We start from the raw sequence: 72,089 nt of genomic DNA, 5'->3' as shown, positions 1-72,089 counted from the left end.
CGCATCACACCAAATCTTAACCGAAGGGTCCAACCGAGAGCAACGTGCATGCGTGTGTAGTGTTTATGCTATGATCGATGTCTTGCGTCGTTCCAGTGGCCATTTGATTGACCATGGCACGATCTAGACATCTAGGAGCATGATATGAACCGTGGCTAAGGGCCATAGGCCAACCAAGATCCACACCAAGCCACAAAAGAAACGAACCATATGCTGAAAAATGGAAGGGCCGAATGGGGAAAGGGGCTGTTCTTGTTGATTATTTAAAAACCGATGAGCCATGGACCAAGCCACCAAAAGGGCAACTTAGTCACGTCTTAGACATGCTAGGGAAGTGATCCAACCATGGCTAAAGGCCCTTGGGGCAGCCAAGATCAGATCCACAACCCTTGACACAAAACTGAAATTTCGAATCACATTTCTGCACTTATGGGGAACTTGCTGTCATTCTGAATTTCCAGCAAGCATGGGGCTGGTTTGAATGGACCAACATGGTCCTAATGCATCCTACTACATGTATACAAGCCGCCTTGGGAACCTGGAGTCGATCCAATACCTGAAACCATCAAAACTCAGAAAAACGTGAAGCTTGTCATGAAAGGGCCGAAATTCTGCATGTGTGTTCCAAAAATATTTTGACATGTATCTCGGTTTTTGCTTGCTAAAACATGATCATGTACTGAAAAATAAATGATAATATGACTTGATTGAGGTTTGAAAGAAATCTAGACATGCCTGGTTTCGTTTTGAAAGAAAACGAAAAGAAGAGACGAGACGGCGCGGAGGAGACGGAGTGGCTTGCTTCTCTACCTTTCTTGGCTCTCGATTTTTCTCCCTTTCTCCCTAGCTGCTATCCACGTTTTTTCTACTGAAAAGGGGTCTTATTTTCGGTGGAGGTGGAGGGGGGAGTGATGGTTATGAAGGTGAGGAGAAGGGTGCACAAAAATAGGATCATATCAAGACCAAGTCCACTCCCCTTTTGAATTTGAATTTTGAATTGATATCAAATGAGTTGGTGGATGCTTCTAGGAGGTGGTGGCCGAAATTTAGCTTGATTCTAGACTAGGATATGTCCATTTATTTAATTAAATTGTGCTCCCAAAAATCCTAGAATTATCCTACTAATTACATGCAAAGAATTGGTCAAAGTTGGTGAGTTGGAAAATGAATCTTCTAGCACTAAGGGTGGCCGAAAAATGCATGATAAAATAAAGGGAAATGTTGATTATCTAGTCAACTAATAATCCTTGAAAGCCTTACTAATCCTTTAAATAATTTAGTGAGCTAACCCCTTAATTTAATAACTTAAATGAGTTCATTTCTTAATCACCTCAAATAATTAAATTAAATCTTCAAACCTTCCTTTCTAACTTAAATGAACTTAGTTACTAGCTAAATTAACTTCTGGAAATATTTCTCAAATCTTTAATTCTATCTCAAAACTCCAACTCCGGTCCGGCCTCACTGAAAATACTGAAATGCTAAAAATCAATCTACTGAACTGAAATAATGAAATAATTAACTTCAAACAAATGCATTTAAAATAATCATGCAATGAAGTCAATTAAATTTAAAAATCTAGGATTATGCATGGCTTATACGTCTACTGATTTACGGGTTCTACAGTTTTTTTCTTCTATTGTCAATTATTTTTTGTTGGATGATTTTTCCGTATGAAATGCTTGGATGTTTAGGGCCTTTGCAGTTGAACGATGGAGCAATCGAAGGCCCTCGTCCTCTCCGTGTTGCTTATCAGGTTTTCTCTTTCAGTTTATTCAGAAAGACTAAATTTTGTCCCTTGCTCTCCATTATTTTTTTTCACTTTTTATCACGTATATTAATAATGTTGTGTCAGAGATCGTTGCCTGACGACGACAGCGTCAACATGGAAGTCGATTTTTTGATATCCGGACTGGAGGATGATCCCTTGCTGGCTGATGTAGTTACCAAGAAACGGAAATACTTCAGTTCGCTCCTTGCGGAGAGGATTGTCGATGTCGCCAAACCGAAGTTAGGGTTGAATCCTACGAAGGAAGAACCGCTTTTGGCTGATCTTGTTTCTGAATCTAAGCTTCGCAATAAACTCAAGCAGGAGTACAAAGACGCAATAATGCGCTATTATATGGCACAGAAGATAGACTGCGAGACGTCCGTAGAACATTTTCAAAAGAAGTTATACACCACCGTACTGAAATTGAGTATTATTCATGGTCAGCAGCCTAGTCCCGTAGTTTCAAAGTGGCTGAACAAGTATGGATTAATTAATTCCATGTTCAAGATATTTAAAATGAAACTAGCTCTTTCATAAAAACTACAGTTCTTTTTCATAAAAGCCACAGTTTCTTTAATTTCCAATGATACAAGTATGCTACACAGGATACGGAAGGAGCAGTACAAAGATGATTTTGGTCGAAGTGGCTGATCAGATATAGATCTCATTTTCAAGGTATTTGAACTTAATGAAAACCACAATTTTTTTATTTCCAATGATACAAATATATATGCATTAGATGTTAATTTGTTGTTAAACTTAATTCGCTCGAAATTAAAGCTGATCAAACAGCGTGCAATGTATTGAGTTGGGTTTGTCTCTTGCTGCAGGTTCACGATGCTACTTAAACGGGGGAGCTTTGGAATCTTATCTGCGTTGTTGATGATCTTTTGGACACTCCTATATTTAACTGTTTTAGGCTATTTCAAGTTTGCATGTTTAGGGTATTAGACTATATATTACTTGATTTTGTTTTGGCAACATAAATGTGTTTGAGATTGTATGTGACAATTACGGGTTAATTCGAAACAACAATCTATTCATCATGCCTTATTGCATTTAAAGTGCTTAGAATTTAATCATGATATTTTACCGAAGCACTGATGTGGTATTGGAAAATTGATGATGTGTGTAAAGGCCCGTATTTCGTATTCATATTTTAGCGGAATTATTAAAAATTTTCTAAATAAATAATTATCTGGCCTCATTCATAAAATAAACATGTAAATAATTTTTAACTTTAAATTAACAGCGGAAGCAAATATTGATTTCAACCAACAATTTAAAAATAATCCAACGTAAACATCAACTTTATTAAAACTGAATTTGAATAATAAAAGGTGCATAAATTAAATCATGAGGTTCTCGAGTTTACTACTGCGTCCCAAGCCAACTCACTGGTCTCCGCCCTCGGCCTCGACCTCATCAGTACCTACAACAATCAAGTGTAATGAGTCTAAAGACTCAACATGTATATATCGTGAATAACAAGTAAATATATCATAAAATCACATGCAACGTAAAAATATGGTATCGTAAAGCGTATGGTGAAAATCGTATCATGAATAATTATAACTACGTGCATATCTGAAAATCATACGTAAAAGCTTTGCTCAATAGAGCTCTGTCATAACATATCATAATTTTCTGGTAGAGATAATGTTTCTAAACAAGTGGCCCATAACATAACGTGAGCACCTGATCAGACTAAACCACAGTATACTGGGCGGTAGAGATCAATCACAGCCCTTGGACTGGATGTCCGTACCCATACATAATCATAAACCGGTCGTAAGTCACCGGGCGGAGAGGTCTTCGGTTGCGCCTACCGACTTCCAAACCCATAAACGTAAGGTGGCCACAAGACATATCGTATTTATCCCAAAAATAAACATTTTATATTTTTATGCACGTAATATAATTGTAACCTTATTTTTACCGGATGAGTTGGATCGCTCCCAGGCTTGCTGCAACCTAATTCTAATATGTGACACGTGCAAATATTCTTAACTTGACCAAAACTTAACAATAGAACCCAAAAATGAGACGATTAGGACCAACAACTCGATTCACTCATGGCATCGTACCAACCCGAACCAACATTACACCAACGTTTAACCATGATTAAAAATACCCCAAACATACTGAAAAATATGCACAAGGACTGTAAAACACGAAAATAGGTGAATGGAACACAAAAACATAAAACACTCTTTCGAGAGCCATTTTGGCACCTTTCACCGTAAATTCTCGTATGACCTCTAAACTCAACCAAATCACGAACGGACAAAAACACGACTTTTCTAACTCATTGAGGTACTGTCTAGTTCAATACCATGGGCTAAAAGCCAACCAAGTACTCAAACAATCACCAAAACCGTTACCCATTGTTGCTGTCAAAAGCAGAAAATACAGCAGCGGCAGCTTGCTTGTTTGTGGAGCAAACTATGAAAATAATGGCCATGGGCTTGAACCACTGCCCAAGGACTCTTACCAACATCCTAAGTCATGGCTTGGACCATGGCTAAGAGCTAAAATCCAATCACAAACCAAGCCACTACCTAAGACCCTCACAGCTCCCACCCGAGAGCACCCTTTGGGGTGTAGTGTGATGTAATGAAATATTTGATTGTCTTGTCTCGTTCCAGTGGCCATTTAATCAACCGTGGTTCGATCTAGACATGATGGAGTGTTGTATGAACCATGGCTACAGGCTAGGAGCCATTCATAATCCAATCCACACCCCAAAACCGAAACACACTCACACAGGAAATGGAAAAACCGAAATATGTTCTTGTGTTGTTGCTTAAACGTTTTGAGGGAACCATGAACCAAAACTTGAAAGGACACCTTGGTCACGTCTTAGACATGTTAAGGGAGAGTTCTAACCATGGCTACAGTCCCTAGGACAGCCAGGATTTGAACAGCCCTTAAACAACTCAATGACAGAAAATCGTGACCCAATCTGTGGCTTGTGGGAAAACATTTGTTGTCATGCTTTTGTTTGAAAGGTTTGGACCCAAATCAGTGAAACAATAACTCCCTAACACACTCTAACACATTCCTAGAAGCAGCCATGACGGCCTGGAATCGAGCAACTCCCTGTAACAATATAAACATGTAAAACCGTGAAGCACAAAGCAAAAGAGCCGAGAAGGCTGTACAAAATTTATTTGAATGTTGCTGTCAAAATTTCGAGTTGCTGCTTGAATTATGAATATATCATGCTTTAAAATATTTGTAGGACTTGATTGAAGAGAAAAGGAACAACATATACATGCCTGGAATTTGTTTTGAAGAAAACAAATCAAAACGACAATACGACGCGACGGAACGAAGTTGGATTTCTTTTCCTTGTTTCCTGCTGTAATTTTCACGGTTTCTAAGCTGCCGTTTCTGCTAATTTTCGAAGGTCAGGGTGTTGCTATGATAGACAAGGAAGGTGGGTGTTATAAGAGCTGTTAAAGTAGCCATAATATGCATTAAGGTGGGAGGTTACAACTCAAGAAGTGGAATGGTTTGAAATGTTTTCTTATTCCTTGCTAGCCGATTCTTTTCCCTCATTTGTGTTGCATACACACGTTGATATGCTAGGTAGTAAGTTGAGGATAAATGTGGTGTGCTATAATATTTGAATAACTATAACTTGGTGAATTAAGAGGGTAAATGAATACACCATGAAGTGTAATTAGGAATGGCTTAAATGGGGTGTTACTAACATTTTGAATTTGTTTAGGCATGGACCGAAATTCATCCATCATTTTGCACGGTATGACCTTGATTAATTCTTGTATTTAAATGTTTAGGGTTTAATACACCAATTATATATTTGAGTGAATTAACACATTATTTAGAATAAATTCTTGCATTACATTGCATGGTTTAAAAATTTAAGTATTTAAATGCTATGTTAAATGTCTTGACTATATTATATCTAGATTACTTTATCCCCATTTGTTCTCACATTTTATTTTAAGCTTTAATTAAATATTGAACCTAAAAGAATTTATTTACTAACTTGATTCCAACTAATTTTAATAAATCCTAAAACATTCTATTTCTTTAAATTAAATTATTCCTTGACTTAAATTAAATTTAGGAATATTTATCTCATTATTAATCTTATTTCTAATTTCCAAACTCCGGTCCGGCCTCGCGTATTTATCCTGAAAAGATAAAACTAAACATCTTCTTTTAAAATAAATAAAACACTTCATATTTTCATAAAAATTCATTTTAATTAAATAATAGAAATTATGCATGGCTTATACGTAATCTGATTTTCGGGTTCTACAATGTGTCCAGTGCCATGTCAGTAATTTGGCGAAAAAAATCAACAAAAAGTAAAATTACATGAGTAAAATACAATTTTGATAAGTTAGAATTGGTGAATTCTCTTAATAGTTTGTGAGAAAATTTATATATTGAAGTATTTAATTAGAATATTATGGAATGGGTGTCTATCCATTAATTTATCTATTGAAATTAATTAATTTTATAAGGATCCGATGCTAATTACCAAGTTATAAATGTTTTTGCCACCAACGATAAAAAATATAGTCTGCCCACCTTCTTTGACAAATCATTTCAATCTTGTCATTCCATACTGCTCACGTTTTCACACATCTTTTCAATCTTGTCATTCTCTACTGCTCACGTTTCCTCTAGGCCATTTGAGGATCTACACCAATCAAACTTATCAGTGTTCACTGGTTTGGTCAGAAAATCAGCTATGTTATCTTTTGCATATCCACACTTCCTTCTTCTACTATTTCGTACTCCAATGTGTTTCGTCGTGGAATGAAAGGCTGGATTCTTTGCGATGCAAGGCATTCTGACTGTCACAAAACAAAGGAACATTCTCTTGTTTGTGTCCGATCTCCTCCAATAATCTTTTAGTTCATATTGCCTCCTTGCAAGCTTGAGTAGCTGTCATGTATTCTACATCCGTTGTACATAATGTCACAACTGTTTGCAGTTTTGAAGCCCAACTTACTGCTCCTCTCCACGTCAAATGGAAGTTTTCCCAGATCAATCTCCATTTAATTGTTGAAGACGATAACAATTTTTGCGTATGATTGTACAAATGGTTTCCGGAGTCTTAAACCCTGAAGAGGTTTTACTGGCTTTTTATTTGTTTGTTCTTCTTTCTAAAGGTTTTTCTAAACAAAATGAAGAAAGGAAGGAAAATTTTAAAAATTGCATTTTGAATTTTTTTTTTAAAGATTATGTCTATTATGATATGCGGATAGATTTTATCCATATTTATAATTAAAAAAATGCTTTTGATACTAAAAATAATATTTGTTTATAAGTGATCAGACATCTATCTCACAAAATTGATTATGAGATTATCTCATAGGAATTTTTATGTTTTTTAAAATATAATAGTTATGTAAAATAAATCTTATAATTCATATTAATCTTAATTTATTTGAGAAATATCATATAAAAAAAGAGTACACATTGGTATAATACCTTAGAAATTGAGAATAATTAAATTAATCGATTTAATTTGATCATTAGTGTAGAAGAACTTTGTAGTGCCCAAATTTAGTACACGTATAATCCATACATTTATTTAATTGATAAATAATTTATTTTAATTTAAAATGAGTTTTAGCCATGCATGATTTATTTAAATGCATTATTTTAAATTAATTATGTCTATGTGATGCACGTTAAAATGTTTTTTTTCGAGTTTCATGTTTCAGGCGATTATTCTAGGCAGGATCGAGGAAAAAAGACCGGTGACGATTTTGGTAATCTAAAATGCAGTATTTTATTTTTTAGTCGAGGATGGGGCAATTTAATGATTTATTTAGGTTTAGCATTTTTAAGCTTAAATCATTTAGTTAGTAATTTTAAGAGTTTAAAATTTTTAAAATTAGCATTTTTGTGTGCGTTATTTTAATTGAGGAATTGATTTTAAGTTAGAGTGGGTTACCCTTTTCATTAGTAATTTTATTAATTATTTAGCACTAATTTTTCTCCTAATTAAAAAGCACACACATTTTTACACACACTAAAAACCGCACAACACTCACACACAAACAATTCATTCAAGTTTTATATTTTTTGAGAGAAGAAAACACTAGGGTTATTAGAGAACTAGTGCAGCCGCCCCCTCCTCTAAATTTCCAGCAAGTTTTGTTGAGTTTCTTCAAAGATTTTAGCGCCACGTTCGTCTCGGATCAATCCTCGCGCCATCGACGCTTCGGTATCGTTGTTTCGGTATTTTAATCATCAAAAGGCACGTATATTCTGTTATTTCTGCATCGATCTCGTCATATTATGTGTTGTGTTATTTTTATGCGTAAAAAAATTCATGTGTGACGTTCGTCGTTCGAGCGAAAAATGGTTTGGATCAGTTTTGAAATAATTTTTAGATCTGAAAACTCGTTTTTACTGTCTTTTTAAATACTGCGACTTTTCGGTCGTGATTCTGGAAAAACTTTCAAAACAAAAATTGTAGAACTTTTCGATACATTCTATTTGACAGTAAATTCGATTTATTTGGATAAAAATTGAGTGAGTTATGGTGTTTTTCGTGGGACTGCTCAAGCTGCATTTTTCAGAAAATTATGTATTGATGCGTTCTTGAAGTTTTATGTTGCAGGCTTCGTTGGGGATCGACGGGCGATCGTTGTTGTGTCTAGGTATGTTTAGCATGATGTTGGGATGGTTATGGTATATTCGTTTCGCGTCGATAGGCACTTGGGAGATTGAATGGTCGTATAAATCGTGTTGTTGTCAAAAGTTGTGTTCACGGGTTTATTGGGTTAATTGTGATGTGTGGTTGTTTTGGGGAAACTCGTATAGGCTTGAGTCAATGATATAGCATCCTAGGATGGTCTCGTGGTGTCGGTTCATGGTCCATATAATCGAGTCTAGAACGATAAACATTGCGTGTTCAGAATTTTCGTGAGTTTCAAAGTCGCGCAGCTACACGGACCCTGGCACGGGGTCCGTGCCTCTGTTTTCTTCTTGGTGCCATTTTTGCGTGCCGACACGGACCCCCACACGGACCAGGGCACGGGGTTCGCGCCTTTGTTTTCTTCTCGGCGTCAAGTTTGCGCACACTCACGGACCTAGACCCGAGGACCGCCCAAGTTTTTAAGTTTTTATGAAATGTCAAATACTCTCATTTCATGATTTGATTACAGCGTTTAAACAAGATATTTTCTTTTGCAAATATTTTTGGTTGGACAGTTACTTACGAATGCAAGTTGAGAGTTATTGGTATTTAAGAAAATTTTTAAGTTTTCCGCAAATTTTTAGTAGCAAAAAAGTTCAGTACGTTACAAACTTTAAAATAATAGTTAAATAATTTTTAGTAAGTTAGAATGATTGATTTTTTTTTATTTTTTGATTTTTTTCCAAATGATATTTTAGCCACTTATGTATGAAATTTATAAAATCAAGAAAAATATATTAAAAGTGTTTTATAGTTGTCCCAAAAACATAATTACTTTTTAATGTAATTCTCACATCAAAAAGTTTTTCATGCGTTTCGAATTTTATATATATATATATATACAGTTTTGATATGCTGCACACCTACCGTGCACACCTATGTGAGCACCGATGAGGTGTCACTCACCCATTGGATGCGCAATTTTTCTATATTTCATCAGAATTAAGTGTTGTGTCAAATGTTACAACATTTAAGACAACATGCAGCAGAATATTATATTTTGTAACACAAATTGACTTTAAATAAATAGATATACAAGATTAATTTTGCACAAGTATAAATACTTGTGTGGTGCCTTACGGCAAAAATTAATCACTAGAAAACCAAAAATTTTACAAAAACCTATCACTAGTGATTATAACAAAAATCATTCCTCAATAAGTTGAGAAAATGAATGAATAAAACTTTAAGAAGAAAGCAAAAACATGATGCCAAAAGGGAATCTACGAAAACGATCTTCAGCCAACTTCTTTACGGATGTTGTCTGTAGATCTTCCCAACATTCAAGGCAACACGCGATCACCACTCTTCAACAGCAAAGGCTTCGAGAATTATTTTGCTCTGAAAATCTCCACTCCGTGTACGTATATATGATTGATAGGGAGAGAGCCTTCACCAATATCCTTGACCTCTTATTTATAGATGAAGACTTTTATCTCCATAAGGAAACCTATTATACAAGGGAAGTAAGAGTTTTATTAGAAATAAACTTTTTTCAAACATTGATATCATATCTCATTAAATCATTAAAATAAATATCATATCTAGACTATATTTTCATAATTATCTCATTATCATAGAAAGACAAAATCACATTAAATATTATACTCAATTAAATCAATAAGGGAAAATAATATTAGAGAAATAATTTAAATCTCAAAGAAATATATCAATTTAAATTCGGAAACATTATTTCCCTTCAATCTCCCCCTTTTTGCCTTTCTTGGACAAAATGAGATCAAACCCATTTATCTTTGTTTAGCTCAAATTTTCTCCCCCTGAGTTAAAGCATTTTTCTCCCCCTAAATAAACTACAGATATCAAAAGTGTTGTTAGTAGTGTTGGCAACATTCAGAACAACACCTGTACAAACTTTTTGTTATTTCAGTAAAGCATCAGGAACATAATAACACACTGAAAAGCATAAGGACCTAACCAAAAAAAAAAACAGATAACTAAAAACCAAAAAAAAAAAAACAGCAGAGACAGAACCAAAACACATTCAATCATCCCCCTCTTCATCATCATCCTCATCCTCCTCTTCATCATCATCATCCTCTTCATCATCCTTGGTCCCTGATGGACCAGCATCTGTTTGATCATCCTCTCCCCCTTTTTGTCCGGGAAGACACCTACCTCCAAGATGAGCCTCAGGTCGGTAGCCAAATTCTCATAATATGCCAAGTCTGCCTTAGCCTGGAAGATCTTTTTAAGAGCATGATCAAGGTGAGCCTGAACTCCAGCCACGGTAACCTTCACATAACCATCTGTTGGTGGATGAGAGGTAGAACTTTTAGAAGGCCCAGAAGTAGGAGGTACTGTGGTAGAGTCAATCCAGGGAAGATCAACCTTTCTATTTCCCTTGAAGAGAGCAGGGACGATCTTCAGTAACTCTCCGGCATCTGTGGAGTGTTCTTTGATGTCCTTAATGAACCCTTGTGACTCCAAGATACCATAAATGAGAGAGGGAAATGGCAGCTTGGATGACTTCAATCCTCCATGTGCATACTGCATAACAGTATAAAAGACCAGACGCCAAAAGTTCAAGGTGCAGTTGCCAATGGCAAAAAAGGTCAGTGCCTGAGACTTGGTGACCACTGTGGTGTTAGTGGTTGGGGGCCAGTTTCGAACGGCGATCTTGTGAAAGACTGAGTACAGGGACGTAATTTGGCAGCCAAGACCTTTTTTGGATGTGCAGGGAACTGGCGAACCACTCCACCAGTCATGGTTGAAATCACATCATTAAGGTCCGGTGGAGGACCTTCATCAATTTCAGGTGTGCTGTAGTGACATTTTATGATCTGTGGATCGAAGTTGTACACCCTGTTTCTTACAAAAACTCGACCAAATTTGGCCGATCTCGCATCACTGACGCTGGGTGAAAGGTTGGCGTAGAATTCAAGTACCACTTTACGGCAATAGGGAAGTACAGAAGAGACGGTAAAGAACAACCCGCGGGTTTTGAGAAAATCGATTAGATTGTTGCGGGAGAAGGCTTCCATGTCAGCATTTCATTCTTCAATAAGAGCCTGATTGGCGTAGAGGGACCAGTTTGAGAACGCCCCCTCTGTATAGAACATGTTGTTGAAACTGCTTGACAGATCATAATCGCTGAGGTCGATGTTGTCCGAGGTGTCCTCTTCATCTGATACAACATCCATAGTGGCAGGAGCATCAACAGGTATCGTATCAGCAGAGGCACTGGAGAGGAAGCAATGGAGCCAGATGGACATGTAGCTTGTTGGCGCTTTAGGTTGGCCATAAATTGGGCCCACTTGATTTCCTCATCACGAGGTGGTGAGGGTATTGGTGGAGAATTAGGCGGTGCGTCCTTATCAGATTCAGTTGAGTCATTGGAGGAATCACTGTTGTCTGGAGTCGGAGAGACTGTCTTTTTACGGGCCACAAACTCATAATCTCCATCAGCAGAGTCATCACCAGAGGTGTGATCAGGGTCAGCAAGTGAAGGTCGGCTCGTCCCCTCACCTTTTCGACGGAACCGCTTTGATGTGGTCAAATCAGGGTTATACCCTGCTTGTCTTTTGGAGCGACAAACTTGCTGGCGCGGAGAACTGAACACTTGAATTATTGGTGGATTATCAACATCAAGAGCATTCCCTGGTTCGCCTGGTGCGATTACTTCCAGCGGTGTGGGTTGAACTGCAACTGGAACCATTTCCATGGAGGGCTCTACAGGAGATGTTGCAGATGTTGATGGGGGAGGGGCAAAACATTCGTGGTGTCCCATCTCGCTTTGAATATCGTGACGATCGTATCCCTTTCCTGCCATTTACACGAGATAAGTTGCAAGCAAGGAGAAGAATCGAAAGTTTTGGGAAAAATTTACAGAGAGAAATTGCAAGAAGATGGTACGGAAATTCGAGAAACAATTAGGCGGATAATGATGAATTAGGCGGTGTAAATCAATGATTTAAGCATGAATGACCTGTGCAATGGTAACAAAATCAAACAATCATATGAGTCCAAACGGTAAAATGATTCACTCCACTGAATTATTTCCAACGGTAAGAAAATAACGGCACTGCTTAAGAGCTTAACACCTTTTCATAAATTACTGGGACAATTTTGAGACTAACATCTTTTCAAAATTTCGAGAAATAACCCCACATCGAATTTTAGCTCCACTAGACATCAGGGATTACATGAATTAGAAATTTTCGCAAAGTCTGGATTTCCACCGAATTTTACTTGTTGAATTACTCATTTCCTTGTGGCACAACAATATTCACAATAATATGTTTATGCATGATCTAATTATGCCTAATAACAGAATGTAACATAAAAAGAAACATATGAGCAAATATGAGATATGTGTACAAATGAAGTCACAAATGTTGGAAATATCTTCTGACAACACGCACAATTGTAGAAAAAAACTTTCAATTTTTCTTCACACTTATCAATTTTCTGATCATAGAAGTGGCAGCTCCCACACTAGAGGAACAGTCTTCAATGGACTCCTCTAGGTAGCTTTTTCCATTTTCTTCTATTTCTGTGTTCATATTTAGAAGGGGTAGCTCCCACACTTAAAGTCCAGCCTTCATTGGGCTATTTTAGTCAGCTTTTTCCATCTTTCCTTCTAATCACAGATCCAGCATTATTAATGATTATATTTTAATCTCTGAGGTTACTTGTCACATTGATTAGAGTTAAGTGACCATTCTTGAAATCCTTCGTGACAAAGTTCACATGTATATGTGTGAAGTTTTTAGAATATAACAAGGAATTGTAAGTGCATCAGAAAACTTATGCTACACAGTTTCAACACAACATATCACAGTATGAATGCAATGTAGTATGCCTAAGTCATAAAGATGCATATGCAAATTAGATGTTATCTGAGATGTGGTAACATTTGTGACAACATCCGAGAATGATTAGGAAGAACACATGCTGAGAGATTTCCTAAGGTTGGAAAATCTCTCAAAATCTAATGCTTTGGTGAATATGTCGGCCAGTTTGTTATTTGTATCAACAAACTCCATCCGAATCAATCCTTTCTCTACAAGATCTCGAATAAAATGATGTCTTATGTCAATGTGCTTTGTTCGATAGTGTTGTACTGGATTTTTTGAAATGTTAATAGCAATAGAATTATCACAGTACATAACTAAGGGTTCACTCTTAAGCTCATAATCTTCTATCATTTGATTCATCCACAAAATTTGAGTGCAACTACTTCCAGCTGCCACATATTCAGATTCAGCAGTTGAAAGTGACACATAGTTCTGTTTTCTGCTATGCCATGAGATCAAATTATTTCCAAGATAAAAACAACCTCCAGAAGTAATTTTTCTATCGTTTAAATCCCCAGCCCAATCAGCATCTGAGAACCCTACTAGATTTGAGTTGGTTTCGTGTGTATACCATAATCCGAAGTCAATGGTTCCGGCTATGTATCGTAAGATATGTTTTACGGCTTTTAAGTGAGAAATCTTAGGATTAGATTTGTATCTAGCACACAAACAAACACAAACATTAAGTTAGAGCGGCTAGCAATCAAGTACAAGAGACTGCCTATGATGCTGCGATATAGAGTGTTGTCAACATTTTCGGCTGCATCATCTTTGGATAATTTTTCATTTGAGCCCATAGGTGTCTTCATGTGATTGGTGTTCTCATTAACAAATTTCTTTATCAGATTTTTGGCATACTTACTTTGGCATAAAAAAGATGCCATCATGAATTTGTTTGAATTGCAAGCCAAGAAAAAAATGTAATTCACCAACCATGTTCATTTTAAATGTAGTAAACACGCATTCAACAAAATCATTAGCATGCTTTTGGGATGAAGAAACAAAAATGATATCATCAACATAGATTTGGCAAATGAGGATCTCATCTTTGGATTTTTGAATAAAGAGAGTTTTATCTACCTCACCTCGTCTGAATCCAATTTCGAGTAGTTATTCAGTCAGTCTGCCATACCAAGCACGAGGTGTTTGCTTCAAACCATAGAGAGCCTTTTTCAACTTGTACACGTGATCAAGATTATGTGGATCTTCAAATCTTTTAGGCTGTCAAACATATACTTCTTCACAAAAGATACTATTCAAAAATGCACTCTTAACATCCATTTGAAACAATTTTATTTTCATGAAGCATGCAATGGCTATCAAAATTCGGATTGACTCAATGCGGGCAACATGAGCAAATGTCTCATCAAAATCAACTCCTTCAACCTGTGTGTACCCTTGAGCAACCAACCTTGCTTTGTTTCGAATGATGTTCCCTGACTCATCAGTTTTATTTTTAAAAATCCACTTTGTTCCAATTATATTGCCATGGTCAGGAGGTGGAACTAGTTTCCAAACATTATTTCGAACGAACTCTTCAAACTCATCATGCATAGCATTGATCCAACACTCATCTTTTAAAGCTTCGTCGACGTTTTTAAGTTCAAATTGGGATACAAAGCATGAAAATCTAACCTGTGAGTACATGGTACTCATGCACACTAGTCCAACCATTTTTTGGTAGTCAAATTTCTCTTTCTTTCGGGTTTGGACATCTTCATGCATCCCTCCAATGATTTGAGATGATGGATGGTTCTTCTGGATTTTGCTTGGAATACTCGGTCCATCATCTACTGCCTCATCATCGCTGTGAGGATCTTCTTGTGATTTCGTGGCTTCAGTGTCACATGTTGTGCCAGATGTTGCAACATCTGGGACAACATCTGTATTTTCCATTGACTTTTGAATTTCCAGAAGGTCTTCAACGTCATCTTCAGCAGTTTTCTTCTTGAGATCTGCACAATCATCAAAAACAACATTAATAGATTCCATAATAGTCCTAATTCTTAAGTTAAACATGCGATAAGCACGACTATTAGTGGTATATACCAAAAATAAACACTTATCACTCTTTGAATCGAACTTAGCAAGTTGATCCCTATCATTCAAAGTGTAACACAAACAGCCAAAAACATGAAAAAATTTAAGGTTAGGCTTCTTTCCGATGATTATTTCATAAGAAGTCATGGTTGCCCTATTTGAAATATGACACGCCATGTTAAGGGCTTCTGCCCAAAAACGCTTTGCAATGTTTTTTGATGTTAGCATTACTCTTGCCATTTCTTGCAAAATCATGTTCTTGCGTTCGGCAATGCCATTTTTTTCTGATGTTTTTGGTGAACGAACTCTTTCAAATTTTCTTGTTTAAAATAATTTTTTCAAACGTTTTTAAAAGGTTGAAAATTCTTTCTGAAACGGTAGGAAACTTGAACCACTGATGAGTGCGGAAAACGGTTTACAATTCCCAATTGTCAGTTCAAATACTTTTAGCAAATTTAACAAATTGCGGTTAGGAAAGTAAGAGCCTGCGATAAGTAAATAACACAAGATTTTTATGGATGTTCGGAGATTGAATACTCCTACGTCACCCCTTCTTCCTTTTTCAATAACGATTCCATTAAAAGACTTTGGCTTTAAAACATATTTTCAATAGCCCACTCCAATCAGGACTTATCACACTGCCTGTATTGTAACTCTTAGTGATCATTTTACACTACTGGATATTAAGAACACTCAATTCACCAGATAACAAGACTTGATCTAATAACCAAAAGGTTACTGATGAGAATAAACGGTTTGGTGTGAGTAGCACGAAAATGATCCTAAGATGATCAAATGATTTGCTGTTAAAAGCATGCTGATAGAGCGAAGAAGTATGTGATCTTTGATGAGCGCTCGGATATCTTTTCAAGTATGCAAGCAAGCTGTTATAATTCGATTTTGAGCTTCGAGAAGGTTTCTGCTAGAACACTCTTCTGTTCATATACATGACTTCGTTAACGGTCGGAAATGACATAACAACGTTAACCTGATCTTCTAAATAGAAGTGTTGTTGTCGACATAATGAGCATTAATTGATCTTTGATAAACGCATTTAATGTTCCTTTTGCTCAGCATAGTTCTGAAACGCTTTTCCTGAGGAGTTCCTTTTATGGAAACTGTTTTTGGCAACAGAACTGAAGTCTATACTTGGTCTTCCTTTTTCTGGGAAAGATAATTAAATGTAGATCAATCTTGGAACTGATGTAAGTATACGTTGACTTCAATGCGGTGTAATACTTTGAATGTATTAAGCCGGTCAGAGAATGTCTTTGAGCAATAAATAGTTCTCTTTAATGATCCGGTTCTGAGATACATTAAATACCAAGCTGAATCTGCTAACGGTCTGAAGTAAGCGGTTAAAACTTCTTTGAGCTTTAGAGCGGTCGAACTGATGCATATCTCATAAACTAACCGCAGCTGATTTCAAGCTGACTAGTTTTTATCATACACCAAAATTCTTGGGAATATTAATTTCTTAACAATTTCTCCCTTTTGGGTGATGACAAAACCTAGCTGTATGGCTAAGAATAATAAAATTATATGACGAAGATATAAAAGAGAGAAAATATTGTATTTCATTAAGTGAATGAAATTACAATGAACAGAATAAACAGAGTAACCAGCTGTAATTCAAAAACTTGCAAGAAAAGTTTCTATGGACCTTATACTTTGTTCCACTGCTTTTCGCCTCGCCTCCTTTTTTTTTTTAATTTATGCAATTCCTTCATAACGGATATTTTTGCTTCTTGTATTTCCCTTTGACGCTCTCTTGCCCCCTTTTTAACATCACCATGAACAAGAAATTCCATGATTTCGGCAAGCTGAGCAACGTGGGCATCGAGGCGTTGTTCAAAATGTGTTTGAAGACGGGTTATTTGCTCCGATAGGCCAAGGCACAGTTCAAGATGTGCAGAATTATGTTTTGCTTGCTTGAGAGAAAAATTCGATTCCATGATGGAAAGATCATTTCGGAGAGCAGTCTTGACTGATCGAAGGTCTTCCTTGAGATCAAATTGTTTTTGAGTGAGAGCCAAAATGGATTGATCCATGGTGATCAACTTAGTCAAAATCTGTCGTTGACAACTTTCTTCTAGAACTTTTTCTTCTGCATGTTGTCCTTCTTCAGATAAAGAACTGTCTTTGAACGGAACTAATTGAGAGGAAGAGAGCTTACCAGCAGATTTTGAGTGATCGAACTCGTGGAGTTCAGAGGTAATGCTCTCAATGATTTTATCAATATCATCCGTGCAGGCAGAGGTTTTGGTGCCAGTTACAATTTTTTCCTCAGGTTTTGTTGCTGAAGGACTAGATGGAGGAGAGTGGGCAAGCAGTGAAGAAATGATCGGCTCAGTTTCCTGTACTTCCTTTGTAGAGGTCAACAGCTGTTCTGAAGGAGCTGGTGGATCATTGTTAGTGGGAGAAACCGGTGGAGAGATTGTTTGATCTTGAAAAGTGACAGCTTTATAAAAGTCAGATAAAAACTTCTCTGCCTCATCAGCAGAAACAGTTTGAGCAGCTGAAAGATCAAGTGGAGGCAGTTGGGTAGACTTTTCAATGGCAGAGATTTTTGGAGACTCAGATGGAATATCGGTGGCAATCTGATGACTCTGTGTTTCAGCACTTGGAAATTCTTCAGGCGTGATTTTTTCAGAATGGGGCATAGTCATTTCTTCATCACCCAGTTGAGCTGGCACAGTAAATACTTGTGAAGAGGGTTTAGTACCTGTACCGGGAGAAAGAGATGAGGAATCCTTTTTGGTAGGGATGGCTTGAAGCTGTGCTGAGCCCAGATCTTCATTAATTTCCATCAGAGAGTCGAACTTTCCCTGTTCTGTAACAGCTGGAAGATTTAGCTCCTGTCTCATGAAAGCAACTTTCATGGCAAGCGATGCTGCATCCATCTCAAGCTGAGAGATTACAGCAGAATCGTCCTGAGCCGTAGGACAAAAGGGATCAAGATTTTTTCTTTTTGGTTGAATGATGATTCGAAGAGTGCTTTCTTTCATCTGGACTTCCAGAAAGTCTCGTCGACGAAGAGCGGTTTGAATATCAGCCGTTTCTGTCCATTCCAGAATAGACCATTCAAGTTTAGCGACTGCTTTGATTTTTCCGATTTGAAGTAGCGAATCAAAAATAATAGCAGTCCGATATTGAACCCATCTATCAAATATCTTTATCTTTTTCTGGACAGCATCATTTACACGCTCTCTTGCGAGTACTATAGCAGTATGAACTCCATTGTTTTTAGGTGGATTTTCAATCATCACATGTTTTCCCTTATCTGTAGCTAGAATGATAGGGACACCAGAGTAAGATGATTCAATCTCTGTTTCAGCAATACGAATCCTTTTGAGTTTTGTGACTGCGATAGCAGGAATAGGGGCAGGAACAAGTGGAGCCGAAAGATGTTTCACCAGTCTGATCTTTGCTGGTTGTGCAGTTCTCTTTTTCTTAAAAACTTGAGAAACTGGAACGTCATCTTTGGACTCATCATCAGAAATGGATTTTAGAACTAGCTTTCTTTTGGTTTCCTTGGGTGGTGAAACCAGCTTTAATGTCTTCTTATTCTTCACAAATTCTTCCCCGGTTTCAGTCTTGATGGAGACTATCTCCTCATCTGCTGGCTGATTCTTTTTGATAAAATTTTCAACCGACACCCAGGTGAAGAGCTTAGTTTTGCCAACTTCAAACATGCCAACCGGTTGAATCCCAGCATCAATTAGCATATGGCAAATTTGAACCGCAAAACCTTGCGATTGATTTTCTTTGTTGATCATGGCCACCAAGATTTTGAAGAGAACGTCAGACCATTTTACTCGCAATTTGGACGAGATAGTAGCCATAACAAAAAATTTCTCCAAGGTGATTTTATCATAAGCTCCGGCTTTGGCAAGCAGTTCTTTGGCAACGATATATGCCAGTAATCTGAATTCAATCTTTAGATCGCGTTTTTGGCAAGTTGGATGAGAAATTGGAGAGGTTGTTTCTGAGAAATTACTACGCCAGATGTCAATATTGCCGATCGGTAGTGTGGAGAAATCAGTTACTCCTTCTGTGGGTAGGCTGAACAATTGAGCAAACATCTTCTGTGTGAATAGAAGTTTTTTGTTTTGGACGACACAAATAATTTTGCAATTCTTCATGTGTGCAGACTCGAAGAATTCCTTCAATAGTGAGTCGGAATACTTATAGCTGCAGCCCAGAAAGGAGCGAAGCCCAGAATGTTCTATTGTGTGAAACATGGCTTGCATTGATTTCTTGGGCGTGGCAAATATTGACGCGAAGTTAACAGCTATTGTGTTCTGAGCAATGGAGGCCGCCATTTTCTTGATTTACCTAGAGAATTTGAATTCAGCACCTGCAAGTTAGATGAGAATGCGATCGAGTTGCAATAGTAGGGTAAACACAGCGAGGTTGCAAATGTAGAGTATGTATGTGCGGTTTAAATGATCACCAGTTAGTCCACGTGGAGGACTGTTAGTGGAGAGAATTTTGTAAATTTTGAAAAGTTTGGGCGGCAGTAAAATAATTTATTTAAAATTTCAAAAGTAAAAGCTGTCACGTCAGTCAGAGGCAGTCGAAAAGTTTGCGTAATTTTTACGAGATGACGTGGAAGTCTCGTGCCCAAATAAAATGAACCGTATGAGCAATATAGTTAGGAGGAAACGGTTGAGAAGTCTATTTAATTAATGACTTAACCATTTTTTCCCCTAAACATGTGGATTAAAAGAAACTAATCCTGGATGATAAACCGTCGATGGCTTTAGATAGAAAACATCTTTAACTTCTAGTGTCTGTCAATATGCGAGAGTCCCTTACATCTATAAATACAAGTAGAGGGGTTAGTTTTGCAAACAACATATATCAAGATGGCAAATGCAGGCAGTTCAAGTGAGCCAGATCTAGTGAAAGAATTTATGGAATCGGTGTTAGCTTCCCGCAAGGCTGCTCTTGCAGATAGCATTTTTGATAAAACGCTGGCAATCTGGACAACGGTCGAAGAGCTTCGGTCCTCCATTGATGGAGGACTAGGTGTTACTGCTGAGGAGATGGCACTTCTGAAGAAATATCAGCAAATCCTTTATGTCGCTGATGCATCATACGTCTTCTCTGATGATGGCGTCTACCTCCTCATGCTCTTAAAAGAGCAGAGGACTCTGAGGAAGATTGCTTCCTCAGATGACTTTTTACGCACCACCACCGGTAAGCTGACCGCTTGGTTGCGCAACTGGTCGATGGCGGTTGACGATGAAGTTGGGGATGTACAACGCCGACTGTTTGTTCAATAAAATATTTCTATTGTATTACCGACTGTATCTTTATATTTCTGTTTATTTCCTGCAATACAAACTAAACAAACGCAAGAACTAATCATATCAAGATATATCAATTAAACCAAGCATATTTCGGAAATGAGAGAACTTAGCCTCTGGCAATGGTTTTGTGAAGATATCGGCTGTTTGTTTATCTGTATGAACATATTCGAGCCGTATTTCTTTCTTCATGACGTGTATAAAACGCTGGCAATCTGGACAACGATCGAAGAGCTTCGGTCCTCCATTGATGGAGGACTAGGTGTTACTGCTGAGGAGATGGCACTTCTGAAGAAATATCAGCAAATCCTTTATGTCGCTGATGCATCATACGTCTTCTCTGATGATGGCGTCTACCTCCTCATGCTCTTAAAAGAGCAGAGGACTCTGAGGAAGATTGCTTCCTCAGATGACTTTTTACGCACCACCACCGGTAAGCTGACCGCTTGGTTGCGCAACTGGTCGATGGCGGTTGACGATGAAGTTGGGGATGTACAACGCCGACTGTTTGTTCAATAAAATATTTCTATTGTATTACCGACTGTATCTTTATATTTCTGTTTATTTCCTGCAATACAAACTAAACAAACGCAAGAACTAATCATATCAAGATATATCAATTAAACCAAGCATATTTCGGAAATGAGAGAACTTAGCCTCTGGCAATGGTTTTGTGAAGATATCGGCTGTTTGTTTATCTGTATGAACATATTCGAGCCGTATTTCTTTCTTCATGACGTGTACTCGGATGAAGTGGTGTCTAATGTCAATATGTTTGGTCCGAGAGTGCATGGCTGGATTATATGTGATGGCTATTGCGCTGGTATTGTCGCAAAAAATGGGTGATTCTATAGCTGGGATGCCGTAATCTTTTAATTGTCGTTGTATCCAAAGCATCTGAGCACAGCAATTTCCAACTGCAAGATATTCTGCTTCAGTGATTGATGTAGTAATTGACGTTTGCTTCTTACTAAGCCATGATATCAACCGCTCGCCTAAAAATTGACACGAACCGCTCGTACTCTTTGTATCGACTTTGCACCCCGCATAATCTGCATCTGAGTACCCTACAAGATTAAGACTTGAATCTTTGGGATACAAAGACCCACATTAGCAGTTCTTTTAAGATATTTAAGAATACGTTTAGCGGCTATAAAGTGAGATTGCATAGGTTTAGCTTGAAACCGTGCACATAAACAAACCGCAAACATAATGCCCGGTCGACTGGTTAGATATAGCAAAGAACCAATTAACCCTCTGTACATTTTTGTGTCAACAGAGATTCCCCATTCGTCTTTATTCAGCTTAATTGATGAACTCATTGGGGTGGAAGCTGGAGAGCAATTTTCCATGCCGAATTTCTTTAGCATGTCTCGAGTATATTTGACTTGATTGATAAATATACCATTTTCGGACTGCTTGACTTGCAGTCCTAAAAGTAATTTAATTTGTCCATCATGCTCATCTCAAATTGCTCCTGCATCATCTTAGAGAATTTCTTACATAGCTTGGGGTTAGTTGATCCAAAAATAATATTGTCCACATATATTTGTACAAACAAAGAATGATCATTCTTTTGAGAATGTAAACAATGTTTGATCAACCGTTCCAATTGAAAAAACCATGCTCAAGCAAGAATTTGGTTAATGTGTCATGCCATGCTCTCGGGGCCTGCTTTAGTCCATACAGAGCTTTGTCAATTTTGTAAACATACTCAGGGAAAGTGTGATTAACAAAGCCGGGTGGTTGTTCTACATGAACTTCCTCATTTAACAATCCATTCAAGAAAGCAGATTTAACATCCATTTGATATACTTTGAAATCTTTAAATGCTGCAAATGCTAAAAATATTCTAATGGCCTCTAGCCTGGCTACAGGGGCAAAGGATTCGTCAAAGTCTATACCTTCTTCTTGTCTATAACCCTGAGCTACTAGTCTAGCTTTGTTTCTTATAATCAAACCATTTTCATCCATCTTGTTTCTAAATACCCATATGGTTCCAATTACATGAGTGTTATTAGGCCGAGGAAATAGATGCCAAACTTTACTTCTTTCAAATTAATTCAGTTTCTCTTGCATGGCTTCTATCCAATTTGTGTCAAGTAGTGCATAATCTATTTTCTTAGGTTCTATCTGAGAGACAAATGAAGCATGAATAATTTCATTTATTATTTGATTTCTATTTTTAAGATGAGCAGTAGGGTTACCGATTACCAGCTCAAGTGGATGATCCTTTTTCCACTGGAGACATGGTCCATATGAATTTATCTCGGTTGATTGAATGATTTCTTCTTCTTGTTCCAAAGTTCCTTCTATATTTTGTGGTTGCTGGTTGTCTTCCGGTTCGTTCACTTGTTGAGTTTGTTCTTGAGCGGTTGGATTTTCTTTAGATATGCTTCCAACTGTTCTTCTCAGATCTACCTCATCCTCACTGCTTGCCTCAAGGTTAGTAGAATCAAGATTATTTATTAAATCATGTATGCTGCTATTGGTATTGTCATGAAATATAGATGATTCATCAAAGACAATATGTATGGATTCTTCAACAGTGAGAGTTCTTTGGTTGTAAGCTCTATATGCTTTTCTCACTGCTGAATATCCTAAAAATATACCATTATCAGCTTTTACATCAAATGCAGTGAGATGTGTTTTGCCATTAATATGAATAAAACACTAACAACCAAAGATGCGAAAGTATCCAACTTCTGGTTGCTTGCCGGTCCAAATTTCATGTGGAGTCTTCTCATGATTTTTATTGAGCATAGACCGATTTTGAGTATAACAGGCTGTGTTAACGGCATCAGCCCAGAACCTTTGTGAGATACCAGATTCGGTTAGCATGGTTCTAGCTGCTTCCTTCAATGTACGGTTTCTCCTTTCAGCTACACTGTTTTGTTGAGGTGATCTTGCTGCTGACAATTCATGTTTTATGCCATGATCTTCAAGATATGATGACAGGAATTGGTTTAGAAATTCAGGTCATCTGTCACTCCTGATTCTGTCAATTGCTTCACTTTTCTCGTTTCGAAGTCTTTTGAGCAGCTTGATTAGTTGATCAGTGGTTTGGTCTTTGGAGTTTAGAAATATTACCCATGTAAATCTGGAGAAGCCATCAATTATTACGAGAGTGTATTTATTTCCTCCTAAGCTTGTGACAGGTATAGGTCCGAATAATTCCATATGAAGAAGTTCTAGGCATCTTGCTTATGAGTTTCTTCCTTTGCTCTTGAATGTTGACCAGACTTGTTTACCTAACTGACAAGCATTGCAACTATCTTTGGCAAAATCAATTTTAGGCAATCCAGATACTAATTTGAGTTTGCTGATAGTAACAATAAATTTGAATTTAGATGATTGAGTCGCTTATGCCAAAGCCAATTTTTGTTGCCATTTAAGGCAACAAAACAAGTAGGTGCGCTAAGAAAGTCATCATTCCATTTAAATTTATATGTATTTTGCTCTCTATGACCAGTTAACATGATATTACCTGCAGCGATTTTGATCGTACATATGAGTTTTTGAAATTCTACAGTGTAACAACTGTCACATAGTTGGCTTATACTTATTAGATTATAACATAGATTTTCTACAAGAAGTACATCTCTAATAATAATTTTGCCGTGGATAATCTTACCCTTACCTACAGTTTTACCTTTAAAATTGTCACCGAAGGTGATTGTTGAACCTTTGTAGATGATTATTTCTGACATGAGATCTTTGTTTCCAGTCATGTGTATAGAACATCCACTATCTAGGAACCAGATTGATTCCTCCAAGTTTTTCTTCTTAGACACCTATCATTATTGAAAAGAGAAATTGGTACCCTTCCCTATTTGGGTCCTGAGCTTATTAGACCCTTAGGGATCCACACTTAAATTATCCTGAAGGATTTTTCATGATGTGTCCTAAGGAGAGAGCTGTTATGTGCATAATCAGGTGGTGTAGGCAGTGTCTTTTTCTTTCCAGTATGTTGTTTAGACCATCTATCATTGTCACTCAACCGATATCTCTTTTGAACAGGTCGGCTATTGTTGTAATGGTTCGGTCTAGTTTTTGAATTATTTCTGGTTGACCCTGATTTTCTACTGGCCCAACCTGAACCGTTATGATCGGTTGTATTAGGCATGCGTCTGAGCCATGATCGGTTGGTTTTATCATTCTCAATTTTGACGTATCCTAAACCACATCGCCTTCTGTTATTTTCAAGATTTACATTCTGAGTGCCTTGATCTTCAGGTTTATCATGTTCATATACCGTACTAGATCTGACAAATTTAATTGGTTTTAAATTGCCTTTTTCTGGTTGCGGTTGAGCTTGTGCTCCTGAGGTGCTACATTCATTAATGCTATAACCTAGCCCGGTTCTGTCTCCGGCTGGCTTCTGCATTTCCTGCATCCTATTCAGAGAAACAGAGGACTTGTTCCAAGTGTTGACTGTATTTATCAACCTTTTGTTTTCTTTCAAAGTAGCATGGAACAATCTTCGCAGATCATCATTCTCAGCCGTTAGCAGACTTAACTTTACTCTCAGACCGTTAACCTCTTTTTGCTGCGAACAGCTAGAGAGAGTTAACTTGTTTTTCAAGTTTTGTTTTTATGTTTTGGCTTCATTCAACTGCTGTGATTGCCTCTTAAACTCATTTACCATATCGTGAAGTGCGGTGACAAGATCTAATCGAGTAAATTCATCAGAGTTAAAGTCAAATACCATTTCATCAGTAGATTCTTGATCTTCTTTGGCCATGAGACACTCTACTTTCTCATCTTCGCTTTCACTTGAAGATTCTTTAGAAATAGATATTTCAGATTCTGATTCAGCCCATTTGCCTTTGCCTTCTTCTGCAACTAGGACTCGCTGACTCTTCTTTTTTATGAATCTTTTGTTGTCTTTAACTCGTCTTCTGAAACCTTATTTCTTTTCATCTTTTCTTGTCCTGTTGCATTTTGAGGACTCTTCCACCGGAAGAGTCACTATGGTAGCTGGTAGTGCCTTTGTTTGTTGCAATGTGTATGGATCCTCTTCAGTTCGTATTCCTAGCTCGAACTCATACGCTTTAAGGTCGGCGAAGAGATCATGAAGTTCCAGTTTGTTCAGATCTTTTGATTCTCGTATTGCTATAGTCTTTACATCCCATTCTCTGGGAAGAGCTAGCATAACCTTCAAAGCAATTTCTCTATTGGAATATTCTTTTCCGAGTGAGGTGAGTTCGATGATGATACTGCTGAACCGTTCGTCAGATTCTGCAAGAGTTTTTCTTGGCTTCATCTTTGCATTGTCAAACTTCTGGATAGCCACAGTCAACTTGTTTTCCTTAGTCTGATAATTGCCTTCACGTATTTGAGTAAGTTTTTCCCATATTTCCTTCGTAGTAGTGCAGGTCTTGATTTTGGCGAACATATTCTTGTCCAGAGTCTTATAGAGGATATCTTTCGCAACGTTATCCAAATTTGCCTTCTTCTTATCCTCAGCTGTCCATTAAGATCTGTGCTTTTCAACCATCTGAGGAGCACCTTCAGTTGTTGTTGCAGCTATATTCACCTTCAGAATTCTCATTGACCAGTCAGTGATGACATACCACATGTCGTCATCTTGGGCTGCTAAATGTGCCTGCATGCGAATTTTCCAATCATCATAATTTTCTTTAGAGAACATAAGAATTTTATTGAAAGATGCCATATGTATTCAAAAGATATCAGTGTTTGAGAAAACCCCGCTCTGATACCACTTGTTGGGATCGGGAAAGAGTTTAGAGGAGGGGTGTGATGAACTCTTTCAAATTTTCTTGTTTAAAATTAGTTTTCAAATGTTTTTAAGCAGTTGAAAATTATTTCTCAAACGGTTGGAAACTTGAACCACTGATGAGTGCGAAAAACGGTTCACAATTCCCAATTGACAGTTCAAATAATTTTAGCAAACTTAACAAATTGTGGTTAGGAAAGTAAGAGCTTGCGATAAGTAAATAACACAAGATTTTTATGGATGTTCGGAGATTGAATACTCCTACGTCACCCCTTCTTCCTTTTTCAGGAAGGATTCCACTAAAAGACTTTGGCTTTACAACGTATTTGCAACAGCTCATTCCAATCAGGACTTATCACACTGTCTGTATTGTAACTCTTAGTGATCACTTTACACTACTAGATATTAAGAACACTCAGTTCACCAGATAAAAAGACTTAATCTAACAACCAAAATGTTACTGATGAGAATAAACGGTTTGGTGTGAGTAGCACGAAAATGATCCTAAGATGATCAAATGATTTGCTGTTAAAAGCGTGCTGATAGAGCGAAGAAGTATGTGATCTTTGATGAGCGCTCTGGATATCTTTTCAAGTATGAAAGCAAGCTGTTATAATTTGATTTTGAGCTTCGAGAGGGTTTCTGCTAGCACACTCTTCTGTTCATATACACGACTTCGTTAACGGTCGGAAAGGACATAACAACGTTAACCTGATCTTCTGAACAGACGTGTTGTTGTCGACATAATGAACATTAATTGATCTTTGATAAACGCATTTAATGTTCCTTTTGCTCAGCATAGTTCTGAAATGATTTTCCTGAGGAGTTCCTTTTATGGAAACTGTTTTTGGCAATAGAACTGAAGTCTATACTTGGTCTTCCTTTTTCTGGGAAAAATAATTAAATGTAGATCAATCTTGGAACTGATGTAATTATACGTTGACTTCAAGGCGGTGTAATATTTTGAATGTATTAAGCCGGTCAGAGAATGTCTTTGAGCAATAAATAGTTCTCTTTAACGATCCTGTTTTGAGATACATTAAATACCAAGCTGAATCTGCTAACGGTCTGAAGTAAGCGGTTGAAACTTCTTTAAGCTTTAGAGCGGTCGAACTGATGCATATCTCATAAACAAACCGCATCTAATTTCGAGCTGACTAGTTTTTGTCATACACCAAAATTCTTGGGAATAATAATTTCTTAACAGAAGTGTTTTCAAATTCTTTACCGTGATCAGTTCTGATCCTTCTTACCTTCAGGTTATGGAATTTGGTGATTCTTGTGATCAAATTTTTGATTACATCGAAAGTATCTGATTTCTCTCTAATAAAACTAACCCATGAAAAGCGTGAAAAATCACCAACACACACAAAAGAATATTTCTTACCTCCGAGGCTTTCAACTTCCATAGGACCCATAAGGTCCATGTGTAGTAGTCCCAGATGTTAGTGACACTGAATACGACACGCGAGTCTATTTACCTTTTTGACAATCTCTGCATACATATGGTATACCCGAAGAGAGATTAGGCATACCTCTAATTGCATCGTACTTAATAAAGTTCTTCAAGGTTTTGAAATTTGCATGTCCGAGTTTTTTGATGCCAAAGGTCAAGTTCGGTGATTTGCACATGTTTGCATGAAAGTTCTTCACCTATTTGGTAGCAATTGTCTGAAGACCTTGTACCTGTCATAATGCACATGTTAGCTTCATCAAAAACTTCACAAGTATGTTTATCAAACTTGACAAGCAAATTATCATCACACAATTTGATTATTCTTATAAGATTTGAATTTAATCCTTCAACATGGAGCACATTGTGGAGCTTTGGCAGTCCTTCAACATTCAAAGTACCCTTTCCAATAATTTTTCCTTTAGCTCCCCCTCCATAGGTCACTCTACCACATTTTTGTTCAACATAATTGGTGAGATATTCTCGCGATCCTGTCATATGGCGTGAGCTTCCACTATCAAAGTACCAATGACTTGCAGTGTTAGTTTTTAACGAAGTATAGACAACTTTAAAGTGAGTTTTAACCTTTGGTACCCAAATTTGTCTTACTGTAGGTCGATGATGGGAGATGTTGCGGGAAGTGTTGGACAACATTCGGGGCAACATCCGACTCGTCTTTCAATTCAAGCAGTCATCCCCGAGTTTAAAGCAGTAAGGCCTAATATGTCCAGGCTTAAAACAATAATGGCATACATACCTGCGTTTCTTCTTAGGAATAGGTGCAGCAGGTTGTCTTTTCGGTGGAGAGCTTTGGATTGGTGACTTGGATTGTGGTTGTGGAGATGTATCTTCTTTTCCTTTCACAAAAAAAGTCGACTTGGAAGATTCACCTATTTCGTACACACTATCTTTGAACCCTAAACCTTTCTTGTCATCTCTTCCCATCAAAAGTATGGATTCAAGTTTGGATGTGCTCGTATTGAATTTTGACAAGGTTTCAGTTGCCTTTTGAAGCTCTTCTTTGGTCTTGCCAAGTTCTAAGTCTTTTTTGCTCAAAATTACCTCAAGTTTGGCAACCACGGCTTTTAGATCGATGTTTTCCTTCATAAGAGTTGAGTTTAGCTTGTTTCTTTTGGTCCAGTCTTCAAAAAGCTCTTCATATAGTTTCTGAACGCTCTCAAGAGTAATTTCTTCTTCATCAGCTTCCATTTCATCATCTACACTCGAATTTCCAGAGGCTGTAGATTTTAAACAGATTGATTTTTCGCAGATGTTGCGGCCAGGAGTGGCAACACCTAAAGGATTCACCTGCAACCAGCGTTTTTCTGTCAATAATGCAGTCAGAGAGGTATGATTTTCTTCATCAGTAAACTTCTCCTCAACATCGGATTCTTCATCGCTTAGAGACACATTGTAGCCTTTTTTTTTTTTGTGTAATCTGTTGGCACATTCATTGACATAGTGACCGAAGCCTTTGCATTCTCTACAATGCACTGAATCATACCTATTTGAGTTAAATTGTTCCTTGCCTTCATTCCTTGGTTGAAATTGTTGCTTGGCAGGAAACTTTTGTGGCCTTTCAGGTGCTAGAAGACTTGGAAATTTCAAAAATTGTGCATCCTTCTTCTTGTCTCTGATTTTTTTCAAGTAATCCCCGAATTTCTTTGTGATAAAGGAGATAGAGTCCTCACAAAGGTCAGATTCATTAACTTCTTGGGATACTTGAAGAAGGTCATCATACGAGTCATTTGAGACTTGGAATGCAATTGTCTTCCCTTTATCTTTCTTCTGCATGTCCATGTTCGTCTCGAAGGTGCAGAGTGAACTGATAAGATCTTCCAAAGCCATCGTGAAATGTCTTTAGCCTCATCTATTGCACAGATTTTTATCTTGAATTTTTCGGGCAAAGAACGAAAAACCTTGTTAACTAGTCGTTCATTGGAGATGGGGTCTCCAAGACTGAACGTCTCATTAGCAATTTCACGTAGGCGACGATCATAATCCAGTATGTTCTCAGATTCTTCCATCTTCATTATCTCAAATTTGGAAGTGAGCATCCTTAGCCTAGTTCGTCGCACACTCTCAGAACCTTCACAGTGTCTTTGGAGAATATCCCGTGCATCCTTGGCAGAAACAAAATTGGTAATCAAACTGAACATATTCATAACAACTGAAGAAAAAATCGCATTCAATGCCTTTGAGTTGTAATTAGAAGTCTTAACTTCATCAGTAGTCCAGTCACTTTCTGGTTTCATCAGACTATCACCATCTTCGTCCAGTTTCTTTGGTGGAGTCCAGCCACTTATAACTCGTTGTCAGGCTCTCTCATCTATGGATTTTATGTAAAACCTAATTTTTACCTTCCATAGACTGTAGTTGGTTCCATCTAGAACTGGTGGACGAAGTGCTGCAGTAGCAAGTGATGTATCCATTTAATAATTCTTTCAAACAAAACAAAAACCAGAATCAACACTTAGTTTATCAAGAGTAGGCTCTGATACCACTTGTAAGAGTTATATTGTTCGACAGATACTAAAAATAATAAAAATATCAGAATAGTATGTAAAATAGTAAATTTGTGTTTTACAAGATTTTAAGTGTTGTGTCAAATGTTAAAACATTTGAGACAACATGCAGCGAAATATTAAAGTTTATAACACAAATTGACTTTTAAATAAATATATGGAAAAGATTAAATTTGCACAAGTATTGTCTTATGGCGAAAATTAATCACTAGAAAATCAAATCGTTCACACAAAAACATATCACTAGTGATTATAACAAAAATCAATTTCCTCAACAAGTTGAGAAAATAAATGCTTTCTAAAAACAAATAACCAGAATAAAACTTTAATAAGAAAGCAAAAACGTGATGCCAAAAGAGAATCCACGAAAACGATCTTCAGCCAACTTCTTTACGAATGTTGTCTGTAGATGTGTCCAACATTCAAGGCAACACGCGATCACCACTCTTCAACAGCAACTGCTTCGAGAATTATTTTTACTCTGAAAATCTCCACTACGTGTATGTATGTATGATCGATAGGGTAGCAGCCTTTCACCAATGTCCTTGGCCTCTTATTTATAGATGAAGTCTTTTATCTCCACAAGGAAACCTATTATACAAGGGAAGTAAGAGTTTTATTAGAAATAAACTCTTTTTAAATATTGATATCATATCTCACTAAATCATTCTAATAAATCATAATTATCTCATTATCATAGAAAGACAAAATCACATTAAATATTATGCTCAATTTAAACAAATAAGGAAAAATAATATTGAGAAAATAATTTAAATCTCAAGGAATATATCAATTTAAATTCGGAAACATTATTTCCGTTCGGATTTGATCCAAGTTGAGTGAGTAAATATGTATATATATATAAGTAAAAGGGGAATTTTCCAAAAAAAAAATCCAGTATGTTCTCAGATTCTTCATACTCATATCTCGAATTTGGAAGTGAGCATCCTTAGCCTAGTTCGTCGCACACTCTCAGAACCTTCACAGTGTCTTTGGAGGATATCCCATGCATCCTTGGCAGAAACACAATTGGTAATCAAACTGAAAATATTCATATCAACTGAAGAAAAAATCGCATTCAATGCATTTGAGTTGTGATTAGAAGTCTGCACTTCATCAATAGTCCAGTCACTTTCTGGTTTCATCAGACTATCACCATCTTCGTCCAGTTTCTTTGGTGGAGTCCAGCCACTTATAACTCGTTGCCAGGCTCTCTCATCTATGAATTTTATGTAAAACCTAATTTTTACCTTCGATAGACTGTAGTTGGTTCCATCTAGAACTGGAGGACGAAGTCCTACATTTGCAAGTGATGTGTCCATTTAAATAATTCTATCAAACAAAAACAAAAACAAGAATCAGCACTTAGTTTATCAAGAGTAGGCTCTGATACCACTTATAAGAGTTATATTGTTCGACAGATACTAAAATTAATAAAAATATAAGAATAGGATGTAAAATAGTAAATTTGTGTTTTACCAGATTTTAAGTGTTGTCTCAAATGTTAAAACAAAAACAAGAATCAGCGCTTAGTTTATCAAGAGTAGGCTCTGATACCACTTGTAAGAGTTATATTGTTCGACAGATACTAAAAATAATAAAAATATCAGAATAGGATGTAAAATAGTAAATTTGTGTTTTACAAGATTTTAAGTGTTGTGTCAAATGTTAAAACATTTGAGACAACATGCAGCGAAATATTAAAGTTTATAACACAAATTGACTTTTAAATAAATATATGGAAAAGATTAAATTTGCACAAGTATTGTCTTATGGCGAAAATTAATAACTAGAAAATCAAATCGTTCACACAAAAACCTATCACTAGTGATTATAACAAAAATCAATTTCCTCAACAAGTTGAGAAAATAAATGCTTTCTAAAAACAAATAACCAGAATAAAACTTTAATAAGAAAGCAAAAACGTGATGCCAGAAGAGAATCCACGAAAACGATCTTCAGCCAACTTCTTTACGGATGTTGTCTGTAGATGTGTCCAACATTCAAGGCAACACGCGATCACCACTCTTCAACAGCAACTGCTTCGAGAATTATTTTTACTCTGAAAATCTCCACTACGTGTATGTATGTATGATCGATAGGGTAGCAGCCTTTCACCAATGTCCTTGGCCTCTTATTTATAGATGAAGTCTTTTATCTCCACAAGGAAACCTATTATACAAGGGAAGTAAGAGTTTTATTAGAAATAAACTCTTTTTAAATATTGATATCATATCTCACTAAATCATTCTAATAAATCATAATTATCTCATTATCATAGAAAGACAAAATCACATTAAATATTATGCTCAATTTAAACCAATAAGGAAAAATAATATTGAGAAAATAATTTAAATCTCAAGGAATATATCAATTTAAATTCGGAAACATTATTTCCGTTCGGATTTGATCCAAGTTGAGTGAGTAAATATATATATATATATAAGTAAAAGGGGAATTTTCCAAAAAAAAAATCCAGTATGTTCTCAGATTCTTCATACTCATATCTCGAATTTGGAAGTGAGCATCCTTAGCCTAGTTCGTCGCACACTCTCAGAACCTTCACAGTGTCTTTGGAGGATATCCCATGCATCCTTGGCAGAAACACAATTGGTAATCAAACTGAAAATATTCATATCAACTGAAGAAAAAATCGCATTCAATGCATTTGAGTTGTGATTAGAAGTCTGCACTTCATCAATAGTCCAGTCACTTTCTGGTTTCATCAGATTATCACCATCTTCGTCCAGTTTCTTTGGTGGAGTCCAGCCACTTATAACTCGTTGCCAGGCTCTCTCATCTATGAATTTTATGTAAAACCTAATTTTTACCTTCGATAGACTGTAGTTGGTTCCATCTAGAACTGGAGGACGAAGTCCTACATTTGCAAGTGATGTGTCCATTTAAATAATTCTATCAAACAAAAACAAAAACAAGAATCAGCACTTAGTTTATCAAGAGTAGGCTCTGATACCACTTATAAGAGTTATATTGTTCGACAGATACTAAAATTAATTAAAATATAAGAATAGGATGTAAAATAGTAAATTTGTGTTTTACCAGATTTTAAGTGTTGTCTCAAATGTTAAAACAAAAACAAGAATCAGCGCTTAGTTTATCAAGAGTAGGCTCTGATACCACTTGTAAGAGTTATATTGTTCGACAGATACTAAAAATAATAAAAATATCAGAATAGGATGTAAAATAGTAAATTTGTGTTTTACAAGATTTTAAGTGTTGTGTCAAATGTTAAAACATATGAGACAACATGCAGCGAAATATTAAAGTTTATAACACAAATTGACTTTTAAATAAATATATGGAAAAGATTAAATTTGCACAAGTATTGTCTTATGGCGAAAATTAATAACTAGAAAATCAAATCGTTCACACAAAAACCTATCACTAGTGATTATAACAAAAATCAATTTCCTCAACAAGTTGAGAAAATAAATGCTTTCTAAAAACAAATAACCAGAATAAAACTTTAATAAGAAAGCAAAAACGTGATGCCAGAAGAGAATCCACGAAAACGATCTTCAGCCAACTTCTTTACGAATGTTGTCTGTAGATGTGTCCAACATTCAAGGCAACACGCGATCACCACTCTTCAACAGCAACTGCTTCGAGAATTATTTTTACTCTGAAAATCTCCACTACGTGTATGTATGTATGATCGATAGGGTAGCAGCCTTTCACCAATGTCCTTGGCCTCTTATTTATAGATGAAGTCTTTTATCTCCACAAGAGAACCTATTATACAAGGGAAGTAAGAGTTTTATTAGAAATAAACTCTTTTTAAATATTGATATCATATCTCACTAAATCATTCTAATAAATCATAATTATCTCATTATCATAGAAAGACAAAATCACATTAAATATTATGCTCAATTTAAATCAATAAGGAAAAATAATATTGAGGAAATAATTTAAATCTCAAGGAATATATCAATTTAAATTCGGAAACATTATTTTCGCTCGGATTTGATCCAAGTTGAGTGAGTAAATATATATATATATATATAAGTAAAAGGGGAATTTTCCAAAAAAAAATCCAGTATGTTCTCAGATTCTTCATCCTCATATCTCGAATTTGGAAGTGAGCATCCTTAGCCTAGTTCGTCGCACACTCTCAGAACCTTCACAGTGTCTTTGGAGGATATCCTATGCATCCTTGGCAGAAACACAATTGGTATTCAAACTGAAAATATTCATATCAACTGAAGAAAAAATCGCATTCAATGCATTTGAGTTGTGATTAGAAGTCTGCACTTCATCAATAGTCCAGTCACTTTCTGGTTTCATCAGACTATCACCATCTTTGTCCAGTTTCTTTGGTGGAGTCCAGCCACTTATAACTCGTTGCCAGGCTCTCTCATCTATGAATTTTATGTAAAACCTAATTTTTACCTTCGATAGACTGTAGTTGGTTCCATCTAGAACTGGAGGACGAAGTCCTACATTTGCAAGTGATGTGTCCATTTAAATAATTCTATCAAACAAAAACAAAAACAAGAATCAGCACTTAGTTTATCAAGAGTAGGCTCTGATACCACTTATAAGAGTTATATTGTTCGACAGATACTAAAATTAATAAAAATATAAGAATAGGATGTAAAATAGTAAATTTGTGTTTTACCAGATTTTAAGTGTTGTCTCAAATGTTACAACAAAAACCAGAATCAGCGCTTAGTTTATCAAGAGTAGGCTCTGATACCACTTGTAAGAGTTATATTGTTCGACAGATACTAAAAATAATAAAAATATCAGAATAGGATGTAAAATAGTAAATTTGTGTTTTACAAGATTTTAAGTGTTGTGTCAAATGTTAAAACATTTGAGACAACATGCAGCGAAATATTAAAATTTATAACACAAATTGACTTTTAAATAAATATATGGAAAAGATTAAATTTGCACAAGTATTGTCTTATGGCGAAAATTAATCACTAGAAAATCAAATCGTTCACACAAAAACCTATCACTGGTGATTATAACAAAAATCAATTTCCTTAACAAGTTGAGAAAATAAATGCTTTCTAAAAACAAATAACCAGAATAAAACTTTAATAAGAAAGCAAAAACGTGATGCCAGAAGAAAATCCACGAAAACGATCTTCAGCCAACTTCTTTACGGATGTTGTCTGTAGATGTGTCCAACATTCAAGGCAACACGCGATCACCACTCTTCAACAGCAACTGCTTCGAGAATTATTTTTACTCTGAAAATCTCCACTACGTGTATGTATGTATGATCGATAGGGTAGCAGCCTTTCACCAATGTCCTTGACCTCTTATTTATAGATGAAGTCTTTTATCTGCACAAGAAAACCTCTTATACAAAGGAAGTAAGAGTTTTATTAAAAATAAACTCTTTTTAAATATTGATATCATATCTCACTAAATCATTCTAATAAATCATAATTATCTCATTATCATATAAAGGCAAAATCACATTAAATATTATGCTCAATTTAAATCAATAAGAAAAAATAATATTGGGAAATAATTTAAAATCTCAAGGAATATATCAATTTAAATTCGGAAACATTATTTTCGCTCGGATTTGATCCAAGTTGAGTGAGTATATATATATATATATAAGTAAAAGGGGAATTTGCCAAAAAAAAATCCAGTATGTTCTCAAATTCTTCATCCTCATTATCTCAAATTTGGAAGTGAGCATCCTTAGCCTAGTTCGTCGCACACTCTCAGAACCTTCACAGTGTCTTTGGAGGATATCCCATGCATCCTTGGCAGAAACACAATTGGTAATGAAACTGAACATATTCCTATCAACTGAAGAAAAAGTCGCATTCAATGCCTTTGAGTTGTAATTAGAAGTCTGCACTTCATCAATAGTCCAGTCACTTTCTGGTTTCATCAGACTATCACCATCTTCGTCCAGTTTCTTTGGTGGAGTCCAGCCACTTATAACTCGTCGCCAGGCGCTCTCATCTATGAATTTGATGTAAAACCTAATTTTTACCTTCGATAGACTGTAGTTGGCTCCATCTAGAACTGGAGGACGAAGTCCTACGTTTGCAAGTGATGTGTCCATTTAAATAATTCTGTCAAACAAAACAAAAACCAGAATCAGCGCTTAGTTTATCAAGAGTGGGCTCTGATACCACTTGTAAGAGTTATATTGTTCGATAGATACTAAATATAATAACAATATCGGAATAAGATGTAAAATAGAGAATTTGTGTTTTATCAGAATTAAGTGTTATGTCAAATGTTACAACATTTAAGACAATATGCAGCGGAATATTATATTTTGTAACACAAATTGACTTTTAAATAAATATATGGAATAGATTAAATTTGCACAAGTATTGTCTTATGGCGAAAATTAATCACTAGAAAATCAAATTGTTCACACAAAAACCTATCACTAGTGATTATAACAAAAATCAATTTACTCAACAAGTTGAGAAAATAAATGCTTTCTAAAAACAAATAACCAGAATAAAACTTTAATAAGAAAGCAAAAACGTGATGCCAAAAGAGAATCCACGAAAATGATCTTCAGCCAACTTCTTTACGGATGTTGTCTGTAAATGTTTCAAACATTCAAGGCAACACGCGATCACCACTCTTCAACAGCAACTGCTTCGAGAATTATTTTTACTCTGAAAATCTCCACTACGTGTATGTATGTATGATCGATAGGGTAGCAGCCTTTCACCAATGTCCTTAACCTCTTATTTATAGATGAAGTCTTTTATTTCCACAAGGAAACCTATTATACAAGGGAAGTAAAAGTTTTATTAGAAATAAACTCTTTTTAAATATTGATATCATATCTCACTAAATCATTCTAATAAATCATAATTATCTCATTATCATAGAAAGGCAAAATCACATTAAATATTATGCTCAATTTAAATCAATAAGGAAAAATAAAATTGGGGAAATAATTTAAATCTCAAGGAATATATCAATTTAAATTCGGAAACATTATTTCCGTTCTGATTTGATCCAAGTTGAGTAAGTATATATATATATATATATATATATATATATATATATATATATATATAAGTAAAAGGGGAATTTGCCAAAAAAAAAAATCCAGTATGTTCTCAGATTCTTCATCCTTATTATATCGAATTTGGAAGTGAGCATCCTTAGCCTAGTTCATCGCAAACTCTCAGAACCTTCACATTGTCTTTGGAGGATATCCCATGCATCCTTGGCAGAAACACAATTGGTAATCAAACTGAACATATTCATATCAACTGAAGAAAAAATCGCATTCAATGCCTTTGAGTTGTAATTAGAAGTCTGCACTTCATCAATAGTCCAGTCACTTTCTGGTTTCACTAGACTATCACCATCTTCGTCCAATTTCTTTGGTGGAGTCCAGCCACTTATAACTCGTCGCCAGGCGCTCTCATCTATGAATTTTATTTAAAACCTAATTTTTACCTTCGATAGACTGTAGTTGGTTCCATCTAGAACTGGAGGCGAAGTCCTACGTTTGCAAGTGATGTGTCCATTTAAATAATTATGTCAAACAAAACAAAAATCAGAATCAGCGCTTAGTTTATCAATAGTAGGCTCTGATACCACTTGTAAGAGTTATATTGTTCGACATATACTAAAAATAATAACAATATCGGAATAAGATGTAAAATAGAAAATTTGTGTTTTATCAGAATTAAGTGTTATGTCAAATGTTACAATATTTAAGACAACATGCAGCGGAATATTATATTTTGTAACACAAATTGACTTTAAATAAATAGAGAGACAAGATTAAATTTGCCTTATGGCAAAAATTAATCACTAGAAAACCAAACCGTTTACAAAAATCTATCACTATTGATTATAACAAAAATCAATTTCCTCAACAAGTTGAGAAAATGAATGCTTTCTAAAAACAAATAACTAGAATAAAACTTTAACAAGAAAGCAAAAACGTGATGCCAAAAGGGAATCCATAAAAACGATCTTCAGCCAACTTCTTTACGGATGTTATCTGTAAATGATCCCAACATTCAAGGCAACACGCGATCACCACTCTTCAAAAGCAACGGCTTCGAGAATTATTTTGCTCTGAAAATCTCCACTCCGTGTACGTATATATGATTGATAGGGAGAGAGCCTTCACCAATGTCTCTGACTTCTTATTTATAGATGAAGACTTTTATCTTCACAAGGAAACCTATTATGCAAGGGAAGTAATAGTTTTATTAGAAATAAACTCTTTTTAAACATCGATATCATATCTCATTAAATCGTTCTAATAAATATCATATCTAGACTATATTTCTATAATTATCTCATTATCGTTGAAAGGCAAAATCACATTAAATATTATACTCAATTAAATCAATAAGGGAAAATAATATTAGGGAAATAATTTAAATCTCAAGGAATATATCAATTTAAATTCATAAACATTATTTCCCTTCAGATTTGATCCAAGTTGAGTGAGTATATATATATATATATATAAAGTAAAAGGGGAATTTGCCAAAAAAAATCCTTTTTTCCATTCTAAGCTTCTTCTTTACTTCTTACCCCCCTAAAACTTTGTTTCAACTCCCATATCTTTAAAATTTCCAATTTTGCCCTTATATATTATTTTTAAATAATTGATTTTCTTTTCTAAATAATGACTCATCATGCTTCCGTAAAATAAATTAAATCTTATACCTTTTTGACCGGAGTGCAACCGGGTTATATCCACCGTATTTTATGAACTGCTCCTCACAGTCCAACCACACGATTGCAACCGATGGTTACCGACGCAGATTCTTTCAACAGCACTTGGTACAATCTTAATTCGTTTCCTACCTTAAGGTATATAGTATAGGATAAAATTTTGAAAATAATACATGAGAGGGGCTAAGAGCAAAGATCTCTTTATTCAAACACAAACATTTATTATTACATTGAAACCTCCTGTAGAGGAGGAGAAACTTGTTTAGCTACTTATCGTAGCCTAACTTAAAAAACACATAAACTAGAAAGAGGAATATTATAATTTATTTGTTGAAAGAATTGAGGAAAATGTTCGATGATCTTCACTTCCTTCTCCTTGTCTTATTTATAGAAGGCTTCTTCGGATTTGAAATTCGGATTCCAAATCTTGATAAGCCTTTACAGCTTGCATTTGTACCATGTAGTGGTTGAGTGGTCGGTCCCTCTCTTATCTTGAACTGTCTTTTTCTAGATTATCAATCTAGAAATCAACTTCTCATCTTCTTTTATCTCTCCATAATACCAGTAGAGATGAGTTTGTAAGATATATGCTGTAATCTCATCTTCTTTTTCTTTGAACATTTTAACTAACGATCTGAGAGATTCCAGCTGACATCTATTATACTTGATTCTTCTTTACAAAACCTTAAGATATGTAAAATACATCTTTAAGTTTCCTTCTTGATGTGTTTTATTGGCTCTCAATTAGTCTTATTTATATTGTGATTCTTGGGTCCAGTTTTCTTGTCCATTTATCATATTTCCTTTATCTTTAAAGATAAAGAATCCAATGTTATTTGTCATTTACCACCGATTATTGGTGGTCCTCGCCTTCCGCTCACATGGTGGGTTTTTTTTGGTTAGTGGGCTGATCACATGTCTACTTTTAACTTTGTCGAGGAATCTTAGGCTTTTTGTATCTTCGAGGAAAATGTGTTTGTGGTCCTTCCCCACTTGTCCTTGTTTCGGTAAAATGTTTCCGATCAGATCTTCGCTTGAAACCTTTACCAAACTCCGATTCTTTCTGGTTCTGGCATTCAGGACAGATGTTTTCTGACTATCTTCCTATATGTGCCATATTACAGAACTTTCGACGAGTTTCTTTACTAGCCGGCAGCTTGCTGTTCCACAGAAGATTTCTTTTCTTTTCGAATATTTCTTCTGCAAAACTTGTGGTTTTTCCTGTCATTGTATTTAACAGGAACGGTCCATTTAAAGAATTTTGATAAAACTTAAACTGAAACTTGACTTTGTCCATCTCCGTGAGACAGACTCATATACCCCAAGCTCTTCTGGTGGAAATATCGTCTTCAGTAATTGAAGCAAACATGGGTGTTTCTTTTGTCGGAGGGTCCTTGATAAATTTCTGAGTATTTATATCTGGCCTCCTTAACTTGATGAAATGAAAGGCTTCGTGTGAACCTTTCCCTGCAGGTTCTGGTGCTGCACTGAAAAAGTATAGCTCCAAAATATCTCCTCTGGACAAATGATCATTGTTTGTCCAAGTTTCATGCACCGCTTCCTGTATCCATTTTGGTAATGCTGAAACCTCCGGGAAGCTGGGTGAAGTAGTATAAACTGAGGCCAGAGCCCCAAATTCATACCTGGCCTTGACCTCTTTTGGATATGAATTTTGTTTCATCCATACCCTAGGATATTTTCCTGCAACATCAACTCGAATCATGGCTAGGTTGATGCCAATTCTTTTGTTTAATCGAATCATTATTCGTCCAAGTTTCATGAACAACTTACTGAATCCATTTAAGTAGTCCTGAAATTTCTGGAAAGCTGGGTGATATGGTATAAACTGAGGCAAGAGCCCCGAATTCATACCAGACTTTAACCTCTTTGGGATATGAATTAGATTTCATCCATACCCTAGAATATTTCCCTGAAACATCAACCCTGTTGATGGATGGGTTAATGACAATTCTTGTTTTTAATTTCTCTCATTTCTGTTGGTAAACCTGAAATGGAGAAATTGCAACTTCATTAGTACCAACCTTAGTTTTGCCTTTTTCAGTACCAGGCCCAAGGTTGATGTCTTCCTCTTCAATCCCCGAGGTGAAGGGTTGACTTGAGAACTCGAGATAAGGATCTGGAGTCTCAATTTTTGTCTCAGCCAACTCATCTGGAGATGATCCCGACTTAACACTTGTGCTAGGGGTATTTGAATCCCCTGCTCCAGGTATGGAGTCCTGTACTCAAAAACTCTCCATTTGGGAAACCAATGGCTTCTCAATGCCTTGGAGGATAGGCCTTTGCATTACAAACCATAACTGAGTATATGCCTGTAAACATCCTGTAATTCGATCAGAGACAATTCTCTTATCAGCTTGTCGAAGCCTTCCCGCAATTTCTGCGTTCAGTGCTAACTTGTTGAACTCGATTTGAAGTATTTCAAGGTGTTCCCTCAAATGCCTCTGCATCTTGATAATAGCATCATTGTCAATACTGTCCATCTCTTGTTAAAAAATCTGCAAGAATATTTTCATGAGATTTAATTATATCAAAAATATAATTTTGACATAAAGCTTTCCATCTTAATAATCTAGCCTTCTCAGGTTTAGATTCTATTCTATTCCTTAAGAAAGCTTTCACGTGTGTATTATCAACCTTCAAAGTGAATTTCTTTTCAAGTAAAAACAATGGCCATTTTTCAAAACCCTTTTTTACTGCATAAAATGCTTTCTCGTTGATATGTCATCTTATGGCTTCTGCATCTGAGAATAAACCACTGCAATACATGCATGGTTGTTCTCCATCTGGTGTGAGCTTAGTAAGAACTGCTGCCCACCAATGATCACTGGCATCAGTATATAATACCAGATCATCTTCATCTTGAGGAATAGCCATTTTCGGAAGATTTTTACAAATATTCTTTAAATGAGCAAGTCCTTCTGTGTGTTCTTTTGTCCATATAAATCTTGCCTCTTTTTTCAATAATGGACTAAACACTTTTCTGTGTTTTGCTAGGTTTTTGATAAACATCCTAGCAAAATTAACAACTCCCAGAAAACTTTGGAGTTGCTTCTTTTCTTTTAACTCATCGATTTCTATTCCTAGAAATTCGATCTTTCTTGTGGCAATGATTGTTTTTTTTCAGATAAGACCAGTCTTTCTTTTTTACACACATTAGAGAAAATCTCCAAGTGTTTAACATATTCATCCATATTCTTGGATGCTATTAAAACATCGTCAATATAAACAAACATAAACTTAAAATAATTTTTAAAAAGATTATTCATTTTTCTTTGAAATATCTGAGGTGAATTAGCCAATCCCATTGGTAACACCTCCCAAATATAATGTCCTTGTGGTGTAGAGAAAGCTGTGAATTTCTTGCTTTCTTCCTGCATCCGAATTTGATAAAATCCAGACTTACAGTCAAGCTTATAGAATATCTTGGCGTTGCGTATGCAACTAATCAAGTGTTCTCTACTGGGTATAAAATACCCATCAAACTCCAGAATCTTATTAATTTCTTGATAATTAATAACTAATCTGGGTTTTCCTCGTTTTATCTCACCATGATTTCTTACCAGAAAACCTGGACTGCTATATGGTGACATTCCTGCTTTGATTAAACCGAGTTCCAAATGTTCTTTGATTATAATCTGCATATCCCTTTGATCAATGATTTTCATTGGGATAGGCTTGCAACGGACAAATTCATAATCTTTGCCTTCCTTAATTTTTAGGCAAGCTTTGAGTTGATTTCTGTCCCACCATGCCAAGGGATTTTCATTGTAATTTTCGTTGATCCTTTTCTTGACATCTTCTAAGGATACCTTAGATTCAAACTCTACTTCATTCTTATGCAGAGCTATCTTAAGGTATTCTATTTCTTCTGGTTGGAGATGTTTATCTGCTCTTAACTGGAGCATTGTTTCTCCGAACCGTCTGGAATCTTTCATTTTTGGGTTCAGAAGTTATCCTGAATCACCACACTTGCTGCGAAACTGGATTGGCAATTTTCTGTAAAATGCCTCTCGTAGTCTCTGGACTATAATTTTGTGATTACAAGGGGTTGTAAACACTAATCTTCTAGTCTCATTTTCTTGAGTATATGATTTGAACATTTGTAGGAAATTATTGCCTAGCAAGATGTCAGCTCATGTATCATGAAAATAAATTGGTGGTGTTTTTACCTTATACCAAGGTGTTTGTCCAGCACCGCCAATCATGATTTCAGTCATCTTAATCCACTTACATAAGATTAAGATTCTTTTGGAAAAATCTCTGCCAGCAATCTTGGGTAATTCCTCTTCCAAATTATTTGAAAAAACTCCCTTTTTTGCTGTACAGATTCCAGAACCTGAATCAATATAAGCAGCAAAATATTCTGCCTTATATTGTTCATATAACATTCCTACTGGAATGTATATCGAGAATGGGCTTGTGTTCATTGGATTTTCCACATCCTATCATCAACCATAAACTTCATTCCATACTCCAGACGTTTCCAAGGTTTATGTTCTTCGAGAAACTCTAGTCCAAGAACCAATTGATCTGGTTCTTTTCCTGGAATTCCTGTGATATGAACTTTCAATTCTCCAACCTGGATCATTTCTTGGTAAGACCCTATCATAGGTTGTTCTAAATAGTAAATGGTATTACAAGGAAATTGACTCCTTTGTTTTGTAATATCAAATACTATTTCTACTTCCTTCCATCCTTCTGGGCATCTAAGCTTTCCTATTGTTGAAAAGCTTTCTGGCTTCTGTTGGGTTTCTTGGACAGGTGTTTTTCCCCACCTGTAACTTGTAATTCTATCTCCTTGAAAAGATAGTCTCCTTGATTCCAATCTAAGACTTTGATTCCTTTGTAGAATCGGTTTGTCTTGTATTTGGATATCTGTTTCTTGTATTAAAGGTAATTCAACTCTTTCTGGATAAATTGCCTGAATAACTTTTTCAAATATCTCATATATTTCAATAAACTCATTTCTAGTAAATAACTCTGAATGATGTGTATTAGATAGAACATATGAAATCTGATAAGTAATAGAATATGGTCTATTACCTTTTTTCATCAGCCTTTTCTCCTTGAAATTTTGATGTAATGTCAAGGCTGGACTGAAATCTCGATCTACCAGGTTGTAGGCTATCCTTGGATAGATTACTCCTACAATCTTTCATGCACAGAGATTTTCTGAGATAGTTCCCAGTACTGAATTTTGAAGGTTCCCCATTCTTTTATCACATATAGCAATATCAATGGGTGAATCAATCCTTCTTTGAAAGTAGCTTTTATCATAATTTGGATTGCTCCAATATGAATTCAGGACATAGTCCTTGCTACTTCTATATTGAGTTTTTGTAATTCCTCCATCTCCATTCTATTTCCTGTAAGTTCCATTGAGATTGTCATTTCCCTTCTAGAAACTTTATAGATTAGATGATGCTTTCTGTTTCTTAGCCAAGATTTCCTAAGAACTTTTCTACTTATCCTGCAGAGAATCCTTGATATCTCTGTAGACTAGGATTTTCTCTCATGATCCTTTGTACCATGTTATGAGATATGGTTGTCTGGCTGAAAAACCCAGGTAAATCCTCATGTGTTTCATGTCGAAACACCTCGTCTTCAGTCAGATTCGATTCAGTTCCATCTGATTCTTCCTGACTTAAGACTTCTTCTTCTTCATATATACTTTCATCTGAGACCATGTCCTCAAATCTGTATACCTGAATAAGATCTTGGTAATAAACTGCTTCTTCGATATCCGGGATTGGATCGAAGTGTTTAATACCTCTTTTTTCATTTTCTGGACAGTTGGTCGAGATATGACCTCTAGCTCCACATGTCCAGCAATTACAATTTTTGAAACTTTCATTGGCCCGAGTATGAGCTCTTCTGAAAGTTTTCTTCGTAGGTGTTCTTCCTGTGCTTCGAGATGTACTAGATGCTTGGGATGATATCCTACTTCTTGATGGTCCGCTTCTTTGTCCAGATTTGTAAGATCTGGCTTTCTGTCTGGACCATACTGTTATCGGTTTCCAAGAACTCCTTCCACTTCGAGCATAAGGATGATTTCTGAAACTTTTCCTCTTATGCTTCTGTGGTTTACTTCCAATGATTGTTGGAAGATCATTTTCTTTACAACATAAAGGAGTACTTTTGTTAATACCCCTTAAACATTTGTAATTCTTTTGTAATGCTGTCAAATGGCACCATTCTGCCAATTTTCCTTTAAGGAAAGAGACTCTTCTTGCCAATGTATCTGGATTTCCAGGTACATATTCCCTTATGAGCATTTCTCTCCAGGGACTTGGCAGTTTTGCGAAAAATAGCTGCATCGCTATATCTTCTTCGACTCCTGAATTCCATCTATATTTAGTGAATAACATAATATATTCATCCACCAAACATATTTCATGTAATTCCATGCTATACAGGGCTTGAGTATATTTCTTCCTCTTCACTGTATCTTGACTATTAAAATAATCTACCCCTATAAATTGTGCTTTAAATAGGGTAGCCATTTTTCCAGTGATCTCACTGAGAGATTCAGTAGCTAGGACTGACTCTTTCATTTCTAATGAAGTCATGTCTCATGCAATTTTTACTGATCCTATAAGACTCATTTCTAAAAGTTTAATGAATCCTTCTTTGTTGAGATCAAGTGTTCCTGCTGCGATTCTCATAGCAGATGTCCAGTAATCTATGATATCTTCTCTGTTTTTGAAATCTAATACATCTAGGTTAAGCATCCGTAAGAATGTATAGGATCTAAAACAGTTTTCCCATTGGGTGTTTGGTGCAAGGAAATTTGATTTCTCCTTGTCCTTGTTCCCACTGGGTGTGATCCTCCACCAGTGTAGAAATGATTGGGATTCTCTCATATTAACATTCTGAGATCCCACACTTTCTCTTGGTGGTTCTTGTGAAGATGACCGAGTTATGGAAGGTTGTTCACCCCCAGTTGTGTTCATCTTCAGATCTACAACCTTGAGATTTGCAAAAGATTATGAAAGTTCTTGTAGAACCTCTAGACCAATCCTTTCTAATGTTGTCATCAGAATAATTTCTTTTCTGAGATAGATTTAATTAGATTGATCATCTTTTCTTCCTCGTGTAAAGGTTTTGGCATCACTTTGGCCTTCCCTCTTTGATGTAAGAGAGGTTCAGTTCCAAAGGAAGTTGGTAACCTTCCTCCTGAAGTTTTTTTACTGGAACTTGGTTGTTGTTTTAGATTTTTAATTCTTGTTTGAAACTTTTGAACCCAAAAATGAAAGATTCCAGACGGTTCGGAGAAACTATGCTCCAGTTAAGAGCAGATAAACATCTCCAACCAGAAGAAATAGAATACATTAAGATAGCTTTGCATAAGAATGAAGTAGAGTTTGAATCTAAGGTATCCTTAGAAGATGTCAAGAAAAGGATCAACGAAAATTACAATGAAGATCCCTTGGCATGGTGGGACAGAAATCAACTCAAAGCTTGCCTAAAAATTAAGGAAGGCAAAGAGTATGAATTTGTCTGTTGCAAGCCTATCCCAATGAAAATCATTGATCAAAGGGATATGCAGATTATAATCAAAAAACATTTGGACCTCGGTTTAATCAAAGCAGGAATGTCACCATATAGCAGTCCAGGTTTTCTGGTAAGAAATCATGGTGAGATAAAACGAGGAAAACCCAGATTAGTTATTAATTATCAAGAAATTAATAAGATTCTGGAGTTTGATGGGTATTTTATACCCAGTAGAGAACACTTGATTAGTTGCATACGCAACGCCAAGATATTCTGTAAGCTTGACTGTAAGTCTGGATTTTATCAAATTCGGATGCAGGAAGAAAGCAAGAAATTCACAGCTTTCTCTACACCACAAGGACATTATATTTGGGAGGTGTTACCAATGGGATTGGCTAATTCACCTCAGATATTTCAAAGAAAAATGGATAATCTTTTTAAAAATTATTTTAAGTTTATGTTTGTTTATATTGACGATGTTTTAATAGCATCCAAGAATATGGATGAATATGTTAAACACTTGGAGATTTTCTCTAATGTGTGTAAAAAAGAAAGACTGGTCTTATCTGAAAAAAAAAAAAGCAATCTTTGCCACAAGAAAGATCGAATTTCTAGAAATAGAAATCGATGAGTTAAAAGAAAAGAAGCAACTCCAAAGTTTTCTGGGAGTTGTTAATTTTGCTAGGATGTTTATCAAAAACCTAGCAAAACACAGAAAAGTGTTTAGTCCATTATTGAAAAAAGATGCAAGATTTATATGGACAGATGAACACACAAAGGGACTAATCCATTTAAAGGAGGTTTGTAAGAATCTTCCAAAGATGGCTATTCTTCAAGATGAAGATGATCTGGTATTATACACAGATGTCAGTGATCATTGGTGGGCTGCAGTTTTAACAAAGCTTAGACCTGAGGGAGAACAAGCATGCAGATATTGCAGTGGTTTATTTTCAGATGCAGAAGCCATCAGATGGCATATCAACGAAAAGGAATTTTATGCAGTAAAAGGGGCTTTTGAAAAATGGCCATTATTTTTACTTGCAAAGAAATTTACTTTGAAGGTTGATAATACACAGGTGAAAGCTTTCTTAAGGAATAAAATTAAATCTAAAACTGAGAAGGCTAGATTATTAAGATGGCAATCACTATGTCAGAATTATATTTTTAATATTGTGATAATTAAATCTCATGAAAATATTCTTGCAGATTTTTTAACAAGAGATGGATAGCATTCACATAGATGCTATTCTCAAGATGCAGAGGCATTTAAGGTAACACCTTGAAATGATCCAAACCGAGTTTAACAAGTTGGCCTTAAATGCAGAAGTTGCGGGTAGGCTACAACAAGCTGACAAGAGAACTGTCTCTGATCGAATCACAGGATTTTTACAGGCATATACTCAATTATGGTCTGTAATACAAAGGCCTATCCTCCAAGGCATTGAGAAGTCATTGGTTTCCCAAATAGAGAGTTTTCGAGTACAGGACTCTATACCTGGAGCAGGGGATTCAAGTACCCCTAGCACTAGTGTTAAGTCGGGATGATCTTCTGATGAGTCGGCCAAAACAAAAATTCAAACTCCAGATTTTAATATCGAGTCTTCAAGTCAACCCTTCACCTCGGGGATTGAAGAGGGAGATATCAACCTTAGACCCAATACTGACAGGGGCAAAGATAAGGTTGGTACTAATGCAGCTGTAAGTTCTCCATTTCAGGTTTACCAACAGACTTGGGAGAAATAAAACAAAATAATTGGCATCAACCCAGCCATGATTCGAGTTGATGTTGCAGGAAAATATCCTAGGGTATGGATGAAACAAAATTCATATCCAAAAGAGGTCAAGGCCAGGTATGAATTTGGGGCTCTGGCCTCAGTTTATACTACTTCACCCAGCTTCCCGGAGGTTTCAGCATTACCAAAATGGATACAGGAAGCGGTGCATGAAACTTGGACAAACAATGATCATTTGTCCAGAGGAGATATTTTGGAGCTATACTTTTTCAGTGCAGCACCAGAACCTGCAGGGAAAGGTTCACACGAAGCCTTTCATTTCATCAAGTTAAGGACGCCAGATATAAATACTCAGAAATTTATCAAGGACCCTCCAACAGAAGAAACACCCCTGGTTGCTTCAAATAATGAAGACGATATTTCCACCAGAAGAGCTTGGGGACATGGGTCTGTCTCACGGAGATGGACAAAGTCAAGTTTCCATTTAAGTTTTATCAAAATTCTTTAAATGGATCGTTCCTGTTAAATACAATGACGGAAAAAACCACAAGTTTTCTAGAAGAAATATTTGAAAAGAAAAGAAATCTTCTGTGGAATAGAAAGTTGCCGGCAAGTAAAGAAACTCGCCGAAAATTCTGTAATATGGTACATGTAGGAAGATGGTCAAAAAACATCTGTCCTGAATGCCAGAACCAGAAGGAACCGGAGTTCGGTAAAGGTTTCAAACCGAGATCTGATCGGAAATATTTTACCGAGACCAGGACAAGTGGGGAAGGACCACAAGCGCATTTCCCTCGAGGATACAAAAAGCCAAAGATTCCTCGACAAAGTTAAAAGTGGACATGTGATCAACCCACTAACCAAAAGAAAACCCACCATGTGAGTGGAAGGCAAGGACCACCAATAATCGGTGGTAAATGACAAATAACATTGGATTCCTTATCTTTAAAGATAAAGGAAATCTGATAAATGAACAAGAAAACTGGACCCAAGAATCACACTATAAATAAGAGTAATTGGGAGCCAGTAAAACACACCAAGAACGAAACTTAAAAATGTATTTTACATATCTTAAAGTTTTGAAAAGAAGAATTAAGTATACCAGACGTCAGCTGGAAGCTCTCATATCGTTACTTAAAATGTTCAAAGAAAAAGAAGATGAGATTACAGCAGATATCTTACAAACTCATCTCTACTGGTATTATGGAGAGATAAAAGAAGATAAGAAGTTGATTTCTAGATTGATAATCTAGAAAAAGACATTTCAAGATAAGAGAGGGACAACTCAACCACTACATGGTCCAAATGCAAGCTGTAAAGGCTTATCAAGATTTGGAATCCGAGTTTCAAATCCGAAGAAGCCTTCTATAAATAAGGCAGGGAGAAGGAAGTGAAGATCATCGAACATTTTCCTCATTTCTTTCAACAAATATATTGTAATATTTCTCTTTCTAGTTTATGTGTTTTTCAAGTTCGGTTACGATAAGTAGCCAAATAAGTTTCTCCTCCTCTACAAGAGGTTTCAATTTAATAATAAATGTTTGTGTTGGAAACCAAATTTCGGAGTTTGACAAACTGAAGAAACTAACTGAATTATGAGACAACTGAATATGCGAAAGACGCGACTGATTACTTAACAACTGAAACCAGCTGAACTAATGAATAAAACTGATCAGTTGAAAACCGATCAGTTAATATACTCAGCCGCATAAGTTTCAGTTAAAACATATCTCAACTGAATGTTTCTCGGGAAAGAACATTCAACCGACAAAAAGACATAGCAGACAGCAACTGAATATGGAAAGCCGCACCTCAATCATTACAGCATAGAACAACGTATTTCGGCTATTGCAATTAAGACGCCGTATTACAATCAATGAAGAGAACATTGCCCAAGGAATGATGAAGTGGCAATCAACGGATACTAGAATTCAAATGCATCTCAAAGTTACCGTTGAAAGAAAAGTCTATAAATATGACTGAAGAACAGCTGAAGAAAGAGAGACGATCACTCAATCTTAAACTTGCTGTTACTCTGTCAAAATCTTAGCTCATTCTTATTTGAATTATTCGTAGCAATCAAGGCTACAATTTGAGCTTACTAGCATTCTCTAAAAGTTGTTAGATTCAATAGTGCTAAGATCAGTTACGCACTGAGAATATTGTGTAGAACTAAGAGTTTCAGTTTTGGCAGTAGTAAGTCCAAACTTAAGTGGGTCTGTACAAGTGTTGTACTCGATCAAAGTCTTTTAGTGAATATCCTATCCTTGTGATAGAAGGGGTGACGTAGGAGTAATTGAATTCTCCGAACATCCAGAAACAACTCTTGCATATTTCTTTCAGTTTCGTATTCTATCTTTCAGTCAGTTACTTTCCGCAACTACTCTAGTTTAACTGATTGTTATTGACCAACAAGATTCCGAGATTCAGTTTGTCACCAAACTGAACTCAAATATTATTAAAGAATAATTTTAATTGTAAGTGTTTATTCAACCCCCATTCTAAACACTCTTGTTACGACAACCGATCCTATCAAGTGGTATCAGAGCAGTTGAATCTTGTTCTTGAATACTTCTGATCTATAAATCTGCTAGCATGACTTCATTCAATAAAATTCCTATGTTCTCAAGAGAAGATTTCGATGACTGGAAAATCAGAATGCAGGCTCACTTAGCTGCACAAGATGATGACATGTGGTATGTCATAACAGACAGACCCATGAAGATTCTAAGAGAAAATACAGCAATTGCCATAACTGAAGGGGCACCACAGAGAATTCAAAAGCCCAGAGAAGAGTGGACAACTGAGGACAAAAGAAAAGCCAATCTTGACAATGTGGCCAAAGATACTCTATACAAAACACTGGACAAAGCAACCTTCAACAAAATAAAGATGTGCAAAACAGCAAAAGAAATTTGGGAAAAGTTGATTCAGTTATATGAAGGAAATGACCAAACAAAAGAAAATAAACTCTCTGTTGCTATTCAAAAATTTGACAATATCAGAATGAAGGTTGGAGAATCAATGAATGAGTATGATGAAAGGGTGAGCAGTATTGTAAATGAATTAGATGCGCTTGGAAAAGTGTATACTACAAAGAAGTTGCACTAAAAGTGATGAGAGGCCTTCCAAAGGAATAAGATGTCAAAATTATGGCTATGAGAGAGTCTAAAGACTTGAACCAGATCGAACTTCATGATCTATTTGCTGATTTAAAGGCTTATGAATTTGAATTGCAGAGCAGAGAAGGAGAACCATCTACTCCTACAGCTACAACTGCTCTAGCAGCTGTCAGAACTGAACCAACTGGTTCAGCCGAGAAATCTGCTGATCAGTTAAGCAATGATGCTATGTCATTATTCATCAAAAAGTTTGGGAGGTTCATGAGAAAAAACCAAGGAAACTTTCAGAAGCAATACCAGAGAAATAATTCCAAAGAAGAAACAAATGCTTGCTACAATTGTGGCAAAACAGGTCATTACATTGCTGACTGTCCTAAACCTAAAAAGGACAGTCAAGGATCAACTGACAGAAGAAAAAATCATATAAGCATAAGAGAAGACCCAGAGATGATAAGAAAACCTACAGAAAGAAACATGGGGTTTTATTAGCTGAAAAGAACAAATCCAAATGGGCAGAAACTGATAGTGACGAATCAGAACCAGAAAGCTCATATAGCTCAAGTGATGAAGAGGAAGTCAAATGTCTAATGGCCAATGATACTGAAGCAGAATCTACAAGTCAACAGGTATTTGATTTTAGTTCAACTGACTTTACACGAGAAGAACTCATTTTAACATTGCATGAAATGGTAAATGAGTACCAGAAACTTGCATCATCATTTGAGGAAATAAAGTCATAGCAAAATGGTCCCATGGACAATAAAATCAAAACTGTTGAATCAGTTGATGAGTTGAGTCTGAAAAGAGAAATTGCTGAGCTAAGAGAAGAAAGAAACAAAGATAAGTCATTAATTCAAAAGTTAATGCTTGAAAACTCAGAACAATCTAAGCTCATTAAATCTTGGAATAAGTCATCAGCTGCATTGAATGAAATGCAAAATTCACAAAAATCAGTTTTTGATAAATCTGGATTAGGACTCAATACTCAAGGTGAAACATTTCCAAGAGATACTCAACCCAAACAGAACATGGACAAAGGGAAATACATTAAATTTGTCAAATCAACAGTAGAACAAGAAAAATTTAAGCCTAGCAAACTGAATGAACAACCTATTGAGAATATGTATAAGGCCAGAAGACATGGAGTTGGTTACAGTCCAAAAATCTCTACTGACTCAGAAAGTCATTCATCAAAAAGATTTAGCAAGAACTATTCAAATAACTATTCAAATTATTATAACTGCAAACCAGTCCAGAAAAGATACAGACTAAACAATCCGTTGAACCAAGCTAAAATGCATACTGTGTCATCTGTACACCGCACACCTAACACACAGAAGCCGAGAAAAATAATTTGGAACACGGCTACTGGAAAGTCAGTTAGACTAATCCAAGTATGGGTTCCAAAGGGACTAGTAAGTTTTGGACCCAAATAGATATGGGTACCAAATCATATTATGTGTGTGCTTGCAGGTAACAGGTACAGATAAAAATTCAATATGGTATTTGGACAGCGGTTGCTCACGACATATGACAGGAGATGCAAGTATGCTATCTCAACTGACCAAATATAGTGGTCCAAACATCAGTTTCGGAGATAATTCCAAAGGTAAAACCGTGGGTAAGGATAAGCTTATCCATGGTAACTTTACTATTAAAGATGTTTTATTAGTAGAGAATCTGAAGTATAACTTGATTAGCATCAGTCAGTTATGCGATAATGGATTCTCGGTACAATTTGATAAAAATTCATGCTCAGTTAAAACATCAACTGATGAAATCATACTAACTGGCAAACGATGTGGAAACACATATAAAGTCAGTTGGAATGATCAGCCTTGTGCACCAGTTTGCTTTATTGCTTCAAAATCATCTCAAAACTGGTTGTGGCATAAAAGGTTAAATCATTTAAATTTTAAATCCATTGCCTATCTGAGTAAACATGAACTTGTAACTGGTTTGCCCAAAATAAATTTTTCAAAAGAAAAACTTTGCTCAGCATGTCAGTATGAAAAACAAGTACGATATTCTTTCAAAAACAAGGGCTGTAAATCTTCATCCCGATGCTTAGAACTATTGCACATGGATCTCTTCGGTCCAATACCAGTCATGAGCTTAGGGGGAATGAAATACACCTTGGTGGTCGTAGATGATTTTTCAAGATTTACTTGGGTTATCTTTCTCAAATCCAAAGACCATACGGCTGCACAACTGATTAAACTCTTCAAAAGACTTTTAAATGAAAAATCAGTTGGGATTGATCGAATCAGATCTGATCGAGGAACTGAATTCATCAATCAAACACTTTCAAGCTTTCTAGAAAATGCTGGAATTAAGCATGAGCTCTCAGCAGCAAGAACTCCTCAGCAAAACGGTGTAGCTGAGAGAAGAAATCGGACCCTTAAAGAAGCTGCTAGAACAATGCTTGCTGATTCTGGTATTTCTCAAAGATTTTGGGCAGAGGCAGTAAACACTGTGTGTTATACTCAGAACAGATCAATGATTAATAAGAATCATATGAAAACACCATATGAGATCTGGCATGGAAGAAAATGTATAATCACTTATTTCAAAATATTCGGCTGCAGATGTTTTATTCATGATAATGGTAAAAATTATTTAAAAGCATTTGATGCCAAATCTGCAGAAGGAATATTCCTTGGATATTCATCAGTCAGTATAGCTTATAGAGTCTTTAATAAGAAAACTTTAAATGTTGAAGAATCTGCGCATGTTGATTTTGATGAAACTGTACTAACTGATAAGCCAACTGATCAAGTTGAGCAAGCTGATCGATTTACAGATATCAGTTTGGAAGATGATGACAAAGATGAAAGTCATAATAATCAAAACATCTTTCAAACACCAGAACCAGAGATATTGGATCAATTAAATGAGCAGGAAGTCAATGCTGTCAGTCAGTTATTAAAGCAAAATGATAACATTCAAATACCAGCTGACGAGGCATCAACTGAAGCTGAAAACTGCATTCAGTTACCAACTGAAGAAGTTGCTGATGCAACAAATGCTGAGTACAGATAGAGAAAATCACATCCACCAGAATTGGTAATAGGAAATCCATCTGATCCAGTAAGAACTCGCAATCAAATTTTAAATTTATTTATTCATTCAGCCTTTGTCTCACAACTGGAACCAAAGAAAACTGATGAAGCTCTTGCTGATCCTAACTGGGTAAATGCTATGCAAGAAGAGCTGAATCAGTTCACTCACAATAACGTCTGGAACTTAGTTGCAAGACCAACTTCAAAAACCATTATAGGTACAAAATGGGTGTACAGGAATAAACTGAACGCGGACGGTTCAGTTATACGCAACAAAGCAAGACTAGTAGCACAAGGATATAGGCAAGAAGAAGGAATTGACTACGATGAGACGTATGCTCCAGTTGCGATATTGGAAGCAATCAGAATATTTCTTGTTTATGCATCTCACAAAAACTTCAAAGTTTACCAGATAGATGTGATGAGTGCATTCCTAAACGGACAGTTACAAGAAGAAGTATATGTTGAACAACTTCCAGGTTTTGTAAACCACAAACTTCCTGATCATGTATACTATTTGAACAAAGCATTATATGGTCTTAAACAAGCTCCCAGGGCTTGGTACGAAACTCTTTCAAAATTCCTAACTGATCATGACTTTTCAGTCGGATCAGTTGATAAGACCTTGTTCAAATTTACTAAAAATAATCACATTCTATTAGTTCAAATTTATGTTGATGATATAATATTTGGGTCAACTAACCCCAAATTGTGCGAAAAGTTTGCTAAGTTAATGCAGGACAAGTTTGAAATGAGCATGATGGGTGAACTGACATTATTTCTTGGACTGCAAGTGAAGCAACTGGAAACTGGTATATTCATTAGTCAAACAAAATATACAAAGGAGTTGCTAAAGAAATTTGGTATGGAATCATGTTCAGCTGCAACTACTCCCATGAGCTCATCAGTTAAACTAGACACTGATGAAGGGGGAATATCAGTGGAGGCGACATTATATAGAGGGTTAATAGGTTCATTGTTGTACCTAACAGCCAGTCGTCCTGATATTGTTTTTGCTGTCTGTATGTGTGCCAGATTTCAAGCAAATTCTAAGCAATCACATTACTCAGCTGTTAAAGGAATTCTGAGATATCTTGACACGCAAAATGTTGGGCTATGGTATTCCAAAGACTCCACCTTCAATTTAGTTGGATATTCAGATGCAGATTATGCAGGATGTAAGCTTGATCGCAAAAGTACAAGTGGATCTTGTCAGTTCTTAGGAGACAGACTGATCTCTTGGTTCAGCAAGAAGCAGACATCCATAGCTACCTCAACAACAAAAGCAGAATATCTTGCTGCTGGTAGCTGTTGTGCACAACTGATCTGGATTCAGCAACAACTGAAGGATTATGGAGTAACGTCAACTGAATCGCCCATATTTTGTGATAATACCAGCACAATTGCCATCACTTACAATCCAGTTCTTCACTCAAGGACCAAGCATATAGATGTCAGGCATCACTTCATTAGGGATCATGCTTTAAAGAAGAATATTCGACTGGAATATATTTCAACTGAACAGCAAGCAGCTGACATCTTCACAAAACCATTACCCGAGGTTAAGTTTTCTTACTTTCGAAATATTCTTGGGTTAATTGATCTATCATAAACTTATTATTAATACTGTCTTGCTTATAAAATCATTTCTCACAACTGACTACTTTCTGTCAACTGATGTCAGTTATCATATGTCAGTTTGTTATAAACCTTCTGTTAACATTAATTTGATTGCAGAAAAATAAAGTAAGATAGCACTGAGTCAATCAAATTTTACATTTGAATAAAAACGATGCCAAATTATATCACTCAGTTCAGATCCAACAAAATTCTTCCACTCATTCAACCAATGGACAGGTGACATTAAATGGTGAAGAAGTTGAAAAGACTAAAGCCAACCGAAACATCATCGCAATTACCCAGGCTTTTTCTTCACCAGTTATTTATTATCAGTTGATACTAGTTTAACAATTATTATATTTTTACCCTCAGCTAATATTAGTGTATCTTTTAATAATTATTAATTGTTAACTGATTTCAGTCAGAAGTCAATTAATATCAGTTTATCTGATCAGTTAGTAATCAACTCATTATTTGCAGGAAAAAGAAAAACAGAGTTAAAACCAGATAAATATTTCATTACTTATAAATGTTGGTCTGGATTACATCATCATACTTCTCCTCCACAACAATTATCCAAAATTTCAACCAAACAGATAGAGAAGAAGGAGCAGTCATGAGAAAGCTGTGAGAATGAGCTATGGGCCTTAGGATCTTCAATTCCTTGCGGAGCATCAGCTGATACATGTGACCGTCCTTGAAGACGTCCACCCACACAGCAATATTCAAGTGCTTTCGCACTTGCTTCAGTTCTGCCACCAATTCAGGAGTGGTGGCCTCCCCAGAGTTGTACAAGAGCTCAAGCTCCTGCAATCGCTCCCAATAATGCAGACTTTCGTAGAAGACTTCATCTTCTATCTCGGCCTTCCTGGCCTCTAGAGAAAAAGGAGAAAGACTTGAGTCACTCGTATCAGACATTTTTTCTTATCTTGAATATTTTGGATGATATGTCTGAAACTGACTGAGCCACTTCTATTTATAGCCAAGAAGTTATGGAAGCTGAAGGGCCGCGATCATTTATCATATAATAAATTTTTTTATGCACCAATTTAGGGGGAATATTAATTTTAAAAGGTTAACTGAGAAGACAATTGTTTGTAACTTCTCAACTGAAATGAATCAGTTTCCCAACTTATCGTTCAGTTGGATTGTTTACAAATCTTCTCACATACGTTAACTAATTAAAATTTGTTATATTCTAAATCAATTGACGTGACTGCAGATTGACGACGTGGCTTATTTTAAAACCGCTAACCTTTATACACACGATTACAGCACACGTACACTTATTTTTATTCAAAATTTTCATGGACTGACACGTGTCCAGAATTTGAACAGCCACGCACAAATGTACTATACCCGCTTCAATTCAGTTCTTCTCCTTCACGCATACAATCAGTTCTAAGAGCATACTAATTTTCGAAGCTTATTTTCTACGAATTTCAGATCATCTTACCTTCCGAAATGGCTAATCAGATCCCTGCTCACATGATGAATGCCATGGCAATCGATTTTGACTCAGTTTTATCAATTCAAGAAGCTGATATCAAAAATGTCTTTCTGAAGATTGAATCTGTTGGGCTCAGAATGTTTTTGGGACAATCTTCACAAGAAATATACTCGAAGGAAGTGAATGAATTCTATCTGAAAGGTTATGTTACTGGTGAAGGAAATATCTCTGTCACTATCAATGATCAGTTGCTGATCTTATCTGAAGAAAACTTTGGAGAAATGTTTTCCTTGCCGACTGATGGATATGTCAGTTTCTCTGAAGTTAAAACATCCGATATTGAGGAAATGCAATCCTCATTATCTGCTGATGGGCAGAAAATCAAAGTCTCCGACCCAAAGAAAGAACTGAAACCAGAAATTCAGTTATTGGCTGATATTGTAGCAAAGGGAATTTTAGCTAAAGCTGGCTCATATGCAGCTCTCACTCTTGAAAAATTCCAGGTGATGACAATCATCATGGGTGAGAAGAAAGTCAACTGGAGGTACATTATTTTCAGCATTCTAAAGAATATGCTTCAATCAACAAAACAGTCCAGGGGGTTTGCTATTCCAATCAGTTATATTCTGAAACTCGAAGGACTGGTAGCTAACAATGCCGAAAAATCCTCAAAATTTAAGATATTCACTGCCAAGAATATCTTGCCACCAAACACCAAGATGGATCTCTCACCTAAACAATTCGTAAAAGTCAAGAAGGAGATTGGGATGCAGCAAGCTACTCCTAAATCAGTCAAGAAAGCCAAGACGCTGGCCCAACTGAAGGCTACAAAGCGAAAACTGATTATCAGTGAATCAGATTCTGAGAAAACTCCCTCTCCCAAACTTATCAAGAAACCAAGGACACAAAGAACCAAACCAATACCAGCAGTGGAACCAACCATTACTGAGAGAATGTCTCAGTCAGCTGCTGAAAAGCATATTCAGGCTATCCCATTGTAGGTCATCCCTCCTGATGATTCAGTTCCAACTGAAAAAATACCCACTAGAGTAAAAGCTCCCTTCACTCGTGTAAATCAACCCACTATTTTACCTCAGGCTAGACCGAAAGGCGTCACATTGAAAGAACCAGTGGAGTCTACAAAATCTGGCTTACAAATTCCTCATAATCTAACCATGGAGAAGGGAAAAGGCAAGCTTGAGGAGGAGCCAAGGCCATCTCACACCATTCAAACTCATATCGATCTAATTTGGGAAGAGGTAAATACATTTGCCACATCAAAACTCACATCTTTTGACCGTTGGAAAAACTTCAGAACCGAAATTTTTGCCAAGAAACTGAAGCACAACTCCCAACTGAAGACGTTTATTAAACTGGAAAAGATAGTTTTGAAGGTAGTTAAAGCTGCTACCATTATTCAAGCACTGGAAAGGAGACAATATTTTTTTGATCAAATACGGGCTAATCAACTGACTAAAATGGTTAGAAAGTTGAAAGAAAACTACAATCCCACAGGGCCAACTGCATATCAAGATAGAGCTGTGTTCACTCAACTGGATGCAGATCTTAGTGGCCTACAGAGGGAAATAAGGTTTTGGGAACAAGATCTTGTTCTTCCAGAAAAATCTTCAGGAACAGAGGAATACAAATCTTCATCGTCTCAGCAGAATGAATCTTATGAAGAACTCATTACTGACAAATCAGTCCAGGAGGTTCCACAAACAACCGCCGGGGATCAACATCTGTATTCTGAGGCCGAACTGACTTTCGCCAATATCGATGAAATCATTCAGTCAGTTGCTCAGGAAGCTCAAACTGAAGCACATGATTTTGAATCAGTTGATCCTCCGACTGAACAAACAGAACAAGAAGTTCTGATTACATCTGAAGATCCAGTTCAAACTTTAATCGCTGAAGAACATGTTCAAACTTTTGTTGCTGAAAAACATGTTCAATCTCCAGTTGCTGAAGAACATGTTCAATTCTCTGATAATGCAGAACAAGCTCAATTTTTTGTTGCTCCAGAAACAGTTCAGCGAGTAACAACTGAAACTGAAGAGCAAACTGAAGTGCTCACTCAGAACCAAGAGGAAACACTCACTGAATCCGTGGAAGAGCAGTTGCCTAATGTTGAAAACCTTCAAACTGAAGAACCACCCCAAGTTTCAGCCGTTGATCAAACAGAAGAACAAGCCCATGATTCTCCAATAGCAGTTACCACAGATAACCCTGTTATTCTTGAACAAAGTGTTTCTGATGCTCAGAATCAACCTTCTTCCTCTCAAGGTCAAGAAGAGACAGTTGATCGCACTATGATAATTTTCACTCCACCAGAACAAGTGCCACATCAGGAAGATATAGGAGTCATGTCTCCTGAAATCTCAAATTCTGAAGCATTGTTCGATGAAATCAACACCATCAAGACAAATATGAATCAAATAATGGATGCCATCAAATCCATTAAGTCAACCCAATTCTATCATTCTGTAAAGCTGAATGGGATCCGAAGATTTTGTTTTTGCAAAGCTGAAGAATATTCAAGAAGTTGTAACTGAACTCTCAGTTTCCATAGAACACAAGCAGAACAAAGCTACAACTGCTGCTCTTTTCGTTACTCAAGATGTGATCAACCAACGAGTTGAAAGACTAGAAACATCTGTTGCAAACAAAATAGACTCACTGCAGACCTCAGTTCTTACTGCCATCTCCAGTATCTCAGCTGATGTCGGCATCTTATCTACTGAAGTTCAACAATTATCTATCCACACGGCTCAGTTTAACAAAATGGGGGAAGTTAGTATGACTCAGAAGAAACATTGAAGAGCAGTTAGCGGTTTGTTTTGAGACAGTTTTTGTTAAGAAGCAGTCTACAAGAGTTCAATCCTTCAGTTACTATATGCTTAGTTTTGTCAAACACCAAAAAGGGGGAAATTGTTGGAAACCAAATTTCGGAGTTTGACAAACTGAAGAAACTAACTGAATTATGAGACAACTGAATATGCGAAAGACGCGACTGATTACTTAACAACTGAAACCAGCTGAACTAATGAAGAAAACTGATCCGTTGGAAACCGATCAGTTAATATACTCAGCCGCATAAGTTTCAGTTAAAACATATCTCAACTGAATGTTTCTCGGGAAAGAACATTCAACCGACAAAAAGACATAGCAGACAGCAACTGAATATGGAAAGCCGCACCTCAATCATTACAGCATAGAACAACGTATTTCGGCTATTGCAATTAAGACGCCGTATTACAATCAATGAAGAGAACATTGCCCAAGGAATGATGAAGTGACAATCAACGGATGCTAGAATTCAAATGCATCTCAAAGTTACCGTTGAAAGAGAAGTCTATAAATATGACTGAAGAACAGCTGAAGAAAGAGAGACGATCACTCAATCTTAAACTTGCTGTTACTCTATCAAAATTTTAGCTCATTCTTATTTGAATTATTCGTAGCAATCAAGGCTACAATTTGAGCTTACTAGCACTCTCTAAAAGTTGTTAGATTCAATAGTGCTAAGATCAGTTACGCACTGAGAATATTGTGTAGAACTAAGAGTTTCAGTTTTGGCAGTAGTAAGTCCAAACTGAAGTGGGTCTGTACAAGTGTTGTACTCGATCAAAGTCTTTTAGTGAATATTCTATCCTTGTGATAGAAGGGGTGACGTATGAGTAATTGAATTCTCCGAACATCCAGAAACAACTCTTGCATATTTCTTTCAGTTTTGTATTCTATCTTTCAGTCAGTTACTTTCCGCAACTACTCTAGTTTAACTGATTGTTATTGACCAACAAGATTCCGAGATTCAGTTTGTCACCAAACTGAACTCAAATATTATTAAAGAAAATTTTAATTCTAAGTGTTTATTCAACCCCCCCTTCTAAACACTCTTGTTACGACAACCGATCCTATCAGTTTGTGCTTGAATAAAGAGATCTTTGCTCTTAGCCCCTCTCATGTATTATTTTCAAAATTTTATCCTATATTGTACACCTTAAGGTAGGAAACGAATTAAGGTTGTGTCAAGTGCTGCTGAAGGAATATGCGTCGGTAACCATCGGTAGGTATATATATATATATATATATATATATATATATGTATATGTTAATCTATTTGAATAATAATTATCTCCAGTTCTTAATTTTTTTTAGTTATGAAGGAGCATGTTCTGTGATAAATCATTCATTTTTAAAACTTGTATTTGACAAAATATTTTGTTTTTTTAAAACAATTCCGCTTATAAAAATAAGAATATATTTAAATATTTAGCATTTCCGGATACAAGCAATTCCGATTTAAAAATATCATTTCAGGTACGGATAAAAGTACAATATTATATTTAAAAAATAAAATCCTTCCACCTTTATACAACGATTATCTTTCCAAGTTATGTTCGAAAGTTATTGATTCTCGCTGTTAATTTTGTTTTTAGAAAACAATATCAAATGTTGATCTTGCTGTTATACTCCAAATTTCAACAACTTAAAAGAAAAACATACAAAGTTAATGAATTTCAAAGGAAAATAAAAGATCGCCATAAAAGATTTGAAAATCAAATAAAGATGCATATGTATCTTGTATTGTATTGCTATTAATATGATATTTATTTATTATAAAATAAATAATGTATAACTGAATAATGTATCTATACCTCTTGTTAATGTATTATATATGAGACTCTACGACAAATAGCTAGTCTCCCAAAAGAAACAAAAAAACTCGAAAGAATATCACGAACTTACATCAAAGCAAATTGTAATGGATTTGAACGAGGGGATTATGATTGAAATTTTCACATGGATGTTATCATTGTGTCTAATCAAATTTGAGATCGTATCAAAATCATTTGCTGAGATATTTCATACAGTTAATTTCATTAAAGAATAATCTAGGAAGACGAAGCTTCGTATTAGAATTGTTACACGCTTTTGTCTTTAGGAAATACGCTTTCCTCTTTTACATTTCCATTTACTATAAATAGCACATTGCTGTTGTATTCTTCTTTAACAGTTAATCAATACTTTTGTTTGAGTTCAATGGTGATCATCTTTCGTCCGTGAAGATTCATTCTCTAATATGGTATCAAAGCGATAATTCGCAGTAATTCCGCTTCTCTTCCATGGCGAGAGGTGCTCCCAACTCAAATGTTCAAGGTTCCACAACCAATCCAGGCCAGGGCCAGGGCCAAAGAATTGCGTTCGAAGATTGTGGCAGCCTCTTCTACTTACATAATGGTGATCATCCTGGTCTTGTTTTGGTGTCTCATCCTCTCTCAGGTAACAATTATAACACCTAGAGTCGTGCGATGACTATGGCATTAACGGAGAAAAATAAATTGAGCTTTGTCGATGTCACCTCTGTGCGTCCTCCAATCCGGGATTTGTTGTATGGTCCTTGGATCCATTGTAATAGCATGGTTATTTCTTGGATCCTTAATTCAGTCTCCCGCGAAATTGCAGATAGCTTAATGTACATTGATACCGCGCATGAAATTTGGATTGATTTACGTGATCGCTTTCATCAAAGTAATGCTCCACGTATATTTCAGATTAAGAAACTCTTGAATGGTTTACAACAAGGACCGATGGATATCAGTGGATATTATACTCGTATGAGAACTCTTTGGGACGAATTGAGAGATTTCCAGCCAGTCTCTGTATGTACTTGTGGCTCGATGAAGGAATGGATGAATTATCAAAATCAGGATTGTGTTTTACAATTTCTGATGGGATTGAATGACTCTTCTGCTCAAATCCGAGCTCAAATTTTGATGATGGATCCACTTCCAGTTATGTCTAAGATTTTATCACTTGTTGTACAAGAAGAAAGACAGCGATCAATACATAAAGAAGCTTATGGTGGTTCTGGCTCTGCTAATACACCGTCCTCTGTGCATCATCCTCTTGCTGCAGCTTTTGTTAAAGGATCTACATATGGTAAAGGCAATAAAAATGATAAACAAATGATTTGTTCTCATTGTCATTATCCAGGACACACAGCTAGTGTTATCAACTCCATTGATATCCACCAAGTCATCCCAAGGTTAAGCAGAAGCAAAGTGAAGATCGCAACCGAGCTAATCAAGTTCGAGTTTCAGCTTTTGCCTCTAATGATATTGTTCCAGTCTGCCATTCCAGTGACAGGCTCAAATGGTTTAAGTGATTCACTTAGTCCCGAACATTGCAAGCAACTCATTGCCCTCCTTAGTTCCCAACTCGAACTTGGATATGCCTCTAATTCAGTTGCACAACAGCATGAGCCTTCCCTATCTTGTTTCAGTGGTATAAATCCTTTTATCATTTGCTTTTGCTTCAATTCTGAATTGTGATTGGGTGTTGGATACTGGAGCAACACACCATATTTGTTGTTCTCTATCACTTTGTTTTCATATGCATCTCTTGCCTCCATTATCACATTGCCAAAATAATTCCACTGCACCAGCCACACATATTGGTTCAGTTCGTTTGTCTTGTGATCTTGTTCTGGAAAATGTTCTTTTCGTTTCTCAATTCCACTTCAACTTGTTGTCAATTAGTTCAATCACAACTAATCTTCCTTGCTCAGTTTCTTTCTCTTCTGATTCCTGTCAAATTTAGGCACTCAACGCGAACAAGATGATTGGGATGGGTAAACGTGTTGGCAATCTCTATGTGTTAAACTACTCCAGCCTGGTATCACAAGTTTCTCCACCATCATCTACTGTTTGTAATGCTTCCTTAACCCAATGTAAATTTTGGCATTTTAGAATGGGTCATCCATCTTATTCCAGATTATCTGTCATAAGTGATGATTTAGATCTTGGTTCCTTATGTCCCGCAAAGGAATTTGAATGTCATGTTTGTCCTTTGTCTAAGCAAAAACGTTTATTTTTATCTCAACAATTCAGTTAGTAACAATTTGTTTGATCTCATACATCTTGATATTTGGGGGTCATTTTCTACTTTAAGCATTGAAGGTTATAAGTATTTCCTTACTATTGTGGATGACCATTCACGATTCACTTGGGTTTATTTTCTCAAAGCTAAGTCTGATGTTTCTAGTATATTTCCCACTTTCTTCAAAATGATTTGCACCCAATTTGAACGTAAAATCAAAGTTGTTCGGGCAGACAATGCACCTGAGCTCGATTTTTCTAATTTATTTCGTAGCAAAGGCATTGTTTCTCAGCACTCATGTGTTGAACAGCCACAACAGAATTCGGTTGTGGAAAGAAAACATCAACACATACTCAATGTGGCTCGTGCCTTACTTTTTCAGTCATACATTCTCTAGTTTATTGGAGTGATTGTGTTCAAACTGCTGTGTATTTAATCAATCGAACTCCTTCTCCTCAACTTTCACATAAAACTCCATTCGAATTGTTAAACTTCAAACCACCTTCTTATTCTCACTTGAAAGTCTTTGGTTGTTTGTGCTATGGTTCCACCCTCTAGAGTCATCGTACCAAGTTTTCACCCCGTGCCATTAAGTATGTGTTTTTGGGTTATCCATTGGGTTTTAAGGCATACAAACTTCTTAATCTTGCTACGAATGAGGTATACATTTCTCGTGATGTGATTTTTCATGAGACCACCTTTCCTTTTCACAATGAATCGTTTACTTCACATTTAGATTCTGTCTTTGACAATGTCTTGCCAACAAAATTTGAATCTTCTCATGTTCCCACTAATCATAATCCAGTACATTCAAATCGTTCCAACAGAATAATCAAACCTCCAAGTCATTTGAGTGATGTTCATTGCTATACCACTATTTCTTCTTCTTTTAATTGTACTGCTCACCCGATATCTTCTACCCTTGGTGATCACCGTCTGTCCCCAACTCACAATCTTTCGTACATACTATATCATCTATTGTCGAACCAAACACCTTCTCTCAAGTTGTTGTTCAACCTGAATGGAGACAAGCCATGTCGGAGGAATTGCGAGCTTTGGAAAGTAATGGGACTTGGTCCATTGTGTCTTTGCCACCTAACAAGCGTATTATAGGTTGTAGGTAGGTGTATAAAGCAAAATATTTGCCGACGGACGTTTGGAACGATATAAGGCAAGACTTGTAGCTAAGGGCTACACACAACAAGAGGGCATAGATTATCTTGAGACATTCTCACCTGTCGCAAAGTTGGTAACCATGAGAACTTTATTGGCTTTGACTTCCATTAATGGATGGTTTTTAACACAGCTTGATGTAAATAATGCTTTCTTGCACGGTGATCTATCTGAAGAAGTGTATATGTCATTGCCTCCGGGATATCAACAACAGAGGGAGTCTTTACCTTCGAATGCGATCTATAAACTCCACAAGTCCTTATACGGTTTGAAGCAAGCTTCTAGACAATGGTTTTCCAAATTTTCCTCCACATTACTTCGTATTGGTTTTGTTCAATCTCATGCATATAATTCATTGTTTATTCGCAATCATGGAGATGTATTTCTGGCCTTAGTGGTATATGTGTACGATATAGTCATCGCCACAAAAAATGAGGAAGAAGCCATTGATTTGAAGACTTTTCTGGACAATCGGTTCAAGCTAAAGGATTTGGGTGATCTCAAATACTTCCTTGGCATTGAAGTAGCACGTTCATCACGAGGCATTTCTATATTCCAACGGAATTGTGCTCTCCAATTACTTGCTGATACAGCACTTACTGGATGTAAGCCACGTACTACATCGTTAGATGTAGGCTTGAAGCTCAGCGAAGAAGGAGGTGAATTGCTCCCTGATCCTTCAGTATATAGACGTCTAGTTGGTAGACTTCTTTACCTTACTGTCACACGTCCTGACTTAGCATACTCAGTCAACAAGCTAAGTCAATTTGTTTCAAAGCCAAGAGACACACATTTACAAGCTATATATTCGGTATTGAAATATATTAAGGGGACAGTAGGTCAGGGCTTGTTCTATAGCTCATCATCTAAACCCAAGCTGAGTTTGTTTTCTGATTCTGACTGGGCAGCCTGCCCTGATACAAGACGCTCAATTTCAGGTTTTTGTGTGCTTCTGGGAGAGTCATTGATATCTTGGAAGTCAAAGAAACAACATACTGTTTCCAGATCATCCTCCGAAGCAGAGTATCGATCAATGGCAAATGCAACATGTGAGGTGGTCTGGCTACTTTCATTGCTCAAAAATTTTCGAGTATGCTGTGATGCTCCAGTGCCTCTGTTTTGTGACAACCAGGCAGCCCTACATATCGCTTCCAATCCCGTGTTCCATGAACGTACAAAACACATCGAGATAGATTGCCATGTGGTACAAGAAAAGTTACAAGCCGGGATCATCAAAGTATTGTATGTGGCCTCAAGTTTACAACTTGCTGACTTGTTCACAAAATCTCTTCTTCCCACACGGTTTCGAGAGCTCTTGTCCAAGATGGGTATTCACAATATTCATTCTCCATCTTGAGGGGGAGTATTAGAATTGTTACACGCTTTTGTCTTTAGGAAATACGCTTTCCCCTTTTACCTTTTCATTTACTATAAATAGCACACTACTGTTGTATTCTTCTTTAACGGTTGATCAATACTTTTGTTTGAGTTCAATGGTGATCATCTTTCGTCTGTGAAGATTCATTCTCTAATACTTCGAATTAAGGTATTCCAGTTTCTTCAAACATGAGGTGAACTTTCGAGAGGTTTTAACGTTTACAGATTACTTGAAAATCCATTCTTTAGATGAGAATTCCAGTTTGTTTCCAATGATACTGGATAACATTGCAATAACTCTTGGAGAGCCAAGTAAGATTTTTTCTTCTTATAATGGATTACTTTGTTGCAAAAGAGATCAAGGCCAAGATTCATTGAATTTGGTAAACCCCATATTATCAAAACTTGGGATTGAAATATATATCTTTTGCATGTCGAAACGCTTACGGTGGAACAAAATTGTTTGGATTAATATTTGATTCCGATGATATCTTTCACGAAAGAGATTATTTGTTGATGTTAATTATTGATAAAGGTGCATGGATTTGGACATTTGAATGCCAAATGTTCTCTTTCAAAGATAACAAATGGAAGACGAACGCTTAGGGATGTGTATTTCAGAGGAAGAAATATATATTCGTCTTGAATATTATTCAATCAAAGTAAAGGGTGACGTTTATTTCATTTCTGACAATGGGATGTATTTTGCAAGAAATAGCTTATTCTATTGGCCTTATAAGATTGTTGTTTTTTACATAAAAGAGAATATGTCAAAGTTTATTCAATTTCCAAAAAATTCTAGGAAAGGCATGTGCTACTCTAAATTTGTCATATATTCAAATGGGAAGAAGAAGTGAATATGTTGTTTAGTGAGATTCCAAGTACATAAGTTTTCCATTTGGGTCAGGTGTGTAGATGGGAAGAAAAAAATATATGTTTGGAAGCGTATGTTACATACATAAAAGGATTAAAGCAATGGGTGTCAACAATGACGAGAAGAAAACCGTGATAGAATTTTCAGTTCTAAAAGGTAAAACTTTATTGTTCACTACTGGAATATCTATCTACGAATACAATCTATATATCAAATGGAGGGATTGGAAAAGCATTAAAAACATGACTTCGGACATGCAAACATACGATTCTTCCCAACACAAATTCACCTTCCGAGCCATCAATTAAAAGACATGTCTATCTTTGTCATGTATAATTGTTTACGATGTTTTTCGTTGTTGTATTGAATATTATATGTTACTTTTGGTATGACAAAAGAACACATACATATGATTTTTATTTATCATGCTACCCAAATTCTTTCTATAGTTGATCAATATTTCAGAAAAAATCATCATATGTCTTTGCTTATATAAAAAAATGATATATCTAACTTCCAATTAAACTAAAGGAAATAATTTAATGTTTTTATTATTCACTGTTAGAATGAAGCATATGAATACTGTTCAGACTGGGCTTTTATTTATATTTTTTTGGTTTCAGAAAATTGAAATTTTGAGTATTATTTCTTAATTTTCTAGGCAATGGAACAATGAGGAAAAAATTGAATGTATATATGTATCATTGATAGCGTAAATCTTATGCTTAGATTTGGAGACATTCAGTTCATTTCTATGTAACTTTAATTTATTTTTCCCCCTCTTTAAAAAACAATTTTGGAATCTTTTCTAAACTTCAAATTTTGTTATCAATACTAATTGTATCGCAATTTCCTAAAGTAAAATTATGTATTCAATATATATATATATATATAATAGTTAATCATAGTTATAGTTGCTTATAAATTCATGTATACAAATAATTTTTTATCAATATTATATTTACATTATTAAGAGATGCTAATTCTGAAGTTATAAACTAAGCATAAATACTTATTTATTTCTTTTGAATACGAGAGAAAGTATTATACTGGTAACGTTAATTTGATATTTTTCATGTACTATAACGTTTTTTATAATAATAACTAACAGAGAAAAATTAATCGGAATATATGCATTTCCGATCTAAAATGCATCATTTCCGGAGTGAATAAAGACACCTGGTACTATTTAACATATAAAATTTGTATGAATTTATGTAACGGAATTTAAAATATTATATGGTATATAAATTTTTATAACTCTCTTGAATAAATTCTGAATTATGTAAATTTGTTATATTTAAATCATATTATTGAATATGTTTCGTAATATATCGAATTAATTGAAATATTAGATATAAATATATATAACAATATATTTACATAAATAATTATGATTTCGGTTAAATTCTAATCATTTGCAAATAAAGATGAACATATTCAGCTATAAAAAAAATTTAAATCTGAATCATTAATAATAATAATAATAATAATAATAATAATAATAATAAAGAGTTGCATCGATATATATGTCAAATCTATTTGAATATTTTGCATTTCCGGAAATATGCATTTCCGATTTAAAAGGCATCCTTTCCGGTGTGAATAAAGACATTTGGTACAATTTAATATACATATATTTTTTTAAAAAAAAAACCCTCGGCACTTTTGATGGAACGATTATCTCTGTAAGTTATGCTCTGAAATTATCAATTCTCACGGTTAGTTTTGCTTTTATAAATTTTGATTCTAATCTCGTTGCATCCCAAGCATTTTTTGCACTGAATGTGTCTACACATTCTATTGACATTGAGTTTTGAATCCTCTTACGAGATGTGACATAATGAAAGGATTTAAACCATTGCCATGCTTTTTTATTACTGTCTACTTTAAAAATCTATCTACAAATGTTCATTGTCTTTAACCCATTACGATCTAATCTTTCTCTAGATGCACGAGCTACTCTTAGAACCTTTACATGTGGCTTTGGGCCCCGTAGCTCACCTGTCATTAAGTAATCCTACTGTCTTTGCCGCAACTTCCATGCAGGTTCACAACTCATGAGACAAATCACTTCGTCTACTTCTACTTGGATTCCAAAGCAGTAGTTTTGTTCAAATCCGGCTGAATTCTGCAGCAATATGGACGATAGATGATAATGATTGATGAAGCTAGTGGTCATACTGACACTGCTCCATGCACTCCGTATGTATTATTCGAAACCCTTTATCACTGGAAAACTCTTGTATATTTTGAGTTATCCTAGCATGTTACCTACACTTCAACAATCTATCAAATAAGCACTCCCCAACCAGTGACCTGGGAAAAGAAATTATGAAGAACCAACCATATGCAAATGGGGTGGGTAGCATCATGTATAGCATGGTGTGCAGCAGACCAGACCTTGCATATGCCATGAGCGTGGAATCAAGGTTCATGGCAAATCCGGGAGAACTTCACTGGGAGGCACTAAAGTGGACAATGAGATACTTAAAAGGGGCCTCAAACCTGGGACTAAAGTTCAGCAAACATGGAAGATGGGAATCAACCTTTGGTTGGCTTTGTAGATTCGGACTATGCTGGAAATGTAGACACAAGGAAATCCCTTACTGGCTTTATCTTCGCTCTTTATGGGACTGCTATTTGCTGGAAAGCATCTCTTCGACCGGTTGTAGCATTGTCAACAACCGAAGCAGAGTATGTAGCTATCATTGAGGGAATAAAGGATGCAGTATGGCTCAAAGACATACTACAAGAATTTGGGATTACACAACAGAGTGTATCAGTCCACTGTGATAATCAAGGAGCAATACATCTTACAAAGCACCAAGTGTTTCATGAAAGATGCAAGCACATAGATATAAAAATGCACTTTGTAAGAGATATTACAACAAAGGGTCAAGTTAAAGTGGAGAAGATCTCAACACATGAGAATCCTGCTGATATGATGACAAAGGCATTACCACTACCTAAGTTTAAGCACTGCTTGGACTTAGAGAATGTGGTGGAATCAAACTAACTCAAAGGGTACTGGAGGACAGCCTACCTTTGGAAGTCAAGGTGGAGATTGTTGAATGTGTGTCTTCCAATTGCAAGGCTCCTGGATGCAACAACCAAGAAGCTGAAGAAGCGAGTGGCGGTTTCAACCGGTTAAACCAGCTAGTGGCAGTTAGGAAGGGAAGGCACGAGGGAATAAGGAGGCAGAGATATATATCTTCTTATTGGCATTGTGGAACACAACAAGATACACACAAGAACAACAAGGGATACACCACCAAAAGAGTGTGAAAAGAAAGAACAGAGAGATCAAGGGATATAGGCTTGATTGTAGTTATTTTCTTTCTTGAACTGATAGACTTGAAAGTCTTGTATGCTGTAATTCGAGAGGATACAGATATTGATCAATAAAGGTATTTGGGTGTTCTCTCGTGGACGTAGGCTGCATTATAGCCGAACCACGTAAATGCTTCTTGTGTTATTCATTCTTTTTGGTTTTCTGTCTTCTGTGATTCTTTACAAAATCGAGTGTGATCGTGAATCGAATAACATACTCAACAGTTACAATTAATGTTAATAAATTTACCTGCTTCCTGCATCTCCTTTTCTTCAATTTTAATCAGTTGAGATAGCATTGTTAGCACGTTGTTATGAAACAACATGCGTTCAATTGCATCTTGGTTCTTCCTGTTCATCTTTTTTCTCTGTGTGTCCTCCTCCTTCTTAAGCCTCCCTCCCTCTCCAGCATTTCCTTCGCGAAGGAGAATATGTTGACAGCAGCTGCTACGCCCACTACACTACCAAAAGTCAAGTTGGGATCGAAGGATTTCAATTTTGATAGCAAAAAAAAAACACAAGCCCAATCATTTTTTTGCAGTGAAAGAGATTTGCCCGCCTAAGAGATATATCAGCTATATCGGCTAGACGAAGACAAAGGCAAAAGATATTATCAGGCTTGGCCATATAAAATTAGTTGGCTTGGTAGGCTATGTGCCATGGATTAGTCCTAGAGAGTTGCCCGCCTAAGAAATATATCAGTATATCAGGCTTGGCCCATATAAAATTAGTGGGTTTGGTAGGCTAGATAAGTGGATTAGTCCTTAAAATGCAACAAAAGGCTATGTGCCACGGATTTTGAAATCCCAAAATCAAATGATCTTTGTATATTTGGATCTCAAATGTATTTTTATAATTTTAGAGAAATGAGATTATAAAATTTCAAATTTACTTATGTATATGTAGTG

General features: G+C 36.0%; 2 protein-coding genes across 3 annotated transcripts in view; one reads left to right on the top strand and one right to left on the bottom strand.

Moving 5' to 3' along the window:
- Window positions 1–2,793, top strand: part of LOC142531765 (uncharacterized) — a 12,614-nt gene extending 9,821 nt beyond the window's left edge. The window contains exons 2-5 of one of the 2 annotated variants that reach the window (XM_075638021.1): window positions 1,695–1,756; window positions 1,856–2,250; window positions 2,377–2,446; window positions 2,602–2,793. In XM_075638021.1, the coding sequence (XP_075494136.1) occupies window positions 1,695–1,756; window positions 1,856–2,250; window positions 2,377–2,422 (503 nt within the window). In that variant the 3' untranslated portion in view covers window positions 2,423–2,446; window positions 2,602–2,793. Of the gene's footprint in view, window positions 1–1,694; window positions 2,251–2,376; window positions 2,447–2,601 lie in introns of both variants that reach the window. The other variant, XM_075638020.1, reaches the window with a different exon arrangement.
- An 18,453-nt stretch (window positions 2,794–21,246) lies between these two features.
- LOC142530542 (uncharacterized) lies at window positions 21,247–24,371 on the bottom strand. Its single transcript, XM_075636375.1, has 5 exons — window positions 24,293–24,371; window positions 23,322–23,579; window positions 22,848–23,240; window positions 21,887–22,072; window positions 21,247–21,728 (listed from the first exon to the last, which is right to left on the bottom strand). Exons 1-5 carry the CDS (start codon window positions 24,369–24,371, stop codon window positions 21,247–21,249), a joined length of 1,398 nt encoding a protein of 465 aa, XP_075492490.1.
- Between the last annotated feature and the right edge of the window lie 47,718 nt (window positions 24,372–72,089).

The sequence above is a fragment of the Primulina tabacum genome, chromosome 17 (genome assembly GCF_025594145.1).
Source record: "Primulina tabacum isolate GXHZ01 chromosome 17, ASM2559414v2, whole genome shotgun sequence".
NCBI classification, from domain to species: Eukaryota; Viridiplantae; Streptophyta; class Magnoliopsida; order Lamiales; family Gesneriaceae; genus Primulina; species Primulina tabacum.
Note: the sequence above shows the minus strand (reverse complement) of the source record. Positions and strands in the feature narration are given on the sequence as shown.

Excerpts from the sequence above, each read along its gene's own strand:
- LOC142530542 (XM_075636375.1), bottom strand. The coding sequence starts at position 24,371 with ATGACTGGAAACAAAGATCTCATGTCAGAAATAATCATCTACAAAGGT. Across the intron at positions 23,580-24,292 it reads CTTCGGTGACAATTTTAAAG|ATCATGGCATAAAACATGAA; the intron begins GTAAAACTGTAG and ends CATATCTTGAAG. Across the intron at positions 23,241-23,321 it reads TGGATACTTTCGCATCTTTG|GATATTCAGCAGTGAGAAAA; the intron begins GTTGTTAGTGTT and ends GTATATTTTTAG.